We start from the raw sequence: 72,089 nt of genomic DNA, 5'->3' as shown, positions 1-72,089 counted from the left end.
AATGACAATCATGATTACCAATTAGCAAGCAATAAAATTAATAATACCAATCGACAATTTTTTATTTCATATAAAAAAATACAAGTTACTCACCGAACAACTACAAACTCTCAAATTCTAAGTCTGGCTCATGACCCCTCCTCTCCCAATTTCCTTTGTTTAGTCTTCAACCAAGAAAACAAAAGGCAAAAAGAAGAATACAACAAATTTTGATCAATTTCATTATGCATTCCACTAAAAATATAGTTATTATTCTAGAACTCTTTCACATTCAAAAGAAGGAAAAAAAGAGAACAATATACATATATATATATATATATATATATATATATATAATCGTAATCTAAGAGAAATTTAGAACAATAAAGATTTACAACAAATTCCCAAAGTTGATCGTGAGAAGAAGGAGGAGGAGGAGGAGGAGGAGGAGGAGGAGAAAAAGAGGAGGAAAATACATCATGACAGGTTTTACAGAACTAAACAAAAATTTTTGCAGGCACTTTGGATTCAAGTTGAAGTTTCACGATCTCAAGGTCACTGGGGCTGTAAGGAACAAGCTGATCTAGAAATTTGCCGGATCTGTCGGATGGTTAGAAATGAGAAGGAGCAAGATGGTAAAGATGAGGTTGTCTCACCCTCTCGGATGAACCCTTGAATCCTTCACGTGACGGGCCATGTGAGGGATTCTAGATCCAGGATTTTGGTTTATAGCCGTTTCGGTCAACAATGAAATCCCTCATGCATGGGATTTGAAAAGTTATACAAAATCAAAATCCTGGTAAACAAACAAGGGATTTAAGAATTCTCGGGATTAACAAATTTAGAGACAATGAAATCCATGCAAAGAAACACACTCGTAGTGTAGCCTAGGTAGGCATGCTTTTAATCTTAGGTGGATTGTAAACTAGATTTTAAAAGATATCTAGGCTTTTAGCTTTTGTTTATAATTAATAATATTAATTAAAAATCTTGATTCTAATTCCTATAAGATATTAGTATACATTAATAGCAACAAAATACTTATAACACTTGCCTAAATAGGGAAAAATTTGCACGAGCCTCAAGAATGCTTGCAGATTTTTGTTAATAAATATAATTTTATATGTTATATAATTTTTATTTAAAAATAAAATGAGAACCAAACCGCGGTTCGGTTACATTCAGGTTCCGGTTTACAATTCTTATGAACTTTAACTGAAACCTTAAAAGTCTGGTTCAAGGTTCTGATTTCAAACCAGAACCATGTTTATGATTCTGAATCTGTTCAAACAGTAATGGTTTTGGTTTGGTTTGTTGGTTTGATTTGAACTGAAGTCATGTCTTCCTAAATATCATACCTCTATTTCCCTTTTACTCTCATAATCCTCTAATATTTAGGTATAATTGTAACAGTTACCAAAAATTTTACTCTCAAAAACAGTAATGGTTATCATATAAGCTATATTTGGTTTCCAAATCAATCAGGTGACTGCTCGGTAAAATAAAATTGAAAATGAGTAATCATTTTGATGCAAATTAAAGTTTGATTACTAAAATAAAACACAACCATAGTTAAGTGATTTATAAAAAAAATTAACCCACCTAATTTCTCAAGTCAGTCCATTTCCAAATCCATCCAAAACAAGCTAAATCCTTCGAGTTTAATATTTAAGTTTGAAAAAATAAATAAATATATATATATTAAAAAATTAATATTAATTTATTCCAAATAATCATTGCTATGACCCTAGCAAATTATGGTCTATAAAGCTTTTTAAAAAACTAATTTAGTAAAAATTCTTACATAAACCAAATGTTTATAAATTATTAAATATTTGTTAATATAAAAATACATCATTTAATATGTTTATATAATTCAAATTATCAAAGAAAATCAACGTATCATCTAATTATTATAGTTCATGATTACAAAATAAATTTTTTAAGATGCTATTTCATAGTGCTTATAAACTAATAAACTGTCAACTTATTCGTAGAAAGTAGAATATTAAAAAGAATTTCGAAGACAAAACTAAATTAGATAACTTATAAAAAAAAATAAAAAACAAAAAAAAATTGTGGGATATATTAAAGACTTCAAACCTCTACTGCAATGGCAGAGAAAAAAGAAAAAAGAAAAAATTTTCTAAATTCAAGTTGCATATCAGGAAATCTCCAAATTCTCCAATTAATGAAATAATAATATAAAAATTTAGAAGAAGGAAAGTGCTTAAATAACAGTAAATAGATAAAGACATTCAAATAATAACACTAATAGTAATAAATTAAGTACTTCATATATATATATATACTTTTTTTTTTTTTGAAAGCCTAACTCCCTGATCCTCATTAATTAAGTAAATCAAAAGATAAGAGGGTTGGGACATCATTAACCCAAATTAAAGCATGTGTTCAAGCATGGAACAAGCTGTTTTTTTGCAAGGGCATCAGTAGCAATGTTCGTTGAACGCCTAACAAACACACATCTAACATTTCGAAGTTTGGAAAGAAGATAACAATAGTCAGAGACAATTAATCCCCAATCAAAATGCAGATGGTCGCCATTGTGCATTGCCCGAATAACCAAATCAGCATCAGATTCAAGTATGACATTGTCAAGACTGGAGTTTTTGATCCAAGAAAGGGCCTCACAGATCGTTAGCGCCTCAGCCATCGGCACATCCATCCTCCTGGGCATAGGGTTCGCACTTGCTGCCATGACAGAATGATCAGCCCGTCTCAAAATCCATACTAATCCTGATTTGTTTCCAGTGTTGCATACTGCAGTGTCGGTATTCATTTTTAGCCAACCTGATGGCAGAGGAGACCATGCATCAACAACCCCCCTTGGTGTCCTCATTTGCCCATTTCCACTTCTGTTTTGTGCTTCCTACCAACTGGTGAGAAGAGAAGTTGCCAGACAGACTGTTCTTCTGGCATACATGTAAACCCCATTCCATAAAACTTCATTTCGATGCTTCCAGATAGCCCAACATACTATAGAAAATAGAGCACATTGATCATCTTTCAAGAGATGGAATAAACATGAGACACAACCATGCACAAAGGAGGATGATGGTACCTGCAACGACAAGCCTGATAGGTGCCAACATTCTTTTGCAAAGTGACAATAAAAAAGTATATGAACATCAGATTCTATTCCCTCTTGACAAACAATACACCCTGTGTCAATCTGAATACTCTTCTCTAATAATCGTGCCTTTGTAGGCAAGCATCGAGATGTTGCTCTCCACATCAAATCTAGAACTTTTGGAGGGCCTTGCAACTTCCACAGTTTCAACCAAAAGTTATCTTCATGAGTGTTCATGTCACGGGACTCCACTGAGGTTAACAGTTGATAAGCCTCTTTGACTTTGTAAAGACCTATCTTATTTGGCCACCAGTATATAGAATCTTCTACTTCCTTGATGCTTAAAGATATATGAAGGATCAAGTCCCTATCCCTTTAATTAAATTGGTTTAGTTTTTCTAGATCCCAACAATAACCATTCTCATCTATTAGATTAGCAACCTTGCAATTTTTAGCCCCTAGGAGTATAGATGTAGTGATGGATGGGCAAAGTGGATTTGGAAGCCATGCTACTGTCCACATCGGGATAGATCTCCCATTGCCCACACGCCATCTCATTCCCTTCCTAACCAATTCCTGGGCTAAAATCAAGCTTCGCTAGGTGTAGCTCGGGTTATTACCTAGTTGGGCCTCTAGGAATGAAGAATTAGGAAAGTATCTGGCTTTTAGAACTCTCCCCACTATGGATGAAGGTCTTGAAATTAAACGCCAAGCCTGCTAACCCAATAAAGCCAGGTTAAATTCATGAACTTGCCTAAATCCCAAACCTCCATATGATTTTCCATGGCATAACCTTGACCAATTCATCTAATTTATCCTTTTCCTTTGATTCTTGTTACGACCCCACCAAAAAGAATTCATCATTTTCTCCAGCTCATGACACATCTCCACTAGTAGAAGGTACACACTCATATAATGATTAGGAATAGATTTTGAAACTGCCTTAATGAGGACTGATTTGCCAGCTCTCGACAGGTATTTTGTGTTCCAATTCTGCAATTTATGCCATACTCTATCATGGATAAAGCTAAAAGCCATCAATTTCTTCCGCCTGATACATATCGGTACACCCAAATACTTGCCAAGGTGAGAAGCTTCATGGAACTGTAGAATGTTGCAAACTCTCCCTCTATCAATCATAGGAGTGTTTGTGATGAAGAGTAAGGCTGACTTCCCATAATTAATCTCTAATCCTGACGCGATTTTGGATGTCTTCAGAAGCTCACGCATGGATTCAGCCTCAAGGACCGTAGCTTTGAAGAAAAGCAAACTTTCATAAGCAAAGAACAAGTTAGAAATCAGAAGTGTACCTTTGCCCATTTTACAACCATGTAATAGCCCTGATTCCTCATATCTTTGCAGTAAATTGGTGAATCCCTTAGCATAGATAATAAATAAAAATGGAGATAAAGGATCTCCTTGACGAATGCCCCGGTCGGGATCAAATTCCTCTCAAAGATTATCTCCAAGGGAAACTCTAAATTTGATTGTGGTGACACAGAGCATCACTAGCTGTATCCACTCTAATGGAATATCCAATGCTTCGAGCATAGCCCTTAGGAAAGGCCACTCTAGCTTGTCATAAGCTTTGCTGATGTCTAGTTTCATCGCTACTACTCCAATCTTCCCTTCTGTCTTTCTCTTCAGAAAATGCATCATTTCAGCAGCCAAAATAACATTATCATGAATGGAGCACCCTAGAATGTATGGACTTTGGTTTTCCGAAATAATACAATGGATTATTGTCCTTAACCTTTTGGCCAGCATTTTGCTTAAGTTTTTGTACATCACATTACAGAGAGCAATAGGTCAAAATTCAGCAGGTGTTGTGGGGGAGCTATCTTTCGGAATCAAAACAAGGATGGTAGTGTTAAGTTCTGAAGGAAATGACTTTCCATGGATCCACTGAAGGCATGCAGCTGAAACATCCTACCCAAATATCTATACAAGTATATATATATATGTACTTGTATGTATACAAACACAAATAGATATATATACACACGCATACATACTAGCATGTAAAAAAAAAAACTAAAAACTTTCTTACAAATTTGAACTTTAAATATAATTTTGTAATTAATTTGTGATTAAATAAAATCAAAACACTAGCACTACCCCGTAGAAGCTAAAATTGGAATTATGGTCCTAACTTTGAAAAATACATGATAAGAGTGTGTTTGTTTCACTTGATTTTGGGTCGATTAGGTTGAAGTGGTTGAAGTGGAGATTTTTCCCACCATTTCATTGAAGTCAGATTTGAAGTGGATGATTTGAGACCTCCAAACTTGTTTCACTTGGGCTGAACTCAATGGAAGTCAGGAAGTGGAGGAAGTGGCACTTCTATGAAGTGGATGAAGTGGTGTCACTTCTAGTTATTCATGTGTTCACTTGGGCTGAAATGACACTTTCCTGAAGTGCCCAGTTTTTCACTTCCTATGTTCATTGTAAGAAAGTGGGATCACTTCAGGATTGACTTTCATAACATGTTTCTTTCTACGAAAGTGAAGGAAGTAAGGGGAGTAAATTATAATGATATATATTTGTAACAATCAACTAATATTTTAATTAATATAATTTTAAATACTTTATAATGATATGTAAAGTGTAACGATAATAATAACAATAAACTAATATTGTTGTTATTATTTTGCTCAATATTATTATATACATAATTCAAGAAAATAGATATAAAACAATTTTTTACAAATTAAAAAAAATATGAGAATGTAATGAAGTTTTATTTTTATGCTTTTAAAATGATCTCAAATTAAGCATGGCTAAAAGAATTCATTCATTCAATAATCTCATACATATAAATCCACAAGTGCAAATATAGAAACATCAACACAAGGTTTGCATTATAAAATCAATAGAATACAACGTTTTCAGTATGAATTCATTAAACCAGTACAAGGTGTTCATTACAAGCACTAATACAATGTTTCAAGTTTCATAAGAAAATTAGATAGAGAAACACCATTCCAAGGTTTGCATTACAAGGTGTTCATCACAAGCACCAATACAATGTTTCAAGGTTTGCATCACAAAATCATCCATGAAAACAAGAAACACCAATGTTTGCATCACAAATATAAGAAACACCATACAATGTTCCAAGGTTTTCATGACAAACAACAGTTATAAGAAACACATTACAAAATCATCCAAGGAAACAATAAACACCATTTATATGTTCCAAGTTTTGGATCACAAGAAACACCATCCAAGGTTTGCATCCTGCAAAACAAGCAATCATATTAAATCCAACTCTGTATTCAGTTTGTATTAAATATTGCATATGCAATCCTTACCTTTGATGCTAACATCAACGGCTAGAATTCTTTATAGATTCAATATATTCATCCAACCATATTTTTCTGAGAGATGGCTTCCTTAAGTAGAACAATTCAGCTTGTGCATTGTTAGTCATTAATCTGTCAAATACGATTCCCATGTCCTTATCGTCGTAACCTTCCATGTCCCATAGAGCATCTGATAGTTTTTCCTTCCATGTTTTCTTTTTTGTTGGGTCAATTGATGTTACCAATTGACCCAATTTATCTCCAACAATCTCCATCCCAACATTTTCACCCATGGTCCTTGTTGTGCCACTAGACCTAGCGGTTGTCTTACTTGCATTTGACCTTAATACTTCATGTCTTCAACTATTTGCCTCAAAAGCTTCATAGTCCATTAGCTCATTAGGTGCAAGAACATTATCAGGGATTGTATCATGGTCATCTTCATGGATTGTACCACCAAATTGGTCATAGATTGATCGTGCGTAATCACCAGTGGTATGGTCATCTCCAGCAACCAAATGTAACTCCTCAAATAAAGGTATGGGCTTGTTCAAGTACTCTTTGGCTTTTGGATGTCCCTTTGAAAAAAAATTAAATTAAATCAAAGTCATCAAAAATTTGTTATATGTATGAATTACAAAAAAAATTGAAATAAATTAATTCATTCAAGTACCTCCACATATGTACGGTACGTCTCATCCTTAAGCACTAGCATTTTTTCCAAGTCATTCCACCCAACACCACTAAGATTCATTAAATTTTTTTTATGTCTTGGTATTTTTGCTTCAAGGTGCGCATGTGGTTCTCCATATTATTTGCGTCCATGCAAGCATTGGGGGATCTATTATTGACAACATTTGCAGCTTCAATAAATGCTTGACATTTGAATGACTTATCCACCTTCAAACCACTCTTTGCCATGTCTGCAAGCAATGGTATTAACACATTGCCATTTCTTTTGTCCATCTTTTATTTGGTGTTCCTTTTTGCTTTTCACTTGGTTCCCCATCAACAATGTTACGTGAAGTTGACATCTTATATAATACCAAGATAAAAATACAAAATAATAATCTAAACATGTGTTATTTCATTTCAAAAAGTGATAGCATTAACACTTAATAGGAGTATGAAAATGTAATAATCATATTTTTATTTATATCCATCAAATGAACAAAATTCAACACATTATATGTTTAGAAGAAACAATGAAGTCAATGTACATATTTTCCATAAATCAATCATTCAAGCATACATGCCATCGAAAGCACAAAAAAAATGCATAACACAATCAAGTAAATGGCATTACAAACATAGTTTTTCTTTTATAGCCATAATTTAAAACTACATCCATTTAAACCCAAAACCTCAATGTCAAAACAAAACATCACCCAAAAACACAAACAAAATATTATTCTAAAGTGCGTCTCCAACTAACATAGTCAAGCCACATGTCACCCGCAATTTTCTAACGAAGTTCCGGTCATTGCACTTGTGCCTCTCGTCATTCACCATATGTATAGGTCTTTCGTGTGTAGGCACTTCCCCCACAATTGGAACATCTACATGTAGCAATATTTCACTAGGGTCTACTTATTTTATAAAATTGTGCAACACACAACAAACAAGGACAATATCCACTTGCGTTGTAAAAGGGTAGAATGATTTTGTGTCCAAGATCCTAAACCGATTCTTTAGAATCCCAAATGCTCTTTCGATTCTGAACCTAAGTTGGGAATGGTGAAGATTAAATAACTCCTTCGCATTTTGTGGTATACGACCCACGTGCTCTTTTAGATGATATCTAATTTTCCTATAAGGACTTATCAATCCATATGTTGTTGAGTACCCAGCATCGACAAGATAGTATTTTCCTATAATAAAAAGTAGACAAAACTCTCAACATATTTTCCTATAACAACATATTTCCTATAATAATATGCAAACCATAAGGCGGTGGGTTTGACAATGCATCTTTAAGGACTAGATAGTCATTTGCTAAACCTTCCCAACCGACGATAATATATGTAAATTTTAAGTCAAAATTGCATGCGGCAAGTACATTTTGTGTGATTCCCTTGGGTCATTGGAATTTACCAACTAGATTTGCACTAACTCTTGCATCAATATGAGTTCCATTAGTAAAACCAATACAATCCTAAAATTATAAATTTTATTAGATGTTTTCAAACTATGCCATAATTTTAACAAGCTATGGAAATAGAAAAGAATATGTGATACCTTGAAAAAAGGATAGTAGTTTGGGTTGAGTTCTACATCGGGATGTATTGATGCATCTAGTTGTTTGACAAACATACTTCTAATAGAATAAATAGCTCAGAGAACATCATTAAAATATCGGCTCATTGTTGCACCAGATCTAACAAAGTCAATTTTCATTGCCAGATGTTTTGTATGATGGCCAACTATGTGGAGAAAAACAACTACTTGTTCCTCCACTCCAACGTGAATCGTATCCGTCAAATGACCACATTCCTGTAACATGGCGCATAGTCTAAGGAAAGTGTCTTTGGTCATTCGTAAATATTCAACATAGTTATGGACCCCTCCATCTAGTATACGAGCCATGTGTGCATTCCTTTGAGAATTTCTAACCAAGTACGGCTCTCGAGGAAGTGCTTGTTGCCTTGCACGGTTAGCATCATGACTAAAATAACAGCTATAGTTGCAAACACTGGTGTGTCGATGAAAATGAGTTCATCGGAACTATCATTAGCCATTGTATTCCTATGCGAGAGTGGAAAAAGGGTTTATGAAAACATATTATTATAACTTAAATGCAGGTTCTTGATTAAAATAATATTGGATTCCTATAACACCATCATGTCTATCATCAATATTACAAAGCATTTCACGTGAAATACTCTTAAAAAAAAAAGCCAAATTAGTTGTGAAAATTTAGCACATGATTCACAATGAAGATGTATATATTAATACCAATAGGAAGCTATATCTCTATTTACCATTAAACTCAGAAAGAATAAAAAAAAAAAGAAACAGATGACACTAACTACTACCACTACTATCTACTCAATCCACACATTGAAAGGCATGAGTATAGTGTATGCACTGTGTGCGTGTGTATATATATATATATATATATAGAGAGAGAGAGAGAGAGAGAGAACTAGATGAATGTTGTTTAATGTAACATAGAACTTAACCAATGGTGTTAGACATTGTGCCTTTTCTATTCTTGTTTATGTTCTTCTGAAAACCTAGTTATGTTATAAATGTTGTTTGTTGTAGAACTAGATGGCATTGTTGTGTTTGCTGGAGATTGCTTCTTAGTGTGACAAAAAAAGAAATAGATGAATAAAATAAGTTCGTTTCCTATTTATTCTTTAGATTAACTAATCAGGTTTTTTTTTATTTTTTTAAATATATATTATGGTTTCTTCTCAGCTGATCATGTTTTGGACCATGTATGTATATATATTACTGCAAATACAAATATGCCCCCACAAATAACATGTATTTGCACATATGGCACACTACTTCACCTTAATTCTAAGAAAAGATTATCATTATTGAAACAACAAAAACAACATATATTACATATAACCCCTCCTCAAAACATCATATTCATTCACTAGCAAGCATTTTACTGCATACATCACAAGTTTCTCATTCTCTTACAAGAGAAGCATACATTAACTAACTCAAAGTCTGCACCATTTCACTGGAAAAAAGAACAATAATAATAATCTAACAGAGATCACATTATAATCCTAAACATCACACAAATGTCCACACTGGAAGCTCCCAACTTGTGTATCACTAATGTAGTTCTCTTAAATAATCTTTTCTAATCAATCTTCAATATGGGCAAGCAAGCAATTACCATCAAACAATCTCTTAAAACTTTCACATAAATTTCAACCTCTTGCATGATAATTCAAACTTTAATGAAATTATTTTGAGGATAACAACCTAAAAAATTCTTAAAGAGTATAGTAACAATAGGATGAGAAAAATTACCAGAAATTACAACAAAGTCTTCAGACTTCATTCCACAACCAAGATCCCACTGAAATTCGAACCTAGAATTCAAATAAAATCATCATCATCATCATCATCATCATCATCATCATCATCATCATCATCATCAGTAGCAGCAGCATCATCACCAGAACACCAGAACACCAGAACACCAGAACATATTCCCAAATCAAGAATGAAAACAACAAAAAACTCACCGCCTAATCGATGACAATGATCCTCTAATGGTGAGAAGAGAAGTCGTAGCACTGGCGATGAGAGAAGAGGGACAAGAACAGAAGCGGCATCACCGGCTGATCAAGATGAGGGAGGATGGCGTCTCAGGAGGTGTCGGTTCACCAGATCTAGAAATGAGATACCTGTGACTTCCATATGGATAAGGAAAGTGGTGGAAGTCATCTTTTTATATGGAGACCACTTCATCCACTTCAGTGTAAAATTCACTGAAGTGGGACTAGTTATATTTTTACTTCCTGGTGAAAATGGGGGAAGTAACACTTCCCCCACTTCAGGATAAACAAACACATAAAGTGGGGGAAGTCATTTCACTTCCCCCACTTCCCAGACACTTCAGCCCAAATGAACATGCTTGCTTTCAACTTCCATGTAAAAAGCTGAAGTCCACTGTAGCTTTTTTTTTCTTTGCTAGTTGAAGTGTCATGTCAATGATTTCACATGCCAAGTTATAGTCACCCACTTCCCATTTTCATTATCTTCCCTAGATTTTGAGGCTTTTTCCTTCTATACTAATGAGCTCTATTATCTAGTGAAAAACCACGTTTTCCATGATCCCTCTCGTCTCCATCACCAACTAGCTTCACTATCTAATTGGTTGAACACCACTAACCCTTCTCTGCTGCTAATCACATTTTGCTTCTCTGATAGCTAGTGATTCCTCCAAATCTAGTTAGATATGCAGTTTTCTCCTCCTATTTTGATGCCGATCTTCTTGCTAGCATGTTCAATATAGATTACGGCTACTATTTTGACTTTATTATTAATTATTTTTTAGGTCTTGGTTTCATATCTTGGTTGGTGTCTTGTATCTCTTTTGATGAATTTAGTCTTGATCTGGTTGTTGTATTTTGAGTGTTTATATTGTTAGATCTTAGTTGTCCTCCAGCTTTCCTTGTGCTATTTTTATTATTTTATCGATCTAGTATGATAAGCCTTTCTTATTTTTCTTTTCCCTGTAGATTTATTTGATGTCAAGCTTTCTCTCCATTTTCTTTGGTTTTATCTAGTATATTTAGGTTTTTGTCACTACTTGTTAACTCCTTCTAATTTCTCCTGCTTTTATTCTTTGATGTCAATATGCTTGATTTCATATTCACAGTTCGCTATATGAGCTATTTTGACATTTATTTCTTGTTGGGTTCAGGCCTACGTCTCACGAAATTAGTTGTTATTCTCCATTTGTTTCCAAACAATTGAGTGGTGATCTAGTCAATTCATTGTGAAGTTCTTGTCTGGGTTGTTATACCCTTTATAATACCCTTGATTTTTTTAGGCTACACATTATGGTTTCTAGTGTTTATTTTCTCCTCCCTTTTCATGTTTTCCTAATTTTTTTGTATTGTCATCATTAGATTTTATTTTCTTTACTTCCATGGGTTGTGCTATTTTCCCATTTACTACATCAAATTTGGTATATATTTTCTTGTCAAAGTTTGTTATGTTACCAATATGAGTACCTGTTTCTGTGTTTTCTTTCTTTAAAATAAAAATTATGTTGCTAGAAGTATGCTATCTCCTTAGAGCAGCTGTCAATTCAGGTTTAGCCCGTTAGGGCAGCCCTCCCTACCAACAAAAATAGGTGGGTTGGGTTGGTCTTCACCCATTTTGTAAGTGGGCATAAATTGACCAACCCATTTGGGTCACGGGTTTTAGCAAAGCGGGCTGGCCTACCCTTAATTTATAAAAAAAACATAAAAAAAATCTGAAAAAATATTAAATTAATAACATATTCACAAGAAAGCAAATAATTAATACAAATATACAATGCTTAAAAAAGCATCACATAGCTACAGTGCATCACCAGACGCCAATCAATTATCACATCCAAAAGGACAAGATTAATTACTAATGGAGATCATTGATTAAGGATCATCATTTATAAGATGAATCTCAACACAATCCCATCCCTCCATTTCTCTTGTCACTTTAATGATCTCCTTTGATTTGAATTCCCAGAAAATCCAATCGTTTGGATTTCTCTTTTTTCTCGGATTAAAGCTTTTTACTCTCACCATCAAGGCCTTCAATCTATTAGTAATGGTATGATAATTGTTCTTTTATATTTTAATTTGATTCTCAATTTATTTCCCATTCTATCGATTTGTTTCAAGATTGTTGTTAAGGTTTTCAATTTATGCCTTCCTAATGTTTTCTTTGCTTAATTATGTGAATATGTTTTCTCACTTTTTTTAGTTTAGGCAATTAATTGGAGTGGTTAAGACAAGAGGATGTTGGTCACTCACCCATTATAGATGTCAAACATTGGCACTTCTTTGATTGCTTTATGTTGTAATTTATCTTAGTTTTCATATTTTATAAGGTATCTTTTCTATTAGATTTATTAATTTATTTAATGGATTTTTTTATATGAGAATTGGTTTATGATCAATTAAAAATTACTTGCATGACACTTGGGTTGAGAAATGTTTTTTATTAAAATGTACCATGTATCATGTATTATGTATCATGTATGCTTTTCCCTATGTTTTTCATATATATATATTTGCAGAATAAAGGAAAATCATGTAATCTACTTTTGTGAATCCAAGTATTAGCTTAGATGACAAATAATTGGAAAATACTAAATTTGTTGAGGAGCCAACTAAAAAGCCATAAGAATTTTCTGATATTTGAATTTCTTTATAAAGAAAGGGATAGGTCAAGATGGCATACAAATAGCAGAATGTAAGGGATGCAAGAAAGAACATAAATGTGGGGGGGTAAAAAGTATTGACTTCTACATTAATGTGGCATAGGGATAATTGCATGCAAAATGTTAAAATTCAATGATATAGGACAAAGTTCCTTGATCATGAAAGGTTGATAAGGTCTAAGAAAATAGAATAAAAGATTGCACGTAACTTATTAGCTGCTGCAATTATAAAAGATGATTTGTCATTTTCATTTGTTGAATAGCATTAAAGCTTGGATGAAATATGTAAATATGTTGGTGCTTGCATTTCTAGAAAAACTGTTGTTCATGACATTACTAGAGAATATATATTGGAGAAAGAGAAACTTAAGCATGTTTTGGGTAATATTCAAAATAGAATTTGCTCAACTTCTGATGTGTAAACTGCATGCACTAGTGAGGGCTACATTTGCTTGATAGGACATTTTGTTTATGAAAATTATCAATTGAATAGCAAAATTCTTAACTTTGCTTAAATGCCGCCTCCTCACTCTAGAGTTGAATTAGTTACAAAACTATTTGAATATTTGAAGGAATGGGGAATTGAGAAAAAAAATATTTTCTTTGACATTGGATAATGCATCCAACAATGATAATATGCAAGATATTTTGAAAGAGTAGTAGCTTTCTTTGCATGATAGTTTGTTGTGTGAAGGTGAATTTTTTCATATTCATTGTTAAGCTCATATATTGAATCTCCTTGTACAAGAAGGTTTGAAAGTTGCTAATGATGCTTTGCAATAAATTAGAGAATCCGTCAAATATGTGCAAGGTTCAGAGAGTAGAATGGAAAAAATTTGAAGAATGTGTGAGAGCAATTGGTAACATTGACACTAATATTGGCTTGCGATTGGATGCATCTACTAGTTGGAATTCGACATATATGATATTGGATAGTGTCATTAAATATAAAAGAGCTTTTTCTTCTCCCCAATTAACTGATAAAAATTATAAATATTGTCCTTCAAGTGAAGAATGGAAAAGAGGAGAGAAAATATATAAGTTTTTGGATCCATTTTATGATACTACCAACTTGATCTCCGGTTCTTCTTATCCTACATCAAACTTGTATTTTATGCAAGTTTGGAAGATTGAGGTTTTATTAAAAAAAACTTGTTAGGTGAAGATGTGGTGATAAGTGATATGTGTAGGAGTATGAAAGAAAAGTATGGTAAGTATTGGAAACAATATAGTATGGTGCTTGTATTTGGGGCTATTCTTGACCTATGAATTAAATTGTCAATGTTGTAGTATTTTTATGAGAATGTTAAGAGTGATCCTACTACATGTCAATAGAAGGTGTCACTCGTGAGAACAAAGCTATACAAGTTTTTTGAGAATTATTCTAAGGCTAATAAGTCAAGTCCTTCATAATCACAATCTTCTTCTTCTATTATTGCACCTACATCTACACAAAGTGGTGGAGGAATTAAAAGTAAGGTCAAAAGAATCTTTGGTGTAAGTATTGGAACACTTTCTTTCTTTATTTTTGTAAATTCTATTTCTCAAATTTATTTATATTTTTTAATGATAACATATCTTAATTATTAATTGTAGGAGATTAAATCATTTGAGAGCCAATCAATTACAAATGACGGAAATCTCAATTGGATCTTTATTTGGAAGAGCCAAAGCTCGAATTTGCATATTATGAAAATTTGGATGCTTTGGAGTATTGGAAGAATCATAAGCATATGTTCCAAATCCTTGTATTAATGGCATGTGATGTTTTGGCTATTCCAATAACAACTGTTGTATCTAAATCAAGTTTTTCAATTGGTGCTCGTGTGCTCAACAAGTATAGAAGTTATACTCTTCATGAAAAAACACAGGCTCTCATTTGCACTTGTAATTGGTTGCATGGTTATAACATTAGTAATTTCACTTACAAATTATTTTTTACATTTTTCAATTAGTTGAAATATTAAATTATTGTTATTTAAAATTTAAATGTTAACTAACTCTATGCTTGTGTGTGTGTGTGTTTTCATGTAGATAATGAAGATGGAGCAAATATTAAACCAACTATATCCGGCAAGGGATCACACATTCTTGAGGTAATTGATGAAGATAAAAGGGAAGGAGGAGATGGAGAAGAAGATTTTGGAGCTAGGTGAACATCAACTAAGGCCAACTTGGACAAGAGATAGGTGAAGAAAGGGGATGCTAGTAATTTGGTGAAAATGTCTGTGGGTTGAGCTTTGGTACTTCTTCTTCTTCATCATCTAATTATTATTATATTATTATTATTATTATTATTATTATTATTATTATTATTATTATTATTTATTTATTTATTTATTTATTTATTTCTTACTTATTTATTCTTCTTCTTCCTGTCATTATTTTTCTTCATGCTTTAAAATACATCCAATTTTGCAACTTCCAAAAGAATAATCAAGAAGTATGCTTTCACACATCCAAGTAGTCAAGAAGTTTAGCATTGTTCATCTTTAGAAGTGTAATGCAGAAAATGAAAAAAATCACAAAAACATCCAATTTTGCAACTTTTAAAGAGACAAGGCTATTCGATGCTTTCCTCATAATCTTTAGCAAGGAGATTCAAAATCTCCTTCGGTGGCATGTCTTTCCAATTTGCAGAAATGCTCTCTCTATAAGCCATCCTCGCTAGTCTGTCAGCTACTTTGTTGACATGACGATAAGCGTGACTCGCTTGGAACTCTGTAAATATGTTGATGAGGTTATCTATTTCCATTGTATGTCTAGCATCTTGTGTAAAACATGATCTATAACCCCTTCCGCATCGCCTTCCATCTCATACACAACCAATATTAAGGCCTGTCATTGAGGCCATTAACTTTGCTACAGAGTTTGTAGCTAGTCTAACACACGCATAATATCCCAGAACAAAATGACCTTCACTATTGCGAAACACCCCTCCTATGCTTCCACTCTTGCTGTTAAGATGTGAGGATCCATCGAAATTAAGTTTCATCCACCCAACTCCCTTGAGATCCTTTTATCATAATAAGTTACTCATTTTAGAAGTTTTTTACTAGATTTGTTTTTCTTTTAGCTAACTTTGCATATGAGAGAAGCTGAGGTATAATTGTAATTGATTTTCTTTGAGCTAATTTTGTATATGAGAGAAGCTGTGGTTACTCATTATTTAATAATTAGTTTTATAAAAAAATTAATAATATTATTAATAACTTAAATTGGGTTTTCTCTAATACCTCAAATTTTCAAAAGTTTATAGTATCAATAATTTTTGTTAATCCCTCCCAAAAGCATGGTTATAAATTTGTCATGGATTGCAACATAAAATTTGCTTATATATAACAAACAAATATTTTTAAAAATTTATATAAAAAACTAATGACCTTATCACAAATATTGCATGAGTAATATCATACGAATGGCACTCTTTAACTATATACAATTGCTATTCTATATACCATATAAAAAATATAATGCAGAAAAAGATTTTTTATTACTTAATTTTTATTTTATTTTATATTTTATTTTTTATTTTTTATAACTCAAACAAACTACCCATCTCAATTAATATTGTGAGAAAAAATAATTACCATTATTTTAATATGATGGTAGAAATAATAGGTTTTTTTAAATATTGTATATATTTTTATTTATTTAAATAAGAAAAATTTAAAACAATTACACAATTAAGCAAAACGGTAACTATATTACTGTTTTGCTTAATTAAATTAGAAAAGGGATGTTTACCATTTTCCATGTTCTACATGAGAACGGTTAACATGTTTACATTTTCACATGTTATTTTTTTTAATTTTTTATTTTAAAAATCTCATAAATAAATCCCACAAACATTTTAATGGTAACATATCTCCCTCGCCCTGTCCTCACCTTCCTCAACTGCACCACCTTCTCCAGCCCCATCCTCTGCCTTCACAAGATGCTTAGTCCCACCTTCTGGCTCGCCGTCGTCGGCTTCCTCATCATTGCCTACTGTCTTATCAAAAACATCAAGGGCGGCGACGCCATGATTTACAACATCGTCTTCATCACGGCCGTCTCTTGGTTCCGCACACCTCCATCATTGCCTTCCCAATCCGGCAACTACTCCTTCAACTACTTCAAAAATGTTATTGACGTTTACAAGATCCAATCCACCTCCGGCACTCTCAGCTTCTCCGGCATCTCCTGTGGTTACTTCTGGGAAGCTCTTCTCACCTTTCTTTACATCGACATCCTTGACACCACCGAAACTCTCAACTCCATGTCTCGCTTCACCTGCTTAGTTGACGACAACGGCCACTTCGAAGGCCAGTATTTCGTGTTCATGTCTGAGGCTAGAGCCATCATCACTAGCTCACTACGTGGCACTTCACCGGTGACGGCGCTTATCGAGTTGTACACTGGGATCAGAGAAGGTGGCCGGACTAGGTTGATGGCGATCATTGTGGCTAGTTACTTCATGTTGTCTTTCTTTTTCATGTTGTTGCTGGAGTTAATTCTGGCAAGGGTTGTGGGACCGCTGCTGGTGCTCGTCCGAGTTTTGATGATGAAGTTTGCGGTGGAGATTGATTGGGAGGACATGAGAGAAGCTATATCGGCGTTCATGACGTTGATATTAATGCTGTTAACATATTCCATAGCTTATGTCATGCCCCAGCCCCATAGCTGGGCCCGTTGATAGACCGGCCACATCCAATGGGACTGGGCCCCACTGGGTGCAAGACCTCAGATTTGACCTGGTCAGCGTCAACCCTAACAAGCAAAACAAGAACATTAACACAAAACTACAAATAGATTAACAACACAGAGTTAATACATGTATGATCTTTAATAGTCCTACTGAATACAGCACCACATAAGCAGTTTACAGACCAAAATATATAGACAGGATACAAGTCTTACTCACACAAGGAAGTTCACTACAAAGATACTACCAAAGCAAGAAATACGACTCCAAGACTCACCCCCGATCCTAAGCTTAATCTCTCTTGCGAGAACAGAAATCACAGAGTGTATGAGCCACAAGGGCCCAGTAGGATAGCAGAAATAACAAATAATGCAGATATTGCAGAATAAATATAATAATTCATACAAAAATACAGAAAATGCTTAGAATATAGAAATAATCTGAAATACAAAAAATACGCAGAAAACAGACATGTACATCTCCCTGACTAATAACAAAAATCAACAGCACGAGGCTGGATCATCGACTGTGAAGTCGGAACAGAACAGAATAGAATATCAATAGTTGAAACTGGATCTTCGACCGCAGTCGGGGGTAGCGCTACTACAGAAAACATGTGCACATGGCTAGGACTTACTCCTCCTAGCTGGGCAAGCCAGGAATTGAGATGTACTAAATCCGTAGAACTTTAGAATATATACAGAGAAAATACCAAAGAAATAATGCAGAAAATAAAGTAAATAAATAACTACAATAAGTAACAAGTAAATCAATAAATAAATCAAATAACAAAATAATGAAATAATTAAATAAATAATAAATGTCAGAAATACCGAATTTTATGGGTGCGAGAGCCTACCTGACTCGGAGCTACAAGGTTGGATTTACCAAGTCCCACAAACTAAGACTCACTACAGAAATCTAACCCAACAAAATAAGCTATACTTAGCAAATTGCAAAACTGAGGTTAAATCTAGAACCCTCAACTAAACATAGCTCAAGGTTATAATGGATTAATCTAACAACAACCAAAACAACTTGCAGGAATTAACACAATTATCAGAGATACAAACTATCGCAAGAAAGATACAGTCCAACACACTTATTCTCAAAAGAACACTTATGCATGAATTTATAAAAAAGCTATCAAACAATACACACCAATCTATTCAAAGTCAGAGGTAGTATGCTAATTACACAACAGTTAAACATGATCAAAGCCAGCTTAATAACAAGGTTCACACAAATCTCATGGCCAACTAAAGTTTTAAAACAACTCATGCATGTTGAAATAAAAACACATGAATATAACGTAACTAAACTAAAGACAAACACGTTTACAGGTTGCCATGCATGCTTACAACAGTATAAATATACATTTTTATCTAATTATATACACCCTGCTTACAACTATATATATATATATATATATATATATATATATATATATATATATATAAACAAATAAGATTAAGAGGGCAAGATTACAGGTTCAAGTTTACAAAAATACATATAGTTAGACAAATCCACTAAACAAAACATGCTTACACAAGTGTATGCATCAACTAAGTCCAGATGTTATGCTGATACAAAAAATAATAAACATAATAAAGCAATTAAAGTCTAGAAATTTTCAGAAAATCAGGTATTAAGAAATTATTAAGATCTTAAGAACACTTCTAAAATCTCCTGCTTTCAAGCATTTAAACCCAAATAAAGACTAACAAAAAGGTTACATGAACCAGCTTACAAAAGAGAAAAAAGATAATTAGAATTATAACACATCAAGGTTGCAGGTTCACAACAAGTCCAAGGTTACAACATGCATATATAGATCTAAATAAATTAACTTACAAAGGCATGCTACAAAATAACCCAAAATGATAAACACAATTCAACAATCAAGACATAGAATAACAAACAACTACAAATAAATTGCCATATAGTGACGGTGTAAAATACATTGGTAAAAGTAAAAAAAATCCGTTGGTAAAGGTCCCAAAACCCTACACAACAGTAAAAATACCTATTCCAACACTTATTTTACCGTCGGTAAAAGCCTTGTAGGTATAGACCTATACCAACGGATATAGCGTTTGTTGGAATAGATTTATTAGTTTTACCAATGGAATATGATTGTAACTATTGGTCATACTGTTGAGATAGCACCATCAGATTGCTTACCCTATACCAACAATAAAAACACTTATTCCAACAATTTTTTTATAATTAGTAAAAGTCTTGTGCACATACATCTATACAAACAGTTATAGCTTCTATTGGAAAAGGTTTATGGGATTTACCAACGGAATATAACTGTAACTATTAGTCTCACCATTGGTAAAGTATCTCATATTTATTTACCTTATACCAATGATAAAATGTATATTCCAACATTTTTTACCGTCAATAAATATCTCATAAGCATAGACGTATAACAACAGTTGCAACATTTGTTGGAATAAGTCATTTGATTTATCAATGACTACAACATCCGTTGCAATAGATGTATATTCAAAAAGACATGTTTAGCTTTAGCAATGACTATACCGTCGGTAAAACTTTTTATCTTAATAATTAATCTGTCAATAAAGCTATTATTGTTACCCTTGGAAATATATTATGAATAGTTTAATAACTCAAACACAATTAAATTAATTTACATAAATTAAAACAATCAATGCCACTAAAAAACACAAAAACATTCCACTAAAAATAAAAAAGAAAAACCATTACATCATCACAAACATATATTTAGAAGGTACATGTCCAAAAATAAACTACCATTCAATCTTTACAACCAAGAGTTCTTGCCTCAATTCCAAATCTAACACAAAGATAAACTACTTTCATTTATTGTCTAACAACCAAATAAAGCGAATTGAATTTTCCCACGTAGAACCAATGTTATCTTCTAAACGGCATCACCTACAAGAAGCAATTTAAAAAAAAAATTACAATTAATAAGATGTATGCAACAATAAAAAACTAATATAAAAACTTAAAATAATAAGATAAATAATATAGAAAAACTATAAGTAAAATAATATACAGCATGTCATGCCTTATTTTTATTTGGAGACAATAAAAGCTTACTCGATGCATTTGGATTTGCTTGATGACTTGATTCATAGAATGATTATTCCCACGCGGCGTTTGTTGAGCACTAGAAGCATCAGGAATCTACAAATTATGTAAAATAGAAGTTAAAATTGCTTACACAACAATAGCTAAAATGACTTGCAAGCTAGTAATAGACTTGTAAAGATTAAAAACAATGATAAATATCAAAGACCATTAAAAAATTGCTAACAATACCATCAAAATCCTACAAAAAATCAAAATAAAATAATTAAATATGCAACCATCAAAACAAAAAATGAAGAAAACTTATATATGACAATAAGGGAAAATAAATGTATTTAAAAACAATGATAAATATCAAAGACCATTAAAAATTACCAACAATACCATCAAAATCCTACAACAAACCAAAATAAAATAATTAATATACAACAATCAAAACAAAAGATGAAAAAAACTTATATATGCTAATAAGGAAAAATAAATGTATTTAACACCCCCTTTTTCTTCTTTAATATAGATCATTGTGTGACTAACAAAAAATTTGCTACTCTAATTTATATATATAACTAAATATACATAGTATCACATACCTCTCCATTGACTATGCGAGTAACAGCGTTTAGGACCTCCACGTTCTCATTAGGAAATTGTTTTTGAAATAATGAAATCACAGTAGTTAAAGCTTCCTTCAATCCTTAAACCTCAGCCTTCAAACCTTGTACTTCATTATGATATATGATTTGAGATCATGAAGGACCAGATTTGCTTGATGAAGTAGAAATTGTTCCCATACAACAAATAGGCCCTCTTTTCTCTAGTCCTTTAACTTGTGAATACACATCATTTTTCCATGAACACCTTTTAGGATCTTGTGAATTATTTTCACTTAATCCTTTCTTCATAAGTTCCTACAATATAAATCAAAAACATAAAATAAAAAAAAAAAAATACTAGAACCTCTATTTCCTTGCCATCCATAATTCTACAAACCATTGAATGTAGTGTAAGTGTCAAGTTATTAGAAAAAACAACCATTAATAAAAAATATCATAAAGTTAAATAAATACCAAAACAGAAGTTGCCTTTTCATTCACAACACTTCCATCTTTACGGGTATAAGTGCGTATATACATTTCAGCACGTGATGGTGGAATTGCATTAGATTCTTTAGTCTACAAAATTACTTTATTTAAGTAGATGAAACAAACTCAATTTCCCAAAATCCATAACATTAATCAAAATTCAATAAAAATTGTAAATTTGTACCACAGTTTGAATAATAGTAGGGAATGATCTTGTTCCTGCACAATGGGGTTCATCAGATTTTGAATGATTTGTTCTATTTGTCTCACTTTGTTCCTATACAAGTTTTTAATATATTGAGTATAACATAATATATCATTATATTTTGATTATCAAAACAATATAATGTAAAATATATAGATATACCTTCGCTTTGTCAGTCAACCAATAAGTAGTAATTACCAAAAATTGTTGTTTGTCTACATGAGGATCATCAATCTTTGCAGCCATTTCCTCTACTATCTTGTGTTCATCATAATATTTGGACTTCAAAAAATTCTTCCATTGCCTCCACTTAGTACTCATATCAGACACTATCAAACTCTTAACCATTTGAGTTGTATTTTCATTTAAAGGCTCATCATTCTCATGTGAATGAAACAACTCAAATGTGAATTTGGTCTAAAATTTTAAGAAAAAAATAAGAAAAAAAGTATTAGTTGAATGTTAATATATTGAAGTCAATTAAAAAAATTATCTTCAACATAATAAGATTTAATACCTCAATTACTTTTCATATTTCTTCTTTTGTAGAATCTGGGAACTCATGTCAAGTTGTGTAAGTAATAGGTTCAAAGTTCGGCATTTAAATCATACTACCAATAAATCGAGTTAATTTAGTAGCTTCTTCTCCAACTGGTATACATTGATCGTTTAACTTGACAATAACTCGTTCTTCATTATTCAAATCCCAAATGTCAGCCATACGTGTAGGACCTCGAACTTTTTTTGGCTTAGCATTACCTGCATAAAAGAATAACACAAAATTAAGTCATAGTTAAATATAAGAAAATGAAAATACATTAACTAATGCGTTAGAATTTATACAAGAAGTTGATGGTTGTTCAAATTGTTGTCGAGTGTTCATTTGGTAAAAGCTCAGTTCCTAAAAACACAGATTGTTGTTCAGATAATGAGCTTGATTCGGATTGTTGTTGAGAAGTCGAAAGTGCGATTTTGCCTTAGTGATATTCAACCTGTTTACGCTTTCCCATTTATTTGAAATAAAAAAAATTAACATGATAATTCATTTCCTCATAAAAAATGCCTCAATAAATCTTAGTTAAAGGAAAATAAATAATTTACCTTTATATGCTCTTTAAGTACATGTATTACCAATATAATCAAAATATAATTAAATTCAAACACACAAATTAAACTTCATACCCACATAGTCACATCAACAAAATAAAATGAACAAACTTGGTTCTACAATCAACATCTATAACACGAGATTAAATCATAAAATAGATCTAAAAAAGGTCCTCATTATGTTCATAAAGAGCTTGTTCTTCTTCATGTGCCGTTTCCATCTCTTGTGTGACCTCCACTCCATCAACTTCATTTCGAATCCATTTTGTAGTGTCATGTGAGTCATCAACTTGTACTTCTGCACTCCCTTGACCCCTATCAAAGGATGATCCACCACCTATATCATATATGTCCCTAAGTTTTGCATGCTTGACAATAAGCCAATCTTTATTCTTTTCATCTTGAACATAAAAGACCTTCTTAGCTTGTGATGCAAAAACAAAAGGATCATCAACCAAATTAGTTCCACTATGAGCAAGATGTGAAAAATTCACAACAGTAAAACCAAATTTATCTTTCTTCAAACCTCTATTTGGATCGATCCAATCACATTTAAATAAAACAACCTTGAATCTACCACTGTAGTTTAGTTGAATGATGTCAGTTAAAGCCCCATAATAGTTAATTTCTCCTTCAATAGGTCGTGCATCCCTTGAACTTGCATAACTCATCATCTTAGCTGTAACAACAACCCCCACTATTTTGAGTTCTCAACAATCTTTCACGAGCTTTGGTGTGAAATCTAAAACCATTAACAATGTATCCAGTGTATCTCCTTGCCGTATCCATTGGACCACGAGCAAGTAGTCTAAGTTCATCGGTGATATTTGCATTTCCTTGTTGCTCCAATTGTGTAACCTATGTAATATCATACATAATTAATTAAAATAATGCTATAACTTAAAAATATTATAAGTAATCCAAACATGAAGTTATAATTACATGATCATGAAACCAATCATGAAATGTTTCACTTTGCAACTTTTGTATCTCATAAGGCGAAAGACGTGGGGAGCGATTGCGCCTCTTAATAAATTGCTCATGCTTCCTAAATACAAAATTAAACATACTAAATAAATGAATTTCAACTAATATAATTTAGCACGCATAAAAATTTATATAATGAATTAATCTTACCGTAAAAATGGAGCAACTACATCAGAATTGAACAACACATAACGATGTGCTTGCACCAAAGTTTGGTTGTCAAGTGTAATACGTGAGACCCTCTTACGCTTGTTACTACTAAAGCCTTTATTTTTTTTCCTTCCCAACGGTCTTCCAACATTTGCAAAAATGGATACTTCTTCATCAATAGCAACATTTCGATCTTCTTCATTTCTAATTGATTGATTGAAGCTAGTTTCAGTCCCCACTAGATATCGTGAAGCAAAAGTTAAACATTCATTAGCTAAATAGCCTTCTGCAATTGAACCCTCTGGACTAGCTCTATTACGCACATATGTCTTAAGCGTAAGAAGAAACCTAGTCAAATATAAATTCAAATATAAATATATGTACTAAATATAAAATTGAAAGTTAGGTATTTAAAATAAATATTTAGAATGCAACATATACCTCTCAACAGGATACATCCACCGATATATGATTGGACCAGCAAGTCTTGCTTCATTTGCTAAATGAATAACCAAATGTACCATTATGGTAAAAAAAGATGGAGGAAAAATTTTCTCCATTTCACATAAAGTTGAAGCAGCTCGATACTCAAGCAAATCAAAGTCACTTTCTTGAAGAACCTTAGAGCAAAGGTCTTTAAAAAAATTGGACAAGTCAATTAGAACTGAGCACACCTTTTCAGGTAAAGAACATCATATTGCTATGGGAAGAAATTCTTGCATTAATAAATGGCAATCATAACTTTTCAGTCCTATGAGCTTCCGTTGTTTAAGTTGCACATAACGTGAGATATTAGAAGAATATTCATCTGGAGTTCTCATTTCCTTGAGAATCTTCAAAAAAGTATTTTTTTCTTCCAAACTCATCTGATAGGAAGCTTGTGGTAAATATTGAATATTAGTGTCAGGACGAGTTTTGGGATGAAGAACACTCCTGATACCCATTTCAACAAGATCAAGTCTGGACTTATAAGTGTCCTTTGATTTCCCATCTTGTCCAATCAATGTGCCAAAGATGTTATCACATACATTTTTTTCTATGTGCATGACATCAAGATTATGACGCAATAGAAGATGTTTCCAATAAGGCAATGTGAAAAAGATGCTCTTCTTTTTCCAAGGTCCATCTTTGCTACCATTCATATCTTCCACTTGTCTCAACACTTCAATGCCGGATGATGGTGATGGAGCATTTCTAAATTCTTGTGTCCCATCAAAAGAAAGTTTATCATTACGAAACCTATGGTTAGGTTTCAACCATCTACGATGGCCCATGTAACAATGTTTTCTACTATGTTTTAACCACTTAGAATTGGTATCATATCCACAAGAGGGACATGCATACTCTCCTTTAGTACTCCATCCAGACAAATTAGCATATGCAGGAAAGTCATTGATTGTCCAAATAACTGCTGCACGTAACTGAAAAGTTTGATTTGTGGCTGCATCAAAAGTCTCCATACCAACTTCCCAAAGCACTTGCAACTCTTCAATCAACGGTTGCAAGTATACATCTATATTGTTTCCAGGTCCTTTTGGACCAGGAATAAAGCAAGGAAAAGAATAAAGTTTGATTTGCTTTCATACACATCCATAAAAGGTAAATTATAAGGTATCAAGATATGAGGCCAAGCATCTGTGAACAATAGTCATAGTTTTTGAATGGATTGAAAACCATCGAAGCTAATCCCAACTCGAACATTACGAGGATCAGAGGAGAATTGAGGATATCGAGAATCTAATTCTTTCCAAGCTTGAGAATCTGCGGGATGTCTTTGGCATCCATCTTTGCTACGTTCATGTTCATGCCAAGTCATTAGAGAAGCAGTTTTTGAAGACATAAATAACCTTTGCAATCTTGGAATAAGAGGAAACCATCGTAATATTTTGGCAGCTTTCTTTTTCTTTTTTGTGAAAGCATCTTCAGAATCACTTTTTCCATCATTCAAGCTCTCTTTCCATCTTGAAGCTCCACATTTTGTGCATTTGTCTTCATTTGCATTCTCCTTCCAAAATAGTATGCAATCATTGGGACAAGCATGAATTTTTTCATAACCCAAACCTAACGCAGAAATCATCTTTGTCATTTCTTAATACGACCTTGGCAATGTAATACCTTCTAGTAGAACAAGTTTCAGCAGCTCTAGTAATGCATTGAAGGATTTGTTGGTCCACCCATTAAAACATATAATGTGGAGCAAATAGATAGCAAAAGAAAATTTTGTGAAATTCTTGCAACCCATATATAATTCCACCTCAGCATCTTTAAGCAAGCTATAAAAATTGTCACTATGAATTATGTGAGAATAATGTTGGCCCCAGTGACTGTCTTTTGATTGCATATTATGGACATCAGCATTCATATCTTCTTCGGTCATCATATCATGCAATAACTCATGAATATCATTGTCAAACACTATTTCTTTTTCATTACTTATAACATTAGAAGTAGCTACTTCCGTGGTTTCCCCATGAAAAATCCATCGAACATATCCTTTAAGAAAGCCATCACAAATAATGCGATCAAATGCTTCTATTCTGGACACCCTATATGTGTTCACACATTTAACACAAGGACACCAAATTTTACCATCTTCAAATAATTTGGCAAAGGCAAAATCTAAGAAATTGGTGACCCCATTTATATACTCTTCACTTGCTCTTGATGTAAGGTTTATCCACGTTTTATCCATAGGTTGAAGAATTAACACTGAAATAATAACAGTAGATTTGAATTACTTGTGAGAATTAAAAAAAAATAAAATAAAGAATGATTTATAATATTAGTGTTTACATATATTTTATTTCTATATCCCAATACTTATTAGTGAAAACTATTATTAAAGTAATGTTATAATAGGAAAGATTTATTGTTAAATAGTTTACTAATAATGTTAAAAAAAACTTTGATGACAGTCTACATGATTCCTTTGTTTAGAAAATGTTAATTAAACTTCCCATTACACTAATCAATTCTACATGATTTATTCCAGATGACAAGCCATGGAATTGACTAATGAGCATGCATTTTGATCTTGTTTGCAACCCCAAAACTTAATTAGATGTCATTTTATAAAAATAGCAATACAAGATTATCCATTTTACCTCCAAGTAGTTTCTCACTCGGAAATATTTGATTTCAATTGCTTGACCCACCAAACATGCCTTCTTGCTTCACAATACAAGATCCTTGCAAATATTTCACAAACACAATTCGTATACACCCAAGGGAATGCTTGTTCTATTCAATGATCAGGAAAGGAAATAAATAAGGCAAATATAATCATGCATATGATAATTTGCATTAAAAACAATGAATGAACAAAGAAAACATACATTCATATATAGACCATCTTTGTTCCAAACAACTACAAATTGACAAAAACTTGCCATATATATCTGTGTGCGCGTGCACGCTTATACCAAATATGAAAACTTATTTAACAAACTTATAATAATTACAGAATAATAATTATTATAATCTTTTATTCGAATGTTATTCTGAACAAAGAATTGTAAAGCATTGATTGGCTTTCAACATCAGTATTGGTCCTTATATTTGTAAAACCAAACAAAATAGAAATGTGTTTTTAGTAAAATGACTAAGCACTATAGATATAACAACATGAAAAAAATATAATTTGTTTTTAAAAACAAGCATCATTTCTGGCAGCAGCTATGTTCTCTATGAGGATCCTCATGATTGTTTATGCAATGTTAAAAGAAATTTAAATTATACTTGACAATATTAATGAAGAATTTTTTTTTAAATATGATTATAGAGGGGAAAAAATATATGAAGCTGGAATGGCCCAAACATTATCATACTTTGGAGTTCGGAATCATAAACTTTAAAATAATTGTAGTCCACAATTTCAAAGATTTATAATTTATTAGTAAAAAAATAAAAATATATGGATTTGAATTAATTTAAAATTTTTTAAACGAGAACCAAATGGAGAACCCTAAACCAATGCTCAAAACGTAGACACAATGTCCAACTTGTTTGCATTCATAGAACATGGTCACAAAACCTCCACAAGAATAACACAATGACCTCGAAGATTCCGTTTTATATTGCTTTCAATTGTCCAATACAGTACCATCAAGTTCTTTGACTTGATATACTTTATTAAACTCAATGAACCAGACTTAAATGATAAGCTAATAATCATGTTTATGAGTATGTTCAACTTCCTCAAAACTAATGTCTACATCATTGAATCTGCTTACCTTGACTATCATGTAAATAAGACATGTTACTCAAAGTAAAAGGTGTTCAAAGTTTCATGAGTTTGCTTCTCTTCAATCTTGGCTTTCTCTGTAGTGAGGGAAAATCGATAAAAGAAAAGAACTTTGAAAATGGACAAGCAAATGGGAGTAAATATTAAAATGAAAATTTCTAAAGAACAAGAAAATAATAAAACTGCAAGTAAATGAAAGGACAACCATTGATTCATTGCACATCTTTACTTTTTTCTTTTCTTTTCATAATGTTCTATTTTCTATTTATCCAAACCATCTTTAAAAAGGTAAATATACATAGAAAAAATTATTTTATTACGCCAAAATTACATAAATAATGGCATAAAAATAATTAGAAAAATATTTTCAAAAGAAACAATAGTAGGAATGAATGGCAGCCAGGCAATAATTTTCAAATAATAGTGAATGGTCTACATATTTCTAGCGAAATAAAATGACAATTGTTATTTTCACGAGAAAAATAACAATTTTCAAAGGTCTACATATTTTAACTTCTAAAAAATCAAAATCAAGACAGTATAAAGTTAGTGGACTTTTGAAAAAATAATTATTATTAGTTTGTAAATGTCAAGGAAAATAAAATGACAATTGTTATTTTCACCGGCTACTCACATACAAACATAGACCAAATCTTTGCATACAGAATTAAAATATATTCCACATTTAACAATTAACAATAACTGATGGAAAATGAAAACAAAATATAATTGAAAACCACATTTAAATGAAGTCGGAATCATCCCCAAGAGAAATAAGAGTTAAGATAATTGGATGAAATATATTACAGGAAATGAAAAAAATCACAGAAATCTCCAAAGAATATACCTTTTCTGACACTAGCTGGTACTTTTCTAACGCCTCTCTGACAGTTAATAGTGATTCAGATACCGCTATTCTCAACAGTTCCACTGAAGTGACAGGTGATGGAAGCACAACAGGCTCCAATTTCCTATAACCAGATGAAAGAACATGAATCAGCATGCCGATCTAAAGTAAGAGTTAATCCAAAAATGGCAAACACAAATGAATCGTGATGACACATTTGATGCTTCCATGTGCAATTCTGAAGCAGTAGCAGCAACAGAAAATGAGGACATGATCTAACTGACTTCAACACCATGCTGGACCATAGCATTACTAGTCCCAACTTGGTTTGAAGGGACATTACATGGAATACACCATATGGATGGCTATCAGAAGTTCACACACACACATACATGTCCCAATTCATAGATTCATACAAAGAAGAGAAAAAGGAAAGACTTCAGATAAATATTATGGAAATTTTGATTCGATGCTTACTCTACCAAAAATATTTTGATCAGTAATACAAAATTCGATGTACAAGACAAGTTCTTTTTACAACAAAAATAATAAATATCATGCTGAAGACCCATGATTCCAGACCTTTTCATAACCATGTACTGTGCAAACCAGGCGTAGGACTACTATTTAAGAACCTCAGTAAATTCTTTTGCTTTTTAGGATCCATATTTGTTGTAGAGATGTGTAATGAATTTCTTAAGCACTCAAAGAGATATCAGAAATAAACTGTAATTCCTTAAGAGTTCACCACTCAATCATGCATATCCAAAATTAAAAAATATATCAGTTAGAAATAAATAAAGAACAAGATCTCAAAAAGCATGGATTTCTAGCCAAGCATAGCTCAATGAGCTTGCTAATAAACAAAGGTCATGATCTGATTTTTGAGGAAATGTCATCAAGAATGTGTGAAGTTTTCGGAAAAGAAAAGTCATGATGCACAACCTACTTTGCAAGTATTTATGTTAATAATGTCATCAGATTACAGAATTCACAAAAATTGGGTAGGTTTTTGTGATTAATTCCAAACAGAAAACCAAGTTTCCTAAAATTTTAATTTTGTAAGATGAGCTAGTTGTTCTTCTAAGGCTATAATGGAATAGACACTGATATTATGTTTGCTGAGAATACAAGTTAAGACAAGACACACCTTTAATTTAAATTGTTGGTAACTTCAATTAAGGGAGAACTGTATGGCTTCTGAATTCGATCTGTCTTCGCAAGTGTCAAGCTTTAGTAGGATCACGTTTCAATCACAATTTGATTAAGAATATGGCACGTAGATATGAGAATCTAAATTATCTGCAAAAATTCATTATAACTTCAGATTGCATTCAGCGGCAATGAAATAATTATTAAGAATTAAATCTGTAAAATGCAAAAAACACAAGTAGTGGGATTGAAAGAATCCACCTCATGCAACTTCAAAACTGCTCGTGGGAAAGATGAACTATGGTTTATGATACTCAGATAATGATTTTTAATTGATTATTAGTAATGTCATAGCATCTACGGTTTCATATATATCCTTAGATCGAGGATGTGAATGATCGAAAGCAATGAATTCATGTGAATGATCGAGGATGTGTACTTTACTTGGTTATCATCTATTATAGTTATTTTAGATTTGTACTTAGAATATCTTTTGCATGTTGAATATTGTTTCTGTTGCGTGTTATGCCTTGTCAAATTGCTCTATCATGCCTACTGTTTTGTTTTAGCCTCCGTGACAATTATAACTGAAGGTCTCAGCTTGATTCACACCTAAAAAAAAATTACTAACTACCATGTATTCTAGAAAAAGTAGCTTAAGTAGCTGGATTATTTTTTTATGTATATATACATGTACAAGCCCTGAATCAATATTCCCTCTTCTATTTTATAATTTGTTAAGCATATAAGTTTAAGTTAATTTAAATTTACTAAAAGTTTTTAAATGAACTAAGCATAGATTTATGTCTTGTGGCGATGATATTTCTTTAGTGTGTTTTTTCAACTGTTTAGGTATATCACACAGATTAAAGTCTTAAACAAATTTTGCTTCAAAGCTGTATTTACAATTTGCCTAAGAAGGAATGCTGGTAGGCTTTGAGAATTGAAATGAAGGTTTGATGTTCCATGTCATGTTCTGATATCAATATATACATGCACATCATTCAAATTCCTCATTTTAAAAACAAAAACAAAATGAATTGAAGAACATCACACATATACACTCATATATATATATATATGAGTGTGTGTGTGTGTGTGTATGTATATATATATTGATCTTATATATATACATACAGAGACAAATTAATCTGAAGTAACATTGGTTCAATCCAAAATGAGCTCACTTGGAAAGTAATTAATTGGCTTTTGGTAATGAACAAAGGGCACATGCAATCACCTTAATTAAAACTAGCTATATATATGAGTCCACAACCACACTACTCCAAATAAAAATATCAGTGCAAGGAATTCAAGTTTAAATGGATTTTTATATATATATATATTCCATGTCAAGAGCAGCAACTCAAGCTTTTTGGTTTGTTGACAAAAATTGGAGTAGGATTGAAAGTGAGTTTATTGCTTTGAGATTTGTTAATTGGTGAACATGTACATCAAGCTTGGTAGGGTAGCTCATGATCCCAATTAATCAAAAAGTTGAAAAATAATTTTTTCTGGTGAATCCAATCAAAAGCCATCCTTTTCCTTCAACTTAACTTGTGAACCTCTAATTAATTTTGTTCACTATGCCTATCCATCCAAATGAGTTCATTCACTTGCTTTTGTCCAAAATGTTCTCTGACAACTTAAAGACTAGTCTGAGAAGAGCTATATGGAACATGATGTAGATTGGTCATAGATTAAAACTTTATTCAGTCCATCACTGTGTAGGTGGCTGTTCTCACGTCACTTACCCTCAATTTCACTTTTCGACAATTGTAATTTGAGCTTGTCACTAAGAGAATTGTAGTTAGTAGTAATGCTTCATTTCTAATAGCACAGAGGCCATCAAGCTCGAAAACAAAACAATAGCAACAGGCGGCACTATCCTTTTCTCATGATCTCATAATTTTGAAATTCAGCAATCTAAATTTCCGAAGAAAAAGATTCAAAGCCATATGGAATTCAGCAAGTATGCTGAATTTTTAAGGCATACTAATGACATCTAAATTATTACTCGTTTGCAAGAAATCAAGCCAACAACTCAGATGATAAATACAAACCTTTCTCTGCCTATAATTACAGTATTTCTATCTACACTATAGGCATGGAAAACAAGAATAGCCTTCGAAATTATTAAGTAGCGAGCTAAATAACCCACTTTATATAAGCAAAAACAACAATCCGATGGATCTAGAATTGAAGTGTAAGAACTTCAGCAAACCTGTGATAACTTGAGTTCGTGCTGCTCGCCGGAGAAATCATCAGAAATAATAAAAACCACATTCTAGAGCTTTAACCTAAAAATGTGAACATATGAAGAACAAAAATGAAGAAATTGAGATCATCATGGAAGCACAAAAAAGGAAAAAGAGGCCAAACAGAATTCATCAGGAATACAAATTAAAAACATTTACCTACAAAAATAAGATAATTAAACAATTTAATACATAAAAAAGATGCTTCTCACCACGATATTACGTCCATCATCTCATAGATATGGTCTTTGCAAAGAGAATGGAAAACCAGAATCAATGCCACTGACATTTACCACAAAAATCATATTATTAATGCAGCATTTCAAATGTTTAAGCATTTAATATTCAGAGTAGTCTAACTGACAACAAGAAGAGGGTACTTACGGTCCACGAGAGATTCAAGTCCAAGTCCAGCAGCCACTTCTCCGCTCCACAAAGCCTTAAATCAAATGATTTTCACACAAAAAATTGCAAATAACCTCGAATTAAACTCACCAATCAAGAGCAAACATCATTAAAAAAAAATTGAACAAAAAAATAAACAGGATGAACAAAAATAATTCTAGCACCCCTCAATTGAAGAAGACTTTACCAAACTAGACAAAATCCTAGAATTCCCAATCAAACATGACCACAAAACTGAGTAAAACCCTAAATTCAATCCAAGAGGAGCATCACACAAACAATCACAAACTTGATTAATCTAAAATTAGTTAAAAAACAATAAAAATCACCCGATCCATTTATCACCAAATAAAAAAAAAATCTAAACAAACAGCAAATACAAATCCAAACTCAAATTCAATTGAAGAATTGAAACAAAGATAGAAATCAAACCTTGCAACTGAGAAATCAACAACAAACACCTTGCAACTGAAAAATCAAGGAAAATATATGAAAAGGCTGAGTTAGAGTTACCTTTAACAATCGGTGGGTGAAGAGGTGGCGAAAGCAAGCGATCCCACCCCGGCAACAATCAACGGCCGTGAAAAGAAGGTGAACGATGACCGTGAAGAGGCGGCAAGCAATGGTGGTGAAGTGGGCGATGAAGGGGGTGAAGAGTGTGAAGAGGGTTTCTTAATGTTTTAATATCTTTTGTTTTTGGATAAATTACAAAATTAGTCACTAAACTATCCACCAGTTCCTATTTTGGTCACTAAACCAAAAAAAATTTTATTTTGGTCACTAAACTTATAAATTGCTTTCAATTTGGTCACTGACGCCAACGCCGTTAACGGCTATCTGACGTGGCTTAGCCATGTCAGCACAACAATTAAAAAAACCTATCTTCCTTACTTTCTTCTTCTTTCTTCTTCCTTTCCCTTTCTCAAAACCTCTTTCAAAACGCCAAACATGTTCAACATCCCACACCCATCACCAATGCAACAGCAAACTCTCCATCTCCATCTCCTCCTCTTCCTCTCCTTCCCCTTCATTCACATGCAGCACATGCCCATGCAATTCCATGACATAACCCTCCATCAACTCACTACTCCATCTCCACCTTCTTCTTCTTCACCTTCTCCTCACTCCCTCCCTCTCCTCTCCTGCCACCACCTCCATCCCACCAACATCACCAACCATTCCCATTCCCTCAACTCTCTCCTCCTCCGCGACCAACTCCGCATCCCCTCCCTAACTTATCTCCTCTCCTCCTACCACATTTTTAACTTCTCCATAACTTCCTGCCTCAACCTTGGCACCGGTGAATTCTTCATCCGCATCAGCGTCGGTTCCCCTCCTCGTCCTCAATACCTCATCCTCGACTCCGGCAGCAATGTTCTCTGGTTCCAATGTCTTCCATGCTCCCAATGCTACTCCCAATCTGATCCATGGTAGAAGAAACGATTACTTTACCAGCTGCACGATGCCATGGCAAGAGGAAGAACAAGGTTAGCCTTGCTAACATGGTTAACTCTATTTAAAAGAGAAAGGGAAAGGAAGAAGAAATAAGAAAGAAGAAGAAAATAAGATAGGTTTTTTAATTGTTGTGCTGACATGGTGAAGTCTGCTGACATGGCTAAGCCACGTCAGATCGCCGTTAACGGCATTGGCGTCAGTGACTAAAATGAAAGCAATTTATAAGTTTAGTGACCAAAATAAAATTTTTTTTTGTTTAGTGACCAAAATAGGAACTAGTGGATAGTTCAGTGACTAATTTTGTAATTTACCCTTTGTTTTTTTAATATATTATTAAAATGTATGGAAAATTTTAATTGCCGTACAAGTCCCTATAATTATGTACTTTCTGCCTTTTTAGTCATTCTAATACTTTTAGGTACAATTAAGTTCTCATATTTGGTCGAGTTGGTCGTTCTAGTCCACAATAATATTTTTAGGTACAATTAAGTCTTTGCAATTTACACTCGCCCATCTACACCGCGGACTAAAATGACCCAACATGACTAAATATGAGGACTTAATTGTACCTAAAAATATTGCAAGGACTAAAAGGGCAGAAAGTACACAATTACAGGGACCTGTATAGTAATTAAACCAATTGTTTATTATTTATATTTTATGAAGTTTTAAGTTTTATAAATATCTCATATTCATTAACATTAATTATTAAAATTTAAATATTATAAAATTAACAATAAATCAATTTAATTAACATAAAAATTATTTTTTTATTTTTATATGAAATACTTTTAATTTCATTAATTTATATAATTAACGTTATTTTTTATTATAGAAGAGGAAGTAAGACAATTATTCATTAATTATTTATTACTTAAATTTAAAAATTAGAAAACTAACGATAAGTCAATTTAATTTAACATAAAAATTAATTTTCTATTTTTATATGAAACACTTACATAGTGTTTGGATTCAAAAGTCAAAAGGAAAGCAAGGGGAGGGAAGGGGAGGGAAAATGAGGGAAAGGAAAGGACGGGTTCAACCTTTGTTTGGATAGACAAATTTTATGAAAGGAAAGAAAGAGAGAGTTCTTTAATAAACCTTATTTGGTTACGGAATGGAAAGGAAAGGAAAGGATATATAATAATATAATTTACCAATTATACCCTTATTATTAAATAAAACATTACTTATTTCTATTTAAACACATGCATTAATGTCTAATCACATAATTTATAAAAAAAAATAAATTATTCGGAGATTTGAAGCACAAATAAACTAGTGTCTATTATATAACCATATAATATTTGCATAAAGAAGACAAAAACAAAGTCGAAGATAAAAGTGAGACCAAAATATATATTTCTCAAACATCAATTTTTTAAAATACAAACTAATTATTAGTCATCAGAATCAATAATAGAAAGAACAACCTACCTTTTGAATAGCACGTTATCCTATGTAGCATCACGCATGAACATTTAGGCATGCGGATGCAAACTAGCTTCTAACTATTTTTAGAATAGTTTTCCTCTCAATTATGGAACACCAAATTACTTAATTAGGATTTAAAGACCAATTCCTCCAACAATTCTATATAGATCATCACAAGATCACTTTATCTATTTTAATATATTAATTCATAGCATAATAATCATGCTGAATTTGATAATTATTAGTTTTTTCTCACTCAAAGAAAATTTTAATTTTATTTGTACTTTGAATAAAATTTGGATAGCAATAAAATTATATTAAGAGTAGAATTCTGTTAAGATAAATTATTCTAAGGATGAATTGAGAAATAAAAAACACAACATAAACAAACAGATAAAAAAATAAGCAAACAAAAAAGAAATACATGAAAACAAAGATTTGTGATGGATGTCATGTGAATACTTTATTAAAATAATTTAGATTGAAAAAAATGAAAAAAAAAAACTTATGAAGTGGTGTTATGTAATTAATTTAAAAAAATTAAGGGTAATAAGGTCTTTTAAAAAATTTAAAATCTTTACGAGGTTCTCGCTCCCCCGGCACCCCAAATAGGGAGGGGGGGGCCAGGAAAATGGGGGTTTCGGAGGATCAGAGTTAACCTTTCCTTTCCCTTTGTTAAACTAAAATTATCAATCTAAACGAGGGAAGGGCCGACTCTAACCCTCCAAAACCCTCGCTTTACTTTACTTTCCCTCGTCGACCCTTAATCCAAAAATAGCATTATAATTTCATTAATTTATATAATATACATTATCTTTTCATGACCTGAGATTTTTAAAATAGATATATAAAATATATTTTAATCCAATGTTAAAAGTAATTTTGAAAATAATTAAAATCAAATATTTATTTACCAAAAAATAAAATATTTTTTGTAGTAGTTGCAATAAAATATTTTTTTTAGTAGTTGCAGTAAAGAATGTTAATCTTTTAAATATTTATTTCAATAATTGTTTATCTTAATCAAATAAAAAAGTATATATTATAAATTAATTTATATAAAATAATAAGTTAAGTAATTTTTATAAATTTGTAAATTAATTGATTCAATTATATATCCAATCAATGATTAATAAACATTATCTTTTAAGAACATGAGTTTTTTAAAATAGATATATAAAATATATTATATTCCAATGTTAAAAATAATTTTAAAAATAATTAAAATCAAATATTTATTTACCCAAAAATAAAATATTTTTCTAGTGGTTGCAGTAAAGTAGGTTAATCTTTTAAATATTTATTTCAATAATTATTTATCTTAATCAAATAAAAAAGTATATGCTAAAAATTAATTTATATAAAATAATAAGTTAATTAATTTTCATAAATTTGTAAATTAATTGATTAATTTATATATCCAATCAATGTTCATAAGCTTGTTATTTTTACAGATGCGCATTTAATTTTTAGAGTAAATTATTATGATATTATTTTTTATATTTGTTTTATAATATTTAATTCTTTAATTTAATTATTATTCTTAATATAAATCTCAAATTATATTCTAATAATATTATTATAATTAAGTCATGCTCTACTAAACATAAATATAAAAATTAGATAAAATTCAAAATATATGGTTCTACCAACAAAACGATATTCATCACTGAATGTATGATCTATTCTAACACTTTTAAAGATTCATTGGTATAGATAATCTATAGCTACTACATTTGACCATTGCTATAGATATAGAGTAGTAGTTATACCAATGGAACAATATCCGTAAGTAAATGCCATATTTATTCTGTCAAATTGAATGTTTCATTAGTATAGATTGTCTTTAGCTACAAATTTGACTGTCACTATAGATAAAAGTTTATCTATACCAACAGAACAAAATCCATTAGTAAATATCTTATATATTGTGACAGTTTTAAAGTATCGTCCGTAAAACCAGTTTATAGCTACGGAATTTAACTGTTACTATAGAGAAGCGTCATTATATGGCAATTTTTTTGTAGTGAACCCCACAATACCAAGCATTCAACACAAAAGCAAGGCACCCACTTCTAATCCCTCCGACGAGTTGCCGGCAAGGAGTTGATTCCTCAGTCGCCGGAACTTCCAAGGAAGAGGTTGGGCTGCTACCCACCTCCTTCGGTCCCCCGACAAACCCAAGAGAAAGGTTGATAATTCCTCAAACTTGCTGCCTTCTCTCTAACACAAAGAACTCGAGGAAACCAACCCCTTAAATTAGCCTCCAAAATCCAAGAAACGAACCTCCATGCTAGCCGACCAGATCCACCAATTTAGGAAGAAAGCTGACAAGTGGGGACAGCTGGCGATTCTTCAGTCAAACTCAGTCAAAGGCATCCAATTCTCCAATCAAGGTTGGTCAAAGAAGCTGGCAAACATTACAGCTTATTGGCTCATTGGAGGGATTGGGATGTACATTGTGTTGCATGGCGGAGATTGGTCGGCGGAGTGGTGGCAACGGTTTGTTGGACTTTCTTTGAGGAAGAGTGAACTAATAGTGGTGATGCCAGTAGGGGTGGACATGGGCCGGGTGACCCATGGGCTGGCCCGAACCCAGCCCAAAAAATACAGGGCCTGGGTTTAGAAAGTTGGCCCAAAAAACTGGGTTGGGCTCAAATGTTTTGGCCCGATTGAATTTCGGGCTGGGTTTGGGTCAGATGAATTTTGACCCGACCCGACCCGGCCCGACCCGAATAAATAAATAATATATATATATCATATATTATTTATAATATATATAATTATATATATAATAGTAATAGACTTGAAAAGAGTAAACATTTATAATTCTTGTGTTGTATTTTTTTAAAATGTTTGAAAAAATTTTAGGGTTTGTAGTAGTAGTTTTATTTAGTTATTTCAATTATTTCATAAAAAATTATTTATTTTTTGGGTCGGGTTGGGCTGGGCCTGGGCCTAATGACAATCAAATGGGTCGGGCTTGGATCAAAACAATTTGGCCCGAATATGGCCCGGCCCAGCCCAGCCCGAATATATGGGTTATATATTTGAGTCTAGCCCAGCCCAGACCCGACCCAGCCCGACCCATGTCCACCCCTAGATGCCAGTAGCACTGCTAGTACTAGCATGAGAGTTGATGCCGATGGTGGTGAGAAAATTCATACACTGGTCTAGTGGATTATTATTTAAAAAAAAATGGTAAAATATTTATCGTTTCCCTCCGTGTAAAACATGAAAAACAGTAAATATGTTACCGTTTTCTTGTTTAATTAAGCAAAACCATAACATGATTAACATTTTACTTAATTGTGTAATTTTTATAAACTTTGCTTATTTAAGTAATTAAAAAAATATAAGATTCTAAAAAAACCTGCAATAATATATATTTATAATTTATTAAGCGTTTTCATTGTTTCAATCACACTCATTCCAAATGGCTCTAGTGGTTTTAAGACCCAAACATCGTTTTTCTCAAATATCTTTTGTTGTTTTTATCATTATACCATTTTTAAAAAAATTATAACCTTCAAGTATATGTTCTCACAAAATGCCATATTTACATATATGGCCTTTAATATCATGCCTCTATTGCCCTTATTTTACTCTCACAATCCTCTTGTATTTACATTAGTCCTTTACTTTTGAAGAAATAACTTTGTTGTTTCTAAGAGTTTGTAGTTGGAAAAATGGTAATGAAAATAAAAACTATATTTGATTCAAAATAATAATAATTATGAATGAGAAAAACAAAAGAAGAAATGTGACATAATTATCTTCAAACATCTATTGCAAAAAATTGGCATTAATATATAAATGATAAGATATATTTAATAATAAATAACTTTTTCATTTATAACATGTTTTTGAATAGCATTATCCACTTTAATTATTATAATTAATTAAATAATTAAATCAATAATTTTTATTTAATTAAATTTGAAGCAAGGACAAAAGCATTATTTTAGTTTAATTATTATAGTTAAATATTTTAACTCAAAAATTTTATGTTAATTACAGTGAACTTTAATGACTGTAACTAATTATTTAAATTAATCATCTTTATTTATTTAAATTTCCAACAGGGGCAATTTGCCATTTACTTTAGTTATTATAATTAAATAGTTCATGTTAATGATTAACTAGTTTAAATATTATAATTTAAAAAAAATTAATATTTAAGACAAACAATGTTATAAAACTATATAATATAACAACACAAACATAGAGCAAAAGAAAGTAGTGGAAGTTCTTTATCTTGTTCTTATTATTTATATCATTCTTTTGATACATATATATATGGTGTAAATTAGAAACTGAAAAAATCTTTTGGCAAATGAAACGCCAAAAGTCAAGAGGAGTTGAGAGAAACATAATGGGCATTCATTTTAAATGTTTCATAACACTCCCCCTTGAATGCCCATTATATAGAAATTGCCTCGTTAAAACCTTACTAAAAGAAAACCTAGTGGGAAAAAATCCTACTGAAGGAAAAAGAGTACAACTTTCCTGATATATGTTTCATCTGCTGCCTCATTAAAACCTTGTCAGGAAAACCCAGTAGGACAAAACCATGACAAAGAAAAAAGAGTACAACGAGTATATGACTCCCCTTAAAGAGAACATTATTGAAGATCCCTTAGGTGACGCATCCCAATCTTGTGAAGAAACTTTTCAAAAGTTGATGTGGGTAATGCCTTAGTGAATAAATCTGCAGGATTTTCACTGGATTGTATTTTCTGAATATGGATATCACCATTTTTGTCAAGATCATGTGTGAAAAATAACTTCAGTGATATATGTTTTGTTCGGCGGCCTTTGATGTATCCTCCTTTCAATTGAGCTATACAAGCTGCATTGTCTTCATATAATATTGTTGGTCTGTCCTTTTGGGACAACAAACCACAATTTTCTTGAATATGGTGTGTTATTGATCTTAACCAAACACATTCATGATTTGCTTCATGAATTACAAGTATTTCTGCATGATTTAAAGAAGTAGAAGTTATAGTTTTGTTCATAGAATGCCATGATATGGCCGTTCCCCCATGTGTAAACACATAACCAATTTATGATCGGGCTTTGTACGGGTCAAATAAATACCCCGAATCTGCATATCCAACTAATTGTCTTTTTGATTCATGTGTATAAAATAATCCCATATCAACTGTCCCTCGAAGATAACGTAGTATATGTTTGATATCATTCCAATGTCTCCGTGTTAGTGCAGAACTATATCTTGATAATAAATTTATAGCAAAAGCTATATCTGACCGAGTACAGTTAGCAAGATACATCAAGGAACTAATTGCACTAAGATATGATACTTCAGTAACAAGTAATTCTTCGTCATCTTCTTGAGGTCAAAAAGGATCTTTATGAATATTAAGGGATAGAACTAGGAGTGTAAATGAGCCAAGCTACTCGTAGGCTACTCGAAATCGGCTCGGTCAATGCTCGAATTCGATTCGATTTTTCACTAGCCGAGCTCGAGCCCAAAAATACTCAGCTCGTGAGGCTCGTGAGCCTAAACGAGCTTTTATATATAAAATATTAAATTATTTATATATAAATTACAAAAATACATAATTATATAAACTATATAAAATTACAAAAATACTTATGTATACAAGCTAATCGAGCTTAAACTAGCCGAGCTCGAGCTACTTGAGCTTTTCAGCGAGCCGAGCTCGAGCACAAAAAAAAATAGCACGAACGAGCTCGAGCCGAGCTCGAGCCTTTGAATACTATACTCGAGCCGAGCTCGAGCCTGGTGATACTCGGCTCGGCTCGGCTCGGCTTGTTTACAGCCCTAGATAGAACAACCATAGGGCTTGTTAATGGATATGCTTTATCCATATTAAATCGTTGCAAAACCCTTTCTGTATATGTCAATTGGTGGATAAAAACACCACTCTCTAAGTGTTCGAACTGCAGTCCGTCGTTCTCCCAAGATCTTTCATTTCAAATTCTTTCTTTAAATTATTTCTTTAATATATATATATATATATTATTATCTAGTTGGCCATATAAGTATGCAGTAACAACATCCATTAATTGCATATGTAATTTTTCATGTACTACAAGACTAATTAGATAACGAAATGTAATTATATCTATTACAAGTGAGTAAGTTTCTTCATAGTCAATACCAGGTTTTTGTGAAAACCCTTGTGCAACGAGCCTTGCTTTATATCTAACAATTTCATTTTTCTCATATTGTTTTCGCACAAATACCCATTTGTAACCAACTGGTTTAACATCTGCAGGTGTTTTAGTTATGGATCCAAAAACTGCTTGTTTTGTGAGAAAGTTTAATTCTTCATGTATTGTATTTTTCCATTCTGGCCAATAATTTCTTTTTTGGCATTCCTCAATAGATTTAGGCTCATAATCCTTATCTTTTTTCAAAAGATCAATTGCCACATTAACTGCAAAGATATTGTCAACAATTATTTCATTTCTGTCCCATTTTTTTTTCCCATTTGAGACATAATTTATGGAAATTTCTAGATTTTAATATTCAATTTCAGGATCTTGAACTCCTTCTGGAAGTTTGCTATTATTTATTTCAATTTTTATTTTATCTTCATTTTCTTTGTGATCTTTTGTTTTCCTTTATTTCGAGGATTTTTATCTTTTGAACCAGCTGGTCTTCCACGCTTCAGGTGTACTTTAGATTCATTTGTTATAGAAGGTCCTTCTTGGACATTAATTCTAATAGGAACATTTTCCGTAGGTACATATGATTTTGTTATTCTTTTTGGATCAGAGAATGCATCAGGTAGTTGATTTGCAACTCGTTGTAAATGAATTATTTGTTGAACTTTGAGTTCACATTGTTTTGTGTAAGGGTCAAAATGATTTAAACTCTGAGCATTATGTGTAATTTCTTTTTTAACATTTTCATCTTTCCCTTTCTTCCCTGATGTTGGAAAAACTATCTCATCAAAATGACAGTCAACAAATCTAGCTGTGAAAACATCCCTTGTCAACGGCTCAAGATATTTAATAATTGAAGGAGATTCATATCCAATATATTTTCCTAATCTCCTCTGAGGTCTCATTTTAGTTCTTTGTGGTGAAGCAATTAGGGTGTATACTCCACACCCAAAAACTCTCAAATGAGATATATTTGGTTCTTGCCCAGAAACCAATTGAAGAGGGTAGAATTTTTGATAACTTGTTGGCCTTATGCGCACAAGTGATGCGACATGTAAAATTGCATGTCCCCAAGCATAGATCGGAAGCTTTGTTTTCATTAATAACGGTCTAGCAATCAACAAGAGCTACTTAATAAATGATTCTGCCAAACCATTTTGTGAATGAACATGAGCAACAGGATGTTCAACTTTTATTCCAATGGATATGCAATAGTCATCAAATGCTTGAGATGTAAATTCACTAGCATTATCAAGCCGAATTGTTTTAATTGCATGGTTAGGGAAATGTGCTCATAATAAAATAATTTGAGCCAACAACCACGGAAGTGCCAGGTTTCGAGTTGATAATAAGCAAACATGTGACCATCTCATTGATGCGTCAATGAAAACCATAAAATATGTAAATGGCCCATATTGTGGATGAATTGGTCCACATATATCACCATGAATTCTTTCTAAAAATATAGGAGATTCAGTTCCAATTTTATTTGTGGATGGCCTAATAATAAATTTGCCTTGAGATCATGCTGGACATAAAAATTCATTTGATTGAAGAATCTTCAAATTCTTTAATGGATGTCCATATGAGTTTTCAAGTACTTTTCGCATCATTATTGATCCAGGATGGCCTAACTGATCATGCCATAGAATAAATTTATTTGAGTTAGTCAACTTCTGGTTTACGATAGCATTTGCCTCAATTGTTCGAATATATGTATAATGAAGGCCAGATGAGAATGCAGACAATTTCTCCAATACATGCTTATTACCTGAAGTAACAACAGTAATGTATAAATATTCAATATTTTCTATATTTAACGTCTCTATGTGATACCAGTTGAGACGTATATCTTTAAAACTTAATAAGTTTCTGTGGGACTTTGGAGAATATAATGCATCAGTTATAATAAATTTTGTTTCTCTAGGAAACAATAAATTTGCTCTTCTGGAGCCTTCAATCAAATTTATACTACCCGATATTGTATTAACATTGGTTTTACCCATTATTAAATGAGAAAAATATTTTTTTCTTTTAAATATTGAGTGCGTTGTTGCACTATCAACAAGGCATATATCCTCATCTTTGATGCCCAATCAAACCATGGATTTGGTAGTATCCATATATACTTCACAAAATAAATAAAAGTACATAAGTATTATAATGGGTAAGAATAAGATCAAACATGCATAGATTAATTAAAATAAAATTAAAAAAACAATTATGGTGTCAATTCAATTGCCACCATTAAACTGAGAATCTTCAAGAAAATCAGCAACATCATTTTGGTATATAAAATTTGCCTCGATATTTTTCTCTTTTATTAATGCTTGATAGAGATCAACAAGGTGCCTTGTTGTACGACAAGTACGCGACCAGTGCCCTTGTACACCACATCAATAACATACATTTTCTGATTTGTTACTTAATCCTTTTTTGCCTTTAAACTGTTTTATTTATAATTTGTCCACTTATGGTGGTAAGATGCATCTTTATTATCACCATGATTTTTATGATATTTATTCTAGCCACGGCCTCTTCCATGACCACGGCCACGGTCACGACCACACCCATGGGTTCGACCATGTCCTCATTTGAAATTTTCATATGTCATCGCATTCACTTCAGGGAATGAAGAAGAGCTAGTAGGACGAGATTCATGATTTTTCCATTAGTAGTTCATTGTTTTGTTTAGCCACAAGCAAACACGAAATCAAATCTGAATATTTTGTGAACCCTTTCTCTCGATATTGCTGCTGCAGGAGCATATTCATGTTTTCTCTAGCATATCAGAATCAACAATCCTCTCTCAGCATAATTTCAATTGAGAACTTATTCGAAATATTGTTGAATTATATTCATTTACTATTTTAAAATCATGTAATCATAAATGCATCCAATCATTACGAGCTTTTGGTAAAATTACCATCTTCTGGTGGTTATACCTTTCCTCCAATTTTTTCCACAATTCAAGTGGATCTTTCACAGTTAAATATTCAATTTTTAAATCCTTGTGCAAATGACGTCGGAGGAAAATCATTGCTTTTGCACGATTTTTTAAGGATTCTTGATTGCCATCCTTGATGGTTTCTCCAAGTCCATTAGCATTCAAATGTATTTCAGCATCAAGCACCCATGATAAATAATTTTTTCCCAAAATGTCAAGGGCAACAAAATCAAGTTTTTTAAGATTTGACATGACCGAAAAAAATATTTGTTTACTTACGTGAAAAGGATTTGCTGAGAAATTGGATTAGTCAGAGTTTAGTTAAATCTTCTTGTTGATAACGTATTATGAAACTATATAATATAGCAAGACAAATAATGTTATAAAACTATATAATATAACAAGACAAACATAGAGCAAAAGAAAGTAGTGGAAGTTCTCTAACTTGTTCTTATTATTTATATCATTCTTTTGATACATATATATAGGGTTTAATTTAGAAACTGAATAAACATTTGGCAAATGAAACGCCAAAAGTCAAGAGGAGTTGAGAGAAACATATTGGGCATTCATTTTAAATGCTTCATAACAATATTTAAATAAATAGTACTATTTAATCAAATCTCTACTAGTGGACAAAACGTCATGTTTGCTCTAATTACTATAATTAAATATTTTATTAAATTTATTTATATTAATTATTACTCATTTTAATTATTATAATTAATATTTATATTATTAATTTTTATAATTAAATCATTAAAGATGGGCAAAATGGGCAGTGGCTAATGAGGGAATGGCTAACATTCCCTTGCTCAGGAGAAGCCATTCCTCAATAACTCCCTCTCCCAAATCACTCTCTAGTCATTATCATATGAAATGAAATGACACATTTGGGTTGCTGAAATGATTTTTTTTTTAACATTTTAATGAAGAGAAAGGGAGAAAGATATAATAAAAAACTGGAATTCGAATTTGGATCCTTTCACTTGGATCCAAATTCTAGTCAGGATCACCCTCACAATTGTGCCTTAACAACCAACATTTCCCCTCATCCTCAATGAACCCCTTTCTTTCACTCGCATTCTCAATCAAGCCCACACACTCATCCAAACCAACCCCACGGCATCCTCAACCATAGGATGCTATGGAAGTGTTTCACTCCCGTCTTCTCCACCACCATCTGTCAAGCCCCATTGGAAGTGTTCCAAGTCCCATCAGCCAAGCTAGCCAGCTTTGTAAGAGAATTTAACAATTCTGTTGTATTGTCACCAGATTGTTACATAAACCTGAAAATTTTAAGTAGGTTTTAATTTCACAGATTGCTTTGGTGTTTGCAAGCTTCAAGTTAGCATCATGATGATATTGTACAGAAGCTACAACATTAGAACTTTAAAATTAACTAGATTAAAGGTTGTCTAGACTAGAGTTGAAACAATTCGAGAGATTTGAGTTTTTGTGTAACACCTTATTCGGCTGTGTTATGAGTTTTTCTAGTTTCTTTGTAACAATTTATATTTAACTTTTGTCTAATAAATAAGCTACTAAGTAGCAATCTGGACTTATTGATACCCCAATTTGCAAAATAAGGTAAAAACAAAAACCACAATCAAAAGCTTGCTGATTGATCATATTACAATTTGATTTGCAGAATGTACTCTTAGTACATGTCTCCTTTAGTAAATGCAATCTGCGACTTTACAAAATTAAAGCTTGTATTTTTACAAAATTTGCATTCCTAAGTTTATTTAACATGCATATTGTTTCTTCAATTTGCATTTCATCTAATTAAACCGAAAACAAACAATTGGAACCATTCTACCTTCATTCATATATTAAATCCAGTAATTTACATAATTTTGTCACCGTATTGACTAGTTACAACATATTCTCCATATATGTTCCAAAAATCAAGATGACATGCAATTATATAAATAAAAAAAAACTCTAACGCTACATGGCATTAGTTTCATAAATATATATATTCTACAAAATAAGACCAAAATACACCATTCTCAACAACAACAAAAGCCTTACAATTGCATCAAATTTATTGATCTTGTGTACTTGTAGCCTTGGTCATACTTAATTGTGTTGACAAGATCTCTGGATGCTCATCTGTTGTTGAGGTTTGTTGGCTTGATCCTTCTTCACCTTATCTTTTCTTCTCAGCAACCCTCTAATCTCACCAAAGAACATACATAATTAGTGACCCCCTCCCCCCAACCCACACACCCACACACACACAAATACAATGGATTTCACATGAGAAAAATACCGCCATTAATTGATTTGTAGTGATGGAAAAAGAAGCATGTGGATTTTCCCTACCAATAATAAGCTCACCAGTGTGGGCACCCTATGTAAACAACATTTTCTCTTTAGTAAATTTATCTACTCTTAACAATGATGATCAAGAGAATTATTTCTTACCCTCCATATAATGATTGAGTATATTAAAGCAACTCTCACATTCTCCCCTTTTGAAGTAGACATTGTATTCTTATTTCTCCTTGATACCTGCCATGTTCTTTTCCTTTAGCTATGAGAAACATTAGAATTTCATTTTTGTTTCCCTTAACCACTTGAACCAACATCTGTAGCAGCTACTATTGAAGGTCTATCAAGATGGGAGCCTTCACTTGTGGCCTACATAATCACAACAGATTTTAAGTAAGGCCACTTAATTAACATGGCAATAAATAATTAATAGTCAAAAGATACATGACAAACTTACGGCATTATTTTTGTTTGGACACTTTTTCTTGTTGTAACCTCCTTGATAGCAAGTCATACACTTCACAACTCTACCTGCCTTGTATAACTTTGATGTGCTTCTATTCTTCTCTTCCAATGCCTCCCTCTTTTTTTTTTATAGGTTGACCAGGCATTCTTTTAACTAATGGTGGTAGCAAAGGACCTTTCACATTTACCAGCCAAAACATCCTACCTCTTAACGGATAAACATAAACTTTTAGGCTCTCAGATAAGTGTCTTTCTTAAACCTATCAGATAGACAACTCATTGGATCTGCACCACAAAAAATAATGATAGCCATTGGATGTTCTAGGGGATCCCAAAACACATGTTGTACCATATCATCCCAGAACACATCATGGCTTGTGCCACCATTGCATTCAACCCTACACTTCACACTTTTATTTCTTTCTTTTTCCATTTTAGAAATTATGTTGGGTCCATAGTCCAATTTCCACTTCATGGCATAATCCCTTTTGAAAACTAATCTATTCATCACATATTGCCTTATTTCTCCAAACATGCTAATGATGGCTTGCTTCTGGCCTCCAATAGCAATCCGTTAAAGGTCTCACACATGTTATCAACATTCTCACCCATGACCATATCATTGATAAATGCTTGGCACCAACCATTAATTGGCCATAACAACCAACTTTCCCCTTTAGGTTTCTCATGATTTTCAAGTACTTCTGCATCTCTGGTTGACTAGTTAGCCTAGTAGTGTTTCAAAAATTCAGCTTTAGCTCTTTGCCTTGGAATTTGTTACCCCACCTAGCATAAATGTGTCTTGCACACACTCTCTGCTCAATCAAGGGCAAAACTTTATTGACTGCATGGATTAGACTTTGCCAAAAGACATTGTTACAATTAATATAGAGATGTAATTAATGAAAAAAAATAAATTCAATGGAAGTTGCAAACCTTTTGCATGTCATTGAATACTACCCATTCTAGTGCATCCCCAATGCAGATATCAGTTTGCAAATGCTTAGTGAACCAACTCTATCTCTTGTTTGTTCCCTTATCTACAATAGCCCATAAAATAGGGAACATTTGATTGTTCCCATCTCTCCCTATTGCCACTAGCAACTACCTTCATCAATCCTTAAAAAAAAGGTGTCTAAACCTATTAGCCTCCTACATCCAGTAATGAACCCCTCTTTAATTGTAGCCAAACAAATGTACATTTTTGAAAAATAGGTAACTCATTTACTTTTTCTCTTTCTGAGACAACAATCACAGTGCTGCCAAGGTTTAACTCTTTGAGCTCAATTGCATAGTTGTTAAGCACCATAAAATCCTCTCTGAACTGCCATTCAATTTTTTTGAGCACCAAGCCTTTAGCATTTCTGCACACCAAGCCTAAGTTTATGCATCATTTTTCATGTATTAAATTAAAATCCTTTCCTAGTTAAGAAATCTACAAGTTCACTATTAACTATATTAGGTCTCCAAACCTAAGATCTAAGAAGCCAATCAATGGGATATTAGAATTGCAATATTTTCTAATAGACCTATCCCTTCTTTCATCATCTGCATCAGATTCTTCACCAGTTCTTCATAACTTCCAAGGTCAGATGATTCAATGTAATCACTTTCAAATCTAACTACTTTCCCATCTTGAGTTGCATTTGGCCTTGTGTTTCCTCCTTCCCCATCTGCATTATCACCATCCTTATCTCCATCCCCAATGTCATTATCATTTTCACCAACATTTTCTTGCATATCGTTTTTCAAGTGGACATATTAGGTTACTTTAACTTTGTCCTAGTTCCTTTCATCATCTACATCTGAGCCTACAGACATCTACTAAAATCTCCTCATTATCCTCTCTTGAGACATTTTCATGTTCACTCCCAACATGCTCATTCACTTCTAACTCCATATCACCATTAGGATAAGGCAGTGAGGTATTAATCGATTGTTTAGGATAGGGTAATGTAGTATCTGACAATGCTATAACAACTAGACAGGTCTAATCACTAACTTGGCATAGCAATAAAGTATTTGCCAATTTCTTACCATGCTTAACATCTGAACACTCCATATAGACATCTACCATGAGATGGCGCCTCATTAACTGATTTACTAAATCTAGAATTCCCTCATCATCTTTAATAATTTTCAAAGACCACCCATCATCCATAAGAAACATATTGAGAGACTTCTTTACATCATACCCTTAGATCTTTCAAATCCCCCAACAAATCCCAATAACATAACTTATCAGGATCAACAATAAATTCTGCAATTATCCCATCCAAATATTTTGCCTCCCATTTTCTTACTAATGTCCCTCCATGTGGTTGCATAGTAGGGAAATGACACCTAATTCACTCAATAAGAGTGAGTTTGAACACTCTTAAGGATAAGGAAAGGAAGCCACACTAGGGCATTTAACAAATTTCATTGACCTATGGATAATTTCATACATAACCCTATGCATTAGAAATTGGCATGCTAAGGTATTTGCTAATTTCATTGATTTAGGAGTCATAAAAAAAAGATGTCATCCTTTGTTTAACAATTTCATTGCTATGTTATTATGCTTCAAAACATTCACTGTCTTGCTAGGCTCTAAAAGACAATTGGCAAGAACATATGCTTCACAAGTTATTAATGAGAAGGAGCAAAACTCAGAATGAAGGTTCAAAATTCATTGATTTGTTGAATAATTTCAGACATAACCCTAAGCCTTACAAATTGCGATGTTAAGATAACTTAATTCAGCTAGCATTCTAAAAAAACATGTTGGCATCCCATGTTTAGCTATTACATTGGCTTGTTATACAGAAATACAGGTTGCTATGCTATTCTACTCCAAAAAATCCATTGTCATTTGTTAGGCTCTAAAGGGAAATGGGAAAGAAATTATGCTTTACATGTTTTCAATGAAAAGGAACAAAACTCAAAATGAAGGAACATAATTCAATAACCTAGTGGATAATTTCATACTAACCCTTACCCTCACAAATTGGCATGCCAAGATATTTACTAATTTCATTATTATATTAATCATTAAAGAAAAAAAAAGGTTGGTGTCAAATGATGCTTAACAATTTCATTGGCTTATCAGCATACATAACTACAAATTGTTGTGCCATTGGGCTTCACAAAATTCACTCTCCTGATAATCTCTATAGGAAAATAGGCAAGTCTTATGCTTTACAAGTTGTCAATGAGAAGGTACAGAATTTAAAAATGAAGGAACAACATTTAGAATAAGTAGATAATTTTAGACATACCCTAAGCTTTGCAAGTTGGCATGCTATGATATTTGATAATTTTATTAGTGATGGGACCAAATAATGTTGCTCATGCTATCACCCTCACAAACACATAAACAAAGTAGTATTTGAATTCTATTGTGTGGTCCCTAATGAGTACAATTCATATCATGTTTTCTTACCCTCAATTCATGCTTTTGCATGCCTTTTGGCACATCTTTGTATACATTTTGTGCTATTCTGGGTATGTTTGTTAATGATGCAGGAATTGAGGAGCTTGATTCCATTAGAAGTAAATCTGGTCACCAAACGAGAGAAAATGGAAGAAATGCTAAGTGTTGAAGCTCAGCACAAGCATAGCACAGTCGTGCTCTGTCCCCCTGAATCTCCCAGTCTTGTGCGGATTAAGTGAAGAAACTTGCATGGGAGTGGCACCGGGGCTGACACGGTTGAAGCACGCTCGTGTCCCTCCCTCTAGAAATCTCAGGCTGGAATTGTTTTTCTACTCAACAGGGGAAGCACGTGCCGAAGGCTCCTAGCATGATCATGTCCAAGGAAGCACGCGCCAAGCATGACCGCGCTTCCTCCCACTGAAAATTTCAGGCGAACACTTAGCCGATTCACTCAAAATCAGTTCATGGTAACACGGTTTAAGCACAATCGTGCTTAGACTATGTTGAGCTCGAAGACAGCCCTTTTTAACTCCAGCTTCTAGGGTTTGCCCTGATTTTTGTTCGGGGATTTGACTCTCCACTGGGAAGACCTTGAAGATGGTGAAGATCAGGCTTCACCACACCTTCTAAGGGGATCAAGGAAGAGTTGGAGGCACAAGAGAAGTGGGGTTAAGCATACGGAGCTCGACGAGGAAGATCATCTTGAGGAGAAGGGAGTCATGTTTTCTTTCTCTAGTTCTTCATCTTTGTTTTCCTTTTTGTACCCATTCATGAGGGGCTAACCATCCACGGTGCCCCTAGATGCGAACTATGTTGTTTTGTATGCTTTGACTACTTGATTCTTAATGATTACGGAGTTCTCTTGGTTTCTTGTGTTTAATCTTATGTTTGCATAACTTGATGGTTTAATTTGCACAGTTGCTTAGGTAATTTAGTTATCTTTGCATAACTTTGTGTACCTGAAAATTATAGTTGCAACATTGTTTAGAGCACACACTTGGACCACAGAATGTACCTGGTAAACATTAGAATCAAGTCAGCAAGCTATAACTCATAGGAATCATCCTGGGGCATTGCTCTTTTGTTGTTGATAACACAATCCTAATCCTCTGATCACTACCATCATTCACTCTTGTATTATTAGTTATTAATTCAATCTTATTACAATCTTTGTTTAACTGAACATCAGAAGATAGATTAGTATTTTAAGTCCAATCCCTGAGGTTCAACAACCCTACCCCTCATGGGGTACTACTTTACTACTTGTGTGCAACCCGTGCACTTGGGGAGAATACATCAGTCCCCGGTGCTACATAGCAAAAATTAAGAACCAAAACTACCATGTGCATATATATATATATATATATATATATATATATATATATGTTTGTGCGTATATATATATGCCTTACCAAACAGAACAAATGAGCAAATCATGCTTACATATTTATTGTGGTCCTACTTCCTTGCAAGTACACAAATATACAAGTATATATGTTTCTATGCAGGGACCTAAATCATATATATATATATATATATGGTGCTCTTACCTCCTGTTAATTAAATGCTTCATTTGGGAACGTATCCACATACGAAAATAGTAAATCCTTGACTAAGCCAGTTTACTGGACTAAAATCATTACATTAAAGAAAATTACTACAATGGTGCAAACAAGAACAATAAATGATAAATTAAAATATAAGAACTACAATCCATGATAAACTACAATAATAGACCAACAAAGGACAAGCTAGCAGTCACTGATAAATAAATCAAAGAAAATCCACTATAAAAAGAAAGAGATTGCAAAAAAGGAACCTTATCATGGTAATAAGGGTTGCTCCTGGGACACGAGGGGGATGACCTCACAGGGATTGGAAACTAAGGGTTTAGGGCTTAATGGCAACAGTCATGCGACCTGCATCCTTTTTTCTTTGGTGTTGTTTCAACTAATAACATGCTTCATGTTCATATATGGCTTTTGATCTTTTCTATATCTTACATGGTGCTTTTTTTTCTCTCTTTTTTAATTTTCTTGTGTAATTTTTTCCTAGACTCTCATGCTAACTTTTATAGTTAATATTTTCCATTCAAGTATCTCTTTTATGCTATTATATGTCATTCTCTTATCATGCATTCCATATATGGTTTTTGTCATCTTGTTGGGCATTATGTTTTCTCTTTGCTATTGTTTGCCCATCCCCCTAAATTGGATTGGCATGCAAGCTGTATTATTTTTTCCTTTGATGTTGATCCACCTAATAACATGCTTCTTATCCATTTTATTTTATGTTTTGGATGTTGTTCCCTAGGCTTATGTTGCTCTTTTTTGTATCTTACATGGTGTTGTGTTTCCTCAATCTTTTTGAATTTTTCTTGTACAAATTTGTTCTAGACTTTGCAGTTAATCAGTTTTACTAAACAAGGTTTTCTTATATGCTATTACGAGTCTTATTCCTTTGGTTGGTGTTGCTTTATTGGAAGACATGGTTTTTTATTACTCATTTCATGGTTGGTGTTGCAGTTTGTTATTTCCTATCTTGAATTTTATTTTCTAACTTTTTTTCTCGTGATATTTGGTGGCTGCTTCTTTATCATTATACATGTGTTTATTCAAATATATGTTTACTACATTGTTTTGGTCCCATTAGTCTTTGTTGTTAGGCTGCGAATGCTATATAAATTGGCAATGCTATAGAAATTGGAAATGTTTATGCTATTTATATGCTCTATCATTATCTACACTCTTGTTTTGTCTACAGTTCTGTTTAATTTATATTCCACTATGTGTTGTAAGCCTGTGATTGCTATAGAAAACACTAGATAGGCACTACAATAAATCCAATTAGTTAAACGATTTAATTATAACTATAACTTACTCCTAATTTTTGTAGATTGACAATTGGGTAACAAAATGACAGTGCGAGGCCTTTGACAGTGGCCTTCACATCAGTCATCGTTATGATTACTTATTTACTTGAAGAAACATATTTAACTAGGGATGCAAGATATAGGGAAACTTCGTTGGTTCGAGAGGTAATGATGGACTCCTAATGGGTGTGTAAATAATGCAAATAAATAATCATGCAAGTATGCAATTAATACTACAATTGGTCCATAGTACCGCAAGTGTACGGGTCATCAAGTAATACCTCGTGGGTGAGCACGAAGGTCGTATTTCCCCAGGAACGACGAGAGACTCTTATTACTTTCTTTTCACTTAGTCAATACCCTAAATATTTACACTCTTTCTTTAGTTTACTTTTATAACACTATTGAACAATACAATTGGAGATATCATTAAGCACACTTGGAAGGAATTGGGAGTATGTATGATAGTTATCTTGATTATTAATTATGATAGGTGTTAAGTGACACTCGTGTTCTAGAATTGAATAGGGGAATTCGAAGGCCTAATAGCCCCAAATCGTTTGGTGACTAGGTCTAAATCACTAGAAACTTAAGATGGAATCTCTTCCACCCCAACCTCTTATGTTTACCTTAATTGCAGGAATCCCACGAGAAGAGACCAATCAAACCCTAAGCTTAAGGGGCAATCAATCTCTAATCCGAAATCCTAGCTATGCCTAAACTCTTAGAGTATGCATAGATCTATCATGGCATGGGAACCATAAATATGGGTGCATAACCTCCTCATCCACATTAACAAGAATATCATTCAATTAAGAACATGCGATGATTAACAAAAACTAGAACAATTTATTAAATTAATCAATCAAGATTTATAAATAATAATTTAGGGACCTAGACATACAATTCCACTCGAATTAGGTTCTTATGGATCATAGAAAGCAAAGCATCAAAGCACAAGAGAGCAACAAAAGCAAATAAAGAATAAATATGAGTTCAAAGTATTCCTAAACTATCTTCCTCTGATAGTTCTCCGAAGGTCAGGGATGAGATCGTTGAAGATGCCTGTCATGCACGATCATCTCCAATGATGCTCATTGTTGTACTCTTGAGAAACCTGCCGAAATCCACTGGTTTATGGAAGAAAACCCATCTCCCGCAGCTCAGATCGCCAGAAATCTGGCCAACCTGTCTTATTGGCAAAAGAATCTCCCTAAATTTAGAGAAAACTAGGGTATTTATAGTGATCTGCTCTGCCACGGCCCCACCACAAGCCTTGTGATGCTCATGGTGAGTAAGTTGTTGCTTGGGCTCCAAGTCGCATCCTTGCACGGTCTTTGGGCGTTGTGTGACTCTATCACGGGCGTTATGGCCTTCATAATGCCTGCCGTTGTGGCTTTTGTGTTACTATCAGTGGTTCCATGCTGCCACAGCTTGATTACAACAGTGGTAAGTGTAGACAACGCCCGTGGTAACTTGCCATCACGCCCGTTGTGAGCCGTGGTGAAGCCTTGATTCAGCAACTTGGTTCATTTTGCTTTAAAACACCCATAAATTTGTTTTTTTCCTTAAAACAGAAATAGAGGCCATGGTGAACAAAAGAATGAAATTTTTTGCTAATGAGATGCTAAACAAGAACAATTCCATGCTAAATGCAGTGTAAATGATATAGAAAATATGGTCAGTTTAGCACTTATCAAATATCCCCACACTTAAGCGTTTGCTTGTACTCAAGCAAATAAAATAGATAAAAATAGAATATATGATAAGTGCTTGATCTCAAGCAACTAAGTGTAGAGTTTCAGTAGTATACAAAAACAATCAAACGCTAGGTAGCATGGTCATTCCTCTACAAAGAGTAGTCTACTCTATGACGAGAAGTATTTTCAAAAGTGTCGGTCTCCTGGTCAACTATCTTATAGTCTAGATCATTTAAACTGAAACTTTTTGGGGGTTTTATTCAATCTTACTCTTATACTTTTCATCATTTTTATGGATGCATATTCTTTCTTTTCTTTTTTCTCTTTTTCCAATAGTCAGTAGCTTTCACTCTTCCCAGGAGGTAACCCTTTCTCCTAATAGAGCATACTTTTTGTATCCGACTTGTTAGGGGCGACTACGCACTATAAAGCAGTTAGCTCTTTCTGTTGTACATATATTTCAACTTAGATACCTCTATTATAAAACATCACTCACTAGACAGACATAAGGTGCAAAGTATACTCAAGAGCAACATAAGATAGAGCATAAACTGGCAGAGCAGTCAAACTCTCAAGAGGGAACGAAAGAATTGCTAGTCTAACGTATCATGTCCCTAGACCAAATAAACTCCAACAAGTGAGTGCAATGTATTCAAAGATCAACACAGGCATGTGTATAGCGTACAAGCACCATTTTTTAAAAAAAAATTGACAAGATATTATAATATATTGTAGTATAGTACGAAATTCATAGTATAGTGCAAAGAAAAGTAAACATACACTCCTTCCCCACACTTAAAGATGTATATTTCCCCCAATGTACACATGTATGTACAAGAGTAGTGAAATATAAAAGTACCAAAAAAAATAAAAGAGTGTATGGTCACTAGTACTCCCCCTGTCTAAACTATGAATTGTGCGGGCCAAAATAACAACCGATCACCTGAAACCCTATTGAGACACAAATGGAGTAATTAAACACAATGATAATCAAAGCAAAATATCATACACTATTGTAAAATAAAATCCACTATAATCAAAATAAGTACAGAAGTAGCAGGGTAAGCAACCCTTGCTGTAATAAAATGTTCAATGTACTGAAAATAAAGATACAAAAGTGGTATATAAAAAAGAAAAGCAGAACGGTGGAAGTTGGCAGGGGAAGTCGGTGAAGCAGGAGGAGACTTCAGCACCACTGGCACTGTAACAGTGGGTGATGTAGGTGCTGGAGTGGTCAAGGGGTCCTAACACTGCAGATACACTAGGATCTATTGGAGTAGACCCTCAATCCTCACCTGACACTCCTCGAGACAGGCCAAGCGGTCCTCAAGAGCTGGTGGAGCTGATGGAGTTGGTGCAGCAATCAGAGTAGAAAGAAGACCAACATCAGCAGCAACAGCCAAAGCCGTAGTCAGGATCGAGAGAACTGCGATGGTAGTCGTCTCCTAGAGAGACTCCTCATTGTCCGAAGACTCTATGTCAGACCCGTGGACCACATGGTATTGCACCCTTTGAGTTGTGTCCCATTGCTTAATCATGAGCATTGCTTGGAGTGTGGTGACACCAAGCGACTGCGTACCCCCTACACGATATATGCCTATGCAGTGATCGATTAGTCCAAGCCCCGTGCAAGCCTGGTGATGTATGGACCAAGGAATATGGTTCCTAACCGAGGGTCATGAGACTGATGTCTCAGCTGGCAAGCTAGCAACTGACTGATGTGAATTGGCTCCCTAACCACCATACTTTAGACAAAATAAAGATCTCTGAGGTTCACAACCCCCGTGTTTTCTCTCGTCCGGTCTGTGTTCACGATAGTATGGTGTGCAAATAGCAGAATATCGGGCGTCCTAGGGCAGAAGCTTTCAAGGTCCCATATACGTAGGTCATATGGCCCTAAAGTGTCTTGGTCCATACCTGATCTGGGCTTAAATGGATCAATAGGTAGACGTGGACCTCTGAGTACGATGCTATGCGAGTGTACTCCACATCTACCAACCCCATCTGCATGGAAAAATCCATGTAGGACATCATGTACTCCTCCCCAAATATCTGGAAACTAATCAACTCCCAATGTCCCAGGCTGATGATGGTACGGTCGAGCTCAAAAGAGCTCATGACCTCCATCATGAGCTCCTAGTATGTTGACTCATCGATATGGAAGACTCTCTAGTCTTCTTCTTCTTCTTCTTCTCGGCCTCTGCATGTGAACCCCCAACAGTTCTTTTTTGACCCATATCTTGTAATTAAAAAGAAATATGAAAAATCAATTAATAAAATATGAAAAATGCAATTCAGGAATGAACAATCGGTGTACAACGGGTACATCATGGCCGTTATATGGCCATAACGGTCTCACAACGGCCGTTACCAAGGCTGCGGTGACTCTCTAGATGATTACAATGGGTATATAAATACCTGTTGTGTGACTCAACAGCTTTGTTGTGCACTATGCTATGACCGCCATAAGAACACAACAACCATGCTTCATCCGTTATATCCTATAATTGGGCAACAACTAGCTAACAATGGTCAACCTCATTGCCAGGTGTTGCTATGGCAAGATGAGTGTAAAAAATCTCCTAACGGCCTCACAGCGTGCAAACAACACTTGTTGTGACTCATCTCCCCCTTGGTTTAGTATTTGAATACAATGATCATCACAAGGGCCATTGTTCATCAAGGAACGGCTGTTGTGAAGCATGATTATGGTGAAAAATTTATGTACAATGTTTTATTTTGATTGAAATTCATGTAAAAACATTCACTAAGCATCCCTAAACTATTTCTTGCCATTTATACATCATAAAATCATGATTTGAAAGGTTTGAAAGGATTCTTACAAAATCGGCAATCCTAAACTTCTCTGAATCACAAAATAATTGTCAGGGAGGTTTCTCCAGTGAAGTGGAAGAGAGAAAGTTAGGTTTCGAGTGAGAAAGGGCAAGAGTCGGTCGGTGACTCTATATTACCTTATAACGGGGTTAATAACGGCCTGACAATGGTCATTGTTCATCTTGTTTAGCTCTTGGGGAACCACGGCCGTGACAAGCCCCCTATGGTGCCATTGTCAACTCAGTTAGGGCTCAAAAGTTTTAAGTGATTGCAACTACCATTTTAGAACTTGATATGCTCACAACGGCCTAACCATGAGCGTGGTAAGGTGTGCTAGCGCTCTACAAAATTCAAAAAAATAGCACACTCTGTGGAACGGTCATGATATATCACCATGGTCGTTATCACGGGCATTGTGAGCCCATGACAGACTTACTCTTGCCCTTTACCGGTGTATCACAATGGGTGTATAACAGGGTGACCATGCTCGTTCTTATCCTCGCAATTTAAAACTAAGGATTCTCCCTATGTAGAATGGCATGAAAATAGTTCCTAATAATAGTAATAGACTCCACAATCATATTTTACTCATAGAATTCACTGTAGCCAAGTCATCCTAACAAGACTAAAGTAATTGCCACTTTTTATTCAATCACTAAATGATTAAAACTAAAACTAAACAAACTAAATGAGCTAATGCATAGAAAACTACTTGGGTTGCTTCCCAAGAAGCGCTTGTTTTATGTCATGAACCTGACATACATATTTTTACCTCAAGATAATTCCAAGTTAGTGGGCGTGACTAGAGTCAATGTTCCTTCTTTACCTGTTTTCAAATTGCCGGAGTTTATTACCTTAGTAGTGCTTTCATCTTTTGGTTCTACCTTCCTCGATACCTTCTTTGTTGTTGTGGCTCTCACATTACTCCTCCTATTGCTCCCTTGAAGTTGTGGTTTTGTGGGTTATCTTGGCTCTTCCTCAAGTTTCCCCTTGAAGTATTCATGAAGAGGGTTCACCACGAACACATCTTGCACAAAGTCAGAAATAGAAAAATCAGGTTCATGTACAATGTAATATTCATCGTCTTGGTCCATGGAGTGTTTCATGACACTTGGGGGTTTGTAAACCACTTCTTCATCTCCTACTTATAATGTCATTTTTCCATCTCTCCAATTGATAAGAGCCCTGGATGTGTTTAAGAACGGTTTTCCAACCATAAGTAGGGTCTCTACATCTTCATCTATGTCAAGGATCACAAAGTCCATATGGAAGACTAACTTTTCAATGGTCATGAGCACATCTTCCATGATTCCCCGTGGATTTCTCACTCATCTGTTGCCCAATTATAAGGTCATTCTTGCTGGCCTTAATTCTCCCAATCTGAGCTTTATGTAGATAGTATATGGCATCACGTTTATACTAGCTCTAGAATCAATGAGTGTAATCTCTTCTATGCCATCACCCATCATGTAGGGAATCACAAAACTTTCGAGATCTCTCAACTTTATTGGCATTTTTCTGTCTAGAGTGGTAGAACAATTATCGTTTAGAACGACCATATCAACCTCTTCCAACTTCCTCTTATTGGTAAGAAAGTCCTTTCGAAATTTGGCAAATTTTGGCATCTAGGATAATTCTTCAACAATGGGGATGTTTTGTGAAGTTACTTGAAGATAGTCATGAAGTTCTTAAATTGTACATCCTCCTTATCGGCTTTTAGTCTGGAAGGGTAAGGAACTCGGGCTTTGTATTCCTGAACTATGGGTCGAGCTGGTGATGACTCTTTAGGCTCTTCCTCAACTGCCTGCTCATCTTCTTCAATGGTTTCCTATAAAGCACTAGGGCCTTCCTGTATGACTGGCCTTTCTATCTTGGTACTTGAACCCTAGGTGGTCCTTGCCTTGATGGTCTTACCATTACGGAGTGAGATGGCCTTGAGCTCCTTTCTTGGATTTGCTTTAGTGTTGCTAGGGAGGCTTCCTCGAGGTCTTTCTATAATAACTCTTGCCAATTGTTTGACCTAGTTTTCCATGTTCTTAATTGATACTTGGACATTTTTTAATGTAATACTGATCTCTTCTATCCTCACATTGTTACTTATCATATACTTGCCCAAAACATCTTCTGTAAAGAACTTTCTTTTAGGTTGTGGCTGTTGTGATTGATATTGGTTGTTCTATTACTGAGGAGACCTCTGCCTCTGACCTTGACTCTACGAGAAGTTAGGATGATTCCTTCAACCTTGGTTATAGGTGCTACTACAGGGGTTATTTTGGCTCCTTGGGTCTTCTCCAATGTAATCAACCTGCTCTAAAGGCGCTACTGCTGAACTTACAATTGCGCACTAAGAGGCCTCACATCCTCCTCTACAAGTTTCACAAAACATAATGGCCCTGGAATTCAAGCTAACACCCTAACCATGACTCATGAGTAGATCCAACTTTTGTGTGAGCGCATACACTTTTGTTGCCAAAGCGGTATCTGCATCTATCTCATGTAACCCAGCCATCTGTTGTGGTTTGCTTCTTGAACTCCAGTGTAACTCATTGTTAGCCATGTTCTCAAATAACTATTCTGCCTCTTCAGGGAACTTATTACTCAATGATCCTCCTGTTGTAGCATCAATGATTTACCTGGTCTAATAGTTCAGCCCGTTATACAAATCTGTAATCTCATCCATGAGTTGAACCCATGATGTGGGCACCTCCTAAGTAGGTCCTTGAATCGTTCATGTGCCTCAAACAATGTTTCAGACCCTTCTTACATGAATGATGAGATTTCCTATCTAATCTTTGCTGCCTTACTTGGTGGAAAGTAACATCCAAGGAACTTTTCCACCAAATTGTTCCATGTTATGACCGACCCAGGTGCTTGTGATGTAAGCCACCTGTATGCTGAACCTCTCAAATTGAATGAAAGAGTCACAGTTTTATTGCATCATTCGTAACTGTGCTCATCTTGAACGTTGAACAAATCTGCAAAAACTTTGAGAGATGGGTATTTGGGTCTTCATCTACTAAGCCGTCAAATTGAAAGGAGTTCTGCTTGCACATTAAACTCTTCTCTTGTAAACTGCGGCCTCTCATACTCTAAGGCTTTGCTTGTATGAGGTGAAGGAGGGGTTTATAAAGGGGGGTAGAGTAGGGTAAAGTAAGGAAAGTGGAGTTTTTAAGTTATACCTTGTTTGGAGCAAGGTAAGGTAAATGGAGGTTATCAAACCTTTTACTGTTTGGATTGAAGGTTAGAGATGGTAAGGTTTTATGGTAATATTACTAAAATACCATTTAGTATGTTGTAATAAGATTGTTAGATATTATTATAAACTACTAAAAAAAAAGACATATAAAAAAACAAATATTATAAATATTCTCTTACCATAAATATGCTTTTAAAAAAATAAATATGATTTTTCAAAATTATTTGGAAAGATTCAGGGTATTTTTGTAATTGTTTGAAAAGATTGAGGGCATTTTTGTCCAAAAAAATTGAGCGTATTTTTGTAATTATTTGGAAAGGTTGAGGGCATTTTTGTCCGAAAAAGTGAGATTGGGGCATTTTTGAAAAATCCTTAACCCTAAATAAATAAAGATGTAATTGTTTGGAAATTTTGAGGGCATTTTGGTCCAAGAAAAATTCAAAACCTTGCTAACCCCCCAATTTGAAGGGTTGAGAAATGAGGGTAAATGGAGGTTTCTCAACCCTCCATTTAACCTTTTCATACCCTACCCTCCAAATAACCCTGGATCCAAACAAGGTTTGGTTGATAACCTTACTTTACAAAACCTCCAAAAACCTTCTCCCAAGCAAGCCCTAGGTTTTGAATTTTTCTTGGACCAAAATGCCCTCAAATTTTCCAAGCAATTACATCTTTATTTATTTAGGGTTAAGGATTTTTCAAAAATTCCCCAATCTCACTTTTTCTGGACAAAAATGCCCTCAACCTTTCCAAACAATTACAAAAATACCCTCAATCTTTTTAAACAATTACAAAAATGCCCTGAATCTTTCCAAATAATTTTGAAAAATCATATTTATTTTTTTAAAAGCATATTTATGGTAAGAGAATATTTATAATATTTGTTTTTTTATATGTCTTTTTTTTAGTAGTTTATAATAATATCTAACAATCTTATTACAATATACTAAAGGGTATTTTAGTAATATCACCATAAAACCTTACCATCTCTTACCTTCAATCCAAACATTAGAAGGTTTGATAACCTCCATTTACCTTACCTTAGCCCCAAACAAGGTATAACTGAAAAACTCCACTTTCCTTACTTTACCCTACTCTACCCTCCTTTATAAACCCCTCCTTCACCTCATACAAGCAAAGCCTAAGTGTCCTTCTTGGTTCAACCATGGTAGCAGATTCTGCACTGTCACTATCGCTGTCTGCTTCCACAACTGGCCTCTTCCAAAGTATTCTCAATAATGTTAGGGTTCTCTCTAGTTCGTTATTTCCTTCTACTTGATCCTGAGGATTAGAACTGGTCATGAATAGTCACTAGCAAAAGAAAGTAGCGGCAATAAGGTATCAACATTGTATAAGAATGAAAAAAAACAATACAATAAAAACAAATGGCTAAAACACTAAGCTGCAAGTTTTCCTAGAATCTCTCGACTAAGTGTTCCCAAGCAATAGCGCCAAAAACTTGATGGACTCCTAATGGGTGTGTAAATTATGCAAATAAATAATCGTGTAAGTATGCAATTAATACTACAATTGGTCTGTAATACCGCAAGTCTAAGGGTCGTCAAGTAATATCTCATGGGTGAGCACGGGGTCATATTTCCTCAGGAATGGCCAGAGGCTCCTATTACTTCTTTTTTACTTAATCAATAGTCTAAATGTTTATACTCTTTATTTAGTTTACTTTTACAACACTATTGAACAATACAACTGGAGATATCATTAAGCACACTTGAAAGGAGTTGGGAGTATGTATGATGGTTATCTTGATTATTAATTATAATAGCCGTTAAATGACACTCGTGTTTTAGAATTGAATCAGGGAAATTCGAAGGCCTACTTGCCCCAAATCCTTTGGCGAGTAGGTCTAAATCACTAGGAACTTAAGATGAAATCTCTTCCACCCCTGCCTCCTATGTTTACCTTAAGTGCAGGAATCCCATGAGAAGATTAAACCCTAAGCCCAAGGAGCAATCAATCACTAATCTAGAAAACTAGCTATGCCTAAGCTCTTAGAGCATGCATAGATCTATCATGGCATGGGCGTCATCAACATGGGGGCTTAACCTCCTCATCCACATTAATAAGAATATCAATCAATTCAAAACATGCGATGATTAACGAAAACTAGAACGATGTATTAAGGGGTTGTTTCGCATCGTTATTGTTTTTTTATTTTTCGTTTTTTGTTTTTTGTTTTGCTTTTGTTTTGTTTTAACTTCATTTTCAATTTTTTTGTAAACAAAAACAAGTTTGGATACACTTATTGTGGTGTATTTTAAAAACTTGAAAACAATAACACGTTTGGTTAGCACAAAATTATTATGATGTATTTTATTATTATTATTATTATTATTATTATTATTATTATTATTTTTAATTCATATTTTCAATTTTTTTATAAAACTTTATTTTTCATATTAGTTTGATTGATTATATTATTAAATAACATTAATGATATATATTACTATTGTACGGGTAAAAAATTGTACTATTTGATACTAAAACATATTTTGGGGTTTGCCTTAAAAAAATTTTTAAAATATATGTATATATATATATATATATATATATATATATATATATATATATATATATATATATATATATATGTATGTATTCAAATTGGATCAATCCGATAAAAAAAAATAAAAGAATAAGGAGGGGCAATATAGACATAGTCATAATTTTTTTTTAGATCAAGTAAAAGGTGAATAACTCAAACAATAGATTTTCACAAATATTTTTCCATTATATATATATATATATATATATATATATATATATATATATATATATATATATATATATATATATATGTATATTATATTTTACACCCTAGTTTATAAAAATCAAGGGTCAAATTATAATTTTCACAAATTCTTCCTAAAGATATAATTTTTATACTATATAAATTAATTTGTAAAATATCAAGCCCAAATAATAAATTTTTATAAATATATTTCTAAAAAATATACTTTTAAAATTATTATTATTAATTTGTAAAATTTTTTTGATATTTTTTTAAAAATTAAAAAAATTAAAAAGGGGAGAGAGAGAGAGAGAGAGAGAGAGAGAGAGAGAGAGAGAGAGGAGTAGAAGAGGAAGTGTTTCATGGTGGGAAGAAGAGTTTTGAAAACGTTTCCAAAAAAGTTGAAAACATAAAAATGTTGTTTCCTTTTTGGAAATATGAAAATTATTGCCAAAGTTGTTTAAAACAAAAACAAGGTGCCAAATATGTTTTTTAGTTTTGTTTGCAAAACATGAAATTGAAAACAAAAAACATGAATTGGCAACAATGCCAAACAACCCCTAAATTAATCAATCAATATTCATAAATAATAATCAAGAGACCTAGACATACAATTCCCCTTGAATTAGGTTCTTATGGATATAGAAAGTAAAGCATCAAAGCACAAGAGAGCCACAAGATCAAATAAAGAATAAATATGCGTTCAAGGTATTCCTAAACTAACTCTCTCCAATAGTTCTCCGAAGGTCGGGGATGAGAGGATACAAGATTGTCCGAATGACGCATGTCACTCGCGCCCCTCTAATGATGATCGTTGAGATAACTGTCACACATGATCTTCTCCGATGATGCTCTTTGACATACTCTTGAGAAATCCGCCATAATCTGCTGGAATATAGAAGAAAACCCATCTCCCACCGCTCAAATCTCTAGAAATCCAGCCACCCTACTCTATTCAGCAAAAGAATCTCCCCGAATTTAGTGAAAACTAGAGCATTTATAGTAATCGGCTCCGCCACGGCCCCACCACGAGTGTTATGATGCCCGTGGTGATTAAGTTCTTGCTTAGGCTCCAAGTCGCATCCTAACATGGTCTTTGGGAGTTGTGTGACTCTATCACGGGCTTTATGGTCTTCACAACATTCGTTTTGAGGCCGTTATGGCCTCTGTGTTGCTATCGGTGGTTTCATGTTGCCACAGCTTGATCACGGTAGTGGTAAGTGTAGACAATGGGCGTGGTAACTTTCCATCAAACCCGTTGTGAGCCGTGGTGAAGCCTTGATTCAGCAACTTGTTTCATTTCACTTCAAAACACCCTTGAATTCGCTTCTTTTTTCCTAAAACAGAAATAGAGGACATGGTGAATAAAAGAATGAAATTTTATGATAATGTGGTGCTAAACAAGAAAAATTCCATGCTAAATGCAGTATAAATGATATAGAAAATATGGTCAGTTTAGCACTTATCAGGTATCTAGGAAGAAACATACAAAATGCATAAGGAGTGGTCGAGACTACTGTGTCAACTACCTTAGGATGGACGTAGGTCCTTTGATGCATCTAGCTAGCACCCATCATGTGAGATATGCATCTACTTATGGACACTAGATGCATATCCATTGAATAACAATTGGCAATGTTTTGCATATAGTTCGACACAACACCAAGATCAGACCATATCCACTAAGTTTTTTTCGTTTGGGGAAACCATTAGTTGATACTTCAATAACCTCCTTCGAGCTATGTGTGCTATTCGTGATGACTGTATGCATCCCCCCAACAACACCTACCATCCTGACATCGAGATTAACCTTGACTGGTACCTTTTTTTTTTTCAAAGCTCGCATTTAAGTAACAAACATCTTAACAAAATTCATAAACAACTTCATGTCAAGTCCTTAACTCACATTTGCCATGTAGGATTGTATAGGGTTGATTATTGGATAGGACGCACATCGATGCGTTTGTCCTCCTTAAGAATTATCTCAGTTCCATAGTCGAAAGGGTCCAACCTAAAATATGCTCGTAGTGGTGAACCCATATTTTCTCCTATATGCTGGTAGGTTGGAAAAAGTGGGCACATGATTTTTTTGTGTTAAGAGATGAGATATCAAGACTGTGACTTAAAGGCCTCAAGGTAATAAAAGATGGGAAAAATAAATTTCAGCTCATATATATCATCTGTATTTGACTGTTGACCTCTTGTTGTAGGAAAATATTTCCTCGTAGAAGTTGGTTTCACCACTATGAATGCATTTATACCTCCATATAGAAGTGTTAGATACCACTTGAAGGAATCTAGTGGAAAGCCTCCAACAAAGCTGAAGGAACTCTTCAATCTAAGGCATTCGATGTTGAATTCAAGGGTTGAGCAAGCATTCACCATTTTGACAAATTGTTTTAAGATTTTGACCTTGCACCTTTTTATGCCATTCAATACCCACGTAAAGTTAGTTCTAGTGTGTTGTATCATCTATAACTACATCGTAGGTGTCGACCCAAACAATAAGATCTTGATTGAAGGAAGTTCACAACAACAAGAATTGTTGGTATCATCATAGCGTTGGTCACAACGAGAGCAACTTGAAGAAAATAAACAATGGGTGGGGCTAAGGAATAAGATAACCAGTGATGTATGGGTTCAATAGAGTGGTTTTATGTGACCCTTACACTACTTGAATCCTTATTTGGACTATTTTAAAGCTTTGTTTTGTGTTTTATGAACATTTGTTTGCATTTGTTTGCATTTCCATTACATGCACTCTGTGGTTCGATGCTTTTTTTTGTGTGTGTGTTTCTAAACATCGCATTACTTGAATTCTTATTTTATCTGCTTTGATGCTATGTCTTGTGTTTTTTGAACTTTTTTTGCATTTTCTATTACATGCACTTTTCATGGCTTGAAGCTTTTATTTGTGTTTTCTAAACATTGCACTAGCTGAATCTTTATTTCTTCTGCTTTGAAGCTATGTTCTGTGTTTTTGAACATTTGTTAACATTTTGTTACATGTATTTTCCATGGTTTGAAGCTTGCATTTGTGTTTGCTATACATTGCAAGTGCATGTAATACCACAAGATCATTAATGGATTAGGATATCTAGAAATTTAAATAGGTGGAACTCCTTGCTATAAAATTATAATTAAAAGCTTGGTCAAGCTTTAGTTACAAGGATTATGGGTAGGTAGATTGAGACAAAACCTAGCTTTGCCTAACACATTGTGCAACTCCATTCGGAGTTGTGGATCCTTTGGCGCATATGCATTGAAGAACTGTTTGCTATGTATTGGGTTTGTAAATGGTGTGATATTATGAGATTTGGCTTTCATCCAAAGAACAAGAATGTAGGAAATGTGAAAAATAAGTCAGACATGAAAACTATTGTCCACATGTGTATTTTCAGTTTATCAAAAAACCTGCCATTATATATTACTAATAACAAATCCAAGTATGTTTTGTTAGTCATTTTTACTACTGTTCAAGTGTATTTTCCTCATCTGCTAAGGGACCTCAAGGAGTTGCTTATCTTTAGAAAAGAAGAAAAAGAGAAAATAAAAACTACTTTATTCGAATGATAAAAGTTGGTTCCAAAGTAGCCTGCAGCTAGCAAAATTTATTTTCCTCAAACTTGAATAGGACAAGGAAAACAATTCAAGTTTCATGTTGCCCAACCAATCATGTCCTTGTATTTGTGTTTTCTGAACATTGCACTAGCTGAATCTTCATTTTTATTACATTTTTGTTTTATTACATGCACTTCCCATCTCTTTTTTGTTTTGGGGAAGAGGAGCGGGGCGAACCCACTAGAGACCCCAGGGACATGCACAAGCCTCGGTGGAACAAATGGGGATGGGGCCGAGCTCACGTGGGCGCTGGAGCCACTCGTACACAACCACTATTCACAACTCCCAAAAATGTGCCCTCAGCCGACAATCGAACTCTCACCACTCGGTAAGAGCTCCATCGGCGACCCATGTACCAATAGACCCGCAAGTCGTTGGCCCCGTGCACTTCCCATCTTTATTTGTCTAACCATTGCACTAGCTGACTCTTTACTTTCATTATACTCTTGTTTCTGAACATTTTAAGTTGTTTTGCTTTGAAGCTTTATATTACCTCAATTTTTCATGGTTTATTCATTCATTAGAATTCTAACCTTTATTTTTCTAACCATTGTTAGTGATGTTTCCTGATTAAAGCTTGTTGGAAACAAGCGTGGCACCATAAACAAGAGATGGAAGCCAAAGTGCAACAACTTATAGATTCCACTTCTTGTGGACCATGCTATAAAGGTCTTAAATGCGACAATCAGGAGGCATATGTATGCCACCATTACTGTTGTTATTTTGATGGCTGGCATTTTTTGTTTTAGGTTGTTTGCAAGGCTCACATTTGTTTGTTTTTTACTACATTGGGTCATGTTTTGTTTGCTTGGTTTTAAACTGTGAACGGGTGAGAACTTGGACATGCCGATGAAGGTATTTAATACGATCTTGTTAGTTGAACCATACAGGGATTCAAAGTAGATCTGATCGAGACAAAGTCTGGCGAAAAATCAGAACCTGATATATAACTACATCCTTGTAAGGTATTATGCAATTAATGGTTTATTATTTTTTTTTGGCAATTCTTATTCAATTTAGTGCCTCCCATGTGATTTTTACTTCATTCACTTGTACTTAATTATGGGTTTATTCCTTATCAATTTTGCAGCTTTAATCAAGGCTCATCCAGCTTATCTGGCCAATGGAATGTGCTTAATTTCTTCATTTTTTTCCTGTTGATTTTAGTTTGTCTAGCAATGTTGTTTCTTTCGCATTCTATACTATTTGATCAATTAGCTCTATAATAGAACATAATCTTTTTGGTCATGAGATTGTTTTCTGTGCCTTTTTGGATGTATAGTTGTATTTTTTCTTTGATATGCTGTTTGATATGATGTAATATTGCTAACTTTTTTTCTCTTGCATGCCTGACTTTTTTTTACCACAAATTTTTTCGTTGAAATCATGGTAAAATCACAGACTTCTTTCTCTTTCCAGCCTTGGCAATTTTTTTTTATAGGAGTACATAGGAACTTTTCTATAATCCCTACAAGTAATAGTCAATTTTCAAACGAAGGTAGTCACATATGAATCCATAAGCAGCAAAAAATTAATTAAGTCTTAAGTTTGCTTGTCGAAGTTACTTACTTTTATCAGTGTTTGAAAAATCGGCCTAGGCGGCCGCCTAGGCGGCACCTTGGCGTTAGAAGGTGGCAGGCCGACCCGTTTTTGCGAAAAAACGGTGAAAAATTGGCGTTGGCTTTCCATCTAAAAAACGGACGCCCAGGCACCGCTTAGGCGGGCTGGGCGGCGGACTAGGCAGGCTAAGTCGGGCTGGGCGGCTTTAATAAAAAAAATTAAAATTATATGTTTTTAAGTTTAACTTTCTTAGGTTTAAACTTTAAAATCATTACCTTTCTTAGGCGGCTAAGTCGTTACGTTACGGTTTAATTTTTTGATATATATATAATTATATATATAAATATTAACTTAGTAACCATTAAAATTTTTTTAGTTGTTTAATATATTTTAAATTTTTAATAGTGTATGCGGAACAGAGAGGTATTAATTTTATTTTGTATATACGCTTAATTAATTGGATTTTTAGGAATAAAAAAATTATATTATTTTGTATAAACTATAATATATATATATATATATATATATATATATATATATATATATATATATATATATAAGTGTGCGCTTTATAGGGTTAAATATGCAAATTTCACATTCTAATAAAGTGCTTTTAACTCATTCTATCTCCAAATCATGGGCCCCGCCAACTCCTCTATCCCTTTCAGTTTTTTTTTTGGATAAAAATTTCTCTATCTTTTTATGTTACCTCACATGACCCGAACGAGCATCCCTTCAATCCTCTGATTCCTGCGCCTTAGAAGAAGGTCGTCGAGCAACACTTGAAGGAACTTGGTGGCTGTGTACCCCTGGCTTAGAGCGAAGCCTTGACGCCGTTGAACAGCTTCTTCTCCACGGTTAGAGGTTTGTACGATGAGGATAAATAGTTGGGATTTATGTTAAGGGATCAGTGGATTGTATGATGATTGACAATATGAATGTATGATGTAGTAATCAATGAATGAGATGTAAAATTGGAGGTTTTCTTTGATGTTCTGTTGTAGAGAAAAGAATTATATTAAAGCGCTCACCATGTGTCCGATGAAATGCCCAAGTGATTTGCTATGTTAGTTTGGCTTGTTCGATGAGATAAATGGAGATTTTAATCCTAGTTCTATGATGATGTTCATGCTTGTATAACTAATTGCTCAAGAGTATGGTTTCTATGTTATGGAGTTGGAAGGGAGCATGCATGCACTTGTGATGTTTGGTGAAATGTCACTTAGAATCTACAAAGCTGATTTCATGTATCATTATATTGTGAACTAAGATCATGTTATGAGTGAATTCATGAACCTCTAATTAGTTGGAGATGATTAATAGGAGTAAGAATATTGTATTGTGAACTAAGATCATGTTTGCTGATTTGGTATTGGAGTTTGGTTGTTAGTTTAATAGTTTGTTAGCTTGGTTATTCTCAGGTGTCTAATGGCTGAGAATGAATCTTCTGGAGCATCTAATTCAATGGCATCTTCAGATAATTCATTGAAGCATAATTCAAGTGATGTGGGGTGGGAGTTTGCGGTATTGGCGGATCCTACTAATCCGGATAAGTTAAAGTGTAAGTTTTGCATGAAAGTGGTTAGTGGTGGAATATGTAGAATGAAGCAACACATAGCTAATATCAAGGGAAATATATCCTCATGTTCAATGTGTACGGAGGAGGCTAAAGCCAAATGCAAAGCGGCAATAAAAGAAGCAAAAAAACAAGAAACAAAATAAAACTAGACATGAGTTGGAGAAAAGAGAAGAAGTTTACATTACTCCGATTGATGAAGAAGACTATGAAGATGTTGAAGTTGGAGGGTCAATGAAAAGGCCACGCATTCGTGGGCCGATGGATAGATTTACATCGTCTATTAATCACCAAGCTTCATTGGGTGTGTATATGCGGCAACAAAAT

At 33.6% G+C, this 72,089-nt stretch overlaps 5 protein-coding genes, 2 long non-coding RNA genes and 1 other non-coding gene across 9 annotated transcripts in view; 3 read left to right on the top strand and 5 right to left on the bottom strand.

Moving 5' to 3' along the window:
* Window positions 1-2,835: 2,835 nt before the first annotated feature.
* Window positions 2,836-4,390, bottom strand: LOC120270365. The gene is made up of 3 exons (XM_039277362.1): window positions 3,918-4,390; window positions 3,062-3,410; window positions 2,836-2,976 (listed from the first exon to the last, which is right to left on the bottom strand). The coding sequence occupies exons 1-3, from the start codon at window positions 4,388-4,390 to the stop codon at window positions 2,836-2,838; spliced, it is 963 nt and encodes a 320-aa protein (XP_039133296.1).
* Window positions 4,391-6,747: 2,357 nt separating this feature from the next.
* On the bottom strand, window positions 6,748-10,744 carry LOC120270977. The gene is made up of 4 exons (XR_005539730.1): window positions 10,593-10,744; window positions 10,375-10,436; window positions 7,049-7,409; window positions 6,748-6,953 (listed from the first exon to the last, which is right to left on the bottom strand). It is a non-coding gene; the product is annotated as an uncharacterized LOC120270977 (long non-coding RNA).
* Window positions 10,745-17,141: 6,397 nt separating this feature from the next.
* Window positions 17,142-17,963, top strand: LOC120270363 (adenine/guanine permease AZG1-like). The gene has a single exon (XM_039277361.1). It carries the CDS (start codon window positions 17,142-17,144, stop codon window positions 17,961-17,963), a length of 822 nt encoding a protein of 273 aa, XP_039133295.1.
* A 3,842-nt stretch (window positions 17,964-21,805) lies between these two features.
* On the bottom strand, window positions 21,806-22,592 carry LOC120270362. Its single transcript, XM_039277360.1, has 4 exons — window positions 22,509-22,592; window positions 22,326-22,418; window positions 22,127-22,231; window positions 21,806-21,967 (listed from the first exon to the last, which is right to left on the bottom strand). The coding sequence occupies exons 1-4, from the start codon at window positions 22,590-22,592 to the stop codon at window positions 21,806-21,808; spliced, it is 444 nt and encodes a 147-aa protein (XP_039133294.1).
* A 919-nt stretch (window positions 22,593-23,511) lies between these two features.
* Window positions 23,512-26,128, bottom strand: LOC120270791. The gene is made up of 5 exons (XM_039277856.1): window positions 25,032-26,128; window positions 24,591-24,938; window positions 24,396-24,501; window positions 23,980-24,311; window positions 23,512-23,877 (listed from the first exon to the last, which is right to left on the bottom strand). Exons 1-4 carry the CDS (start codon window positions 25,148-25,150, stop codon window positions 24,129-24,131), a joined length of 756 nt encoding a protein of 251 aa, XP_039133790.1. The 5' UTR covers window positions 25,151-26,128; the 3' UTR covers window positions 23,512-23,877; window positions 23,980-24,128.
* A 3,455-nt stretch (window positions 26,129-29,583) lies between these two features.
* LOC120269924 lies at window positions 29,584-34,129 on the bottom strand. The gene is made up of 6 exons (XR_005539522.1): window positions 34,009-34,129; window positions 33,475-33,529; window positions 33,303-33,372; window positions 33,057-33,132; window positions 30,831-30,982; window positions 29,584-29,804 (listed from the first exon to the last, which is right to left on the bottom strand). It is a non-coding gene; the product is annotated as an uncharacterized LOC120269924 (long non-coding RNA).
* A 27,617-nt stretch (window positions 34,130-61,746) lies between these two features.
* On the top strand, window positions 61,747-61,853 carry LOC120271369. Its single transcript, XR_005539981.1, has one exon. It is a non-coding gene; the product is annotated as a small nucleolar RNA R71 (small nucleolar RNA).
* Window positions 61,854-70,902: 9,049 nt separating this feature from the next.
* The window catches only part of LOC120270034, a 3,149-nt gene continuing 1,962 nt past the window's right edge, over window positions 70,903-72,089 (top strand). For both annotated transcript variants that reach the window (XM_039277038.1, XM_039277037.1), the window contains exons 1-2: window positions 70,903-71,050; window positions 71,608-72,089. The exon at window positions 71,608-72,089 is cut by the window's right edge. Coding sequence is in view for 1 of the 2 variants with exons in the window: in XM_039277037.1 (XP_039132971.1) it covers window positions 71,997-72,089 (93 nt within the window). In the remaining variant the exon portion in view is untranslated. The remainder of the gene's footprint in view (window positions 71,051-71,607) is intronic.

This window comes from Dioscorea cayenensis, chromosome 10, assembly GCF_009730915.1.
Source record: "Dioscorea cayenensis subsp. rotundata cultivar TDr96_F1 chromosome 10, TDr96_F1_v2_PseudoChromosome.rev07_lg8_w22 25.fasta, whole genome shotgun sequence".
NCBI classification, from domain to species: Eukaryota; Viridiplantae; Streptophyta; class Magnoliopsida; order Dioscoreales; family Dioscoreaceae; genus Dioscorea; species Dioscorea cayenensis.
Note: the sequence above shows the minus strand (reverse complement) of the source record. Positions and strands in the feature narration are given on the sequence as shown.

Coding starts and splice junctions, on each gene's coding strand:
- LOC120270365 (XM_039277362.1), bottom strand. CDS start 4,390: ATGGGCAAAGGTACACTTCTGATTTCTAACTTGTTCTTTGCTTATGAA. Junction 3,411..3,917: donor AAAATGATGAATTCTTTTTG/GTGGGGTCGTAA, acceptor TATATCTTTAAG/CATCAAGGAAGTAGAAGATT. Junction 2,977..3,061: donor TATCAGGCTTGTCGTTGCAG/GTACCATCATCC, acceptor TATTTTCTATAG/TATGTTGGGCTATCTGGAAG.
- LOC120270363 (XM_039277361.1), top strand. CDS start 17,142: ATGGTAACATATCTCCCTCGCCCTGTCCTCACCTTCCTCAACTGCACC.
- LOC120270362 (XM_039277360.1), bottom strand. CDS start 22,592: ATGGCTGCAAAGATTGATGATCCTCATGTAGACAAACAACAATTTTTG. Junction 22,419..22,508: donor GGTTGACTGACAAAGCGAAG/GTATATCTATAT, acceptor AAACTTGTATAG/GAACAAAGTGAGACAAATAG. Junction 22,232..22,325: donor CTACTATTATTCAAACTGTG/GTACAAATTTAC, acceptor GTAATTTTGTAG/ACTAAAGAATCTAATGCAAT.
- LOC120270791 (XM_039277856.1), bottom strand. CDS start 25,150: ATGGAGAAAATTTTTCCTCCATCTTTTTTTACCATAATGGTACATTTG. Junction 24,939..25,031: donor TGGATGTATCCTGTTGAGAG/GTATATGTTGCA, acceptor ATATTTGACTAG/GTTTCTTCTTACGCTTAAGA. Junction 24,312..24,395: donor ATGATTGGTTTCATGATCAT/GTAATTATAACT, acceptor GATATTACATAG/GTTACACAATTGGAGCAACA.